Source organism: Mauremys reevesii, unplaced genomic scaffold (genome assembly GCF_016161935.1).
Source record: "Mauremys reevesii isolate NIE-2019 unplaced genomic scaffold, ASM1616193v1 Contig109, whole genome shotgun sequence".
Taxonomy (NCBI): Eukaryota; Metazoa; Chordata; order Testudines; family Geoemydidae; genus Mauremys; species Mauremys reevesii.
The window spans coordinates 161500-232130 of record NW_024100726.1 but is presented as its reverse complement, the minus strand read 5'-3'; the positions used below and the strand labels follow the sequence as shown (position 1 = coordinate 232130).

Here is a 70631-nt window from a genome sequence, read left to right as displayed (position 1 = left end):
TCAAAGAGAGACCTGGAGAAGGAGACTTGCTGAAGCAAAGCCACAGGGGTCTCTGAGGTTTCCCTGGCCCCTCGCCCCTGTCCTGCCTGGCTCATGTCAGCATCTCTCTGTGAGGTCACCACCTCCCCACCACCTTTGACCAATAGTCTGAGGTCCTGCAAAAGGCGTTTGTGATGTCACTGCCACACCCCTCCCTTGCTGTGCTAATGTCCTGCCCCTGGCCAGGCACTTTGGAGGTTTGAGCTACTTCCTGTGGATCACCCCACTCAAGGAGCGTTCGTTCTAGGAAGCAAGCCAGCTAGACAGGAAAACATCAGATGCTGCTCCCAATGCTACACTCACTTTTTCAGAAATTAGTTGACTTTATGGCCAGAAGAGACCATTAGAGCATCTAATCTGACCCCCTGCATATCACAGGCTTCCTGTATGACACAAGAGCTACTTTTGGGAGCAAACACATTCCAGAAAGGCATCTAGCCTTCATTAAATGACATCAAGAGATGCAGAATCCACCACTTTCCTTGGTAGCTTGTTCCTGTGGTGAATCATCCTCGCTGTTGAATATTTGTGCCTTAGTTGTAATATGAATTTGTCTCTTTTCACCTTCCAGCCATTGGGTCTTGTTATGCCTTTCTCTGCGAGATTAAAGAGCCCTTTCATACCCAATCTTTTCTCTTCATTAAGGCACTTCAACACTTCAATGAAGTCACTTTTCATTCATGAAGGACCCCCCGCCAATTGCCGCCAAGACCCAGAGTGGAAGAATCTCCGGAGGCCCGGACCCCACGAGAGTTTTCCAGAGCTCCCGGAGTTAGTGAAGGACCCCGCTCCAGGAGCCCCAAAAAATTCTTGTGGGGGCCCCTGCGAGGACCAGGGCAAATTGCCCCACTTACTCCACCATCTGGGCGGCCCTGATGGGACCTGGAGCTACTGTTATTTCAGGACTCCTGTGAGACCCTCAGCTGGTTGGTTTGCACTCTGCTCTTGGGACTCTCTCTCCTCCTCCCTCTCTGCTTCTCTCCTCCCCTAGACATTGAACCCAGCCCTTGCTGCTGCCAACACCAACTGGCAGAAGGGCCTCTAAGTCCCCTGCCTGAGGGGAGGCCAATGCATGTGGTCGGCCATAAGCAATATGATATTTTCTGTCTTATTCTCTATCCCTTTCTTAATGATTCCCAAGATTCTCTTTGCTTTTTTGCCCGTCGTTGCACACTGAGTGGATGTTTTCAGAGAACTATCCGCAGTGACTCCAAAATCCCTCACTTGAGTGGCAACAACTATTTTTGGCCTCATCATTTTATATGTATAGTTGGGATTATGTTTTCCAATGTGCATCACTTTGCATTTATCAACAAATCTGTCATTTTGTTGCCCTTTCACCCAGTTTTGTGAGCTCTTTTTGTAACTCTTTGCAGGCTGCTTTGGACTTAACTTTCCTGAGTAGTTTTGGATCATCTGCAAATTTAGCCACCTCGCTGTTTACCCCTTTTCCAGATCATTTATGAATATGTTGAATAGCACTTGTCCCAGACCCCTGGGGTACCACTTTTGACCTCTCTGCATTTTGAAAACTGACCATTTATTCCTACCTTTTAACCAGTTATTTACCCATGAGAGGACCTTCCCTCTCATCCCATGAGAGTGTAATAGAGCAGAATAGGGCTTCCTTGGGAGGGGGAGTGAATTGAGAATATATCAGGGGTTGTGCACATTTACTGCCCTGGTGAAAAGTGTGTCTGATACTCAGTCTTTGCTGCTCCTGCCGGCTGTGACTGCTGAGGACATTTTCCTTCTCTACTCCAGGGTCTCTCTTCTGCCAGATTCTCAGCAAGTCAGGCCCCCTGCAGACTATGGCAGAGCAGTTTGGTAATAGGCTGCAGGACTCACCACGTAAGAATGTAGCTGCTGTAGCACCTTGACTGTCCATGGGCCAAATCCTGCAGCCCTGGATAACCTCCCACTGATGGCAATGGGAATTGAGCCTTTGTAACTAGCTGCTGGTACCTGAGGTCTCAGTTACGGATTAAACTGGTGGCAAACACAGCTTCAGCCAAAGAAGTGAAGGTTGTAAGTGAAAGAGCAAAGCTGGCCATCCGGGAGCTGCTGCAGTCCTGCAACCACAGCTGGAAGGGAGAAGAGGAAAAACTCCTAAAGTGCTGGGAGCAGCCCTGAGAAAGGAAGTTTGTCAGTGAGATCAGTAGCAATAACTATGAAATGACGGAGTGCTTTCTCCTGTGTGCTGACATGGCTGAATTGTGTTACTTTACTGTGAGAATAAGCTTTAAAATATCCTGCTCTAATTTCAGGATGGGTCTGTAACCATAATCAGTCTCTGTGGGAAGTGGCCTCTAGATAGTGATCTTTGGGCAGAGCTGGCTGAAGAGCCTTCCTACTCACCAGGAGATCCTGGCTTGGCCTGACAGTTCTTCCTTGCTGAACCTAGTTTGTCTGTCAGGCGCCTTTCTTTTATTTCTTCTAATGAAAAGAAAAGACCTCACTGCACAATCCTTGTAAGTGCTTGTTCAAGACACAGAGACCCTTCCTTGCTAAGTCTTGGAAAGTGTTAAGTGGTAAATCTGGAGCTGATGGAAAGGTTACCATGACTCAGAGTTGAGCTGAAGCTGCTGTGACTGAAACACAGAGCACTAATCAGTATCTGATCACAGCAGCTGCTGGGAGAAGCACATGTTAGAAGCCCTCTGTCAGCTCAGCTGTGGCTTTCTGTGCACTGAGCCAGCCTGCTCAAGGTCTGCAAGTCTTGAGGGAAATGGGGAACATTTTTACTTTGGAATTTGAAGGTGTAGTCTTGGACCATCAAGTGGAGTGGTTGCAAATGGCTTGCTGGGGAAGGCACCATGGCTTAGTAGGCTAAAGCTCCTGTCTAGTAAACAGGAGATCCTGGGTTCAACTTCTAGTAGTGCCTTGTTCTATAGCTTTTGTCTCCTCTGCTCACATTTTCCTGTCTTCCTAGGAAACAGAAGAGACCTCCCTTGACAATCCAAGTAATTGCTTGTGAAGGAAAAGGCTTCTTTCCAACAGAGCATTGGAGAGAATCAAATCCTCAGTCTGGTGTTGATGAAAAGGCTATTGGCATTGGCAAGGAGGTTGCTTCCGCTGCAATTTGCTGTGACAGGAGACCCTGTGTTGGGCACCCATGCAATTCACTGGGGATATCTGTGCACAGAGCCCCTTCTAGAGGGTTCTCTGCAGGGCTTGCAGGAAATGGAGAATGACTGTCCTTTCACTTTTCATGTTATTGTTATTGAAAAATAGAGCAGTTCGGGGAGAAGTCCCAGAGCGTGGCACCATGGCAGAGCTTGCCAAGAGAGCTGCTGGATAAAGAGCAGATTCAGGATCCAGCATCCAGTGCTGCCTTGCTGAACGTGCCTCCTCTTGTCCCCTTTTGGTCAATCTTTTTTGTTAATGGAGAAGCTCGACTCTGGCTAGCCATACAAATGCTTGCAAAAGAAACGGGTCTTTTTGCTGACAACTGTCAAAAGGAGGCTTTGGATAAACATGGAAACAAGGTCAAGGTCACTGTAACTCATCTTGCATGTGCAGCTGTTGAAGCTACAAGGCAGAGCACTAAGCACAGTATTACCACGGCTGGTCACAGCAGGGTCTCTGTGTGGTGGGATCCGCAGAGTACAATCCCAAACTGTGGAACTGCTCTGTCCTCTTATCTTTCCAGCCTGGGCTGTGTCTTACAATGCTGCACTAGTGATGTGGAAGCAGGGAAAGCTTCAATAAGGATTTGAAGGGGATTTAATGCATGTTAGTCAGTTAGCAAGAGTCAGGCCATACTGTAACCCTAATGACGTGAGACTTGTAGGAGCAAGGATAGTGCGAGGCGACAGGACAAGAACTGTGTACAAAGTTATTACGACCTTGCAATCACTAACCAAAATGCAGGCTTGCTTTTTCTTAGGACTGAGACAAATAAGATAAGCCTTTCTGCTATGTATAAACAAAATGTAGTTGTTGCTTTTTACTGTCTGTATTATTGCTAGAAATTGTCTGTAACAAAGGTATAAAGGCTTGATGTAATTGTTTACCAGTTGAGAGACCTGTCCAGGACTGGGGCGACCCTGTGTCCTATGGCACTCTCTCCCTCCATTGTAATTACCTGAGAAATAATAAAGTATTTGATTTTGCTGCACCCAAACAAAAAGCGAGAACTGAGTTTTTCTTCAACAGTGACAAGCAGCAAAACCCCCTCCATGTGCTGTGATCACTCAGCCAACAACATGCAGCAATGCACCCAACTAAGTTGCATGAATGCTCTATAAGCCACTCCTCAATTATACATAGAGAGACACCAGCATATCTCCCCAGCCCTCAGCCTTGCACCTCAGAAATGTACCGTCATACACTGCTCAAAACCTCTTGAAAAGTGCAAGCTCATTAATTAATTCACCACTTCCTCAAAAAGAAAGTGAACATGCACCAGCCTTTTTAATCTGAGCAGCTTTCCCAAGCATTTGGACAATTTCACAAGTAAGTTTAAAACATTAAAATAAGTTTATTAACTACAGAAAGATAGATTGTAAGTGATTATAAGTGTTAGGCAGAGAGGTCAAAGCTGGTTACGTAAATGAAAATAGAATCTTAGTGTGACATTCTAGACCTTTGCGGGAGTGGCTGTAACCCCATATTCTCATTTTCATATAATTGTGATCTTACATATAGAGCATGATTTGTAAGGTATCAGGGAAAGGATATGATCTGCTGAAAGTCATTTATCTACCCATAGATGTATACCATTCATGCATATGAAGTTATGAGAATTGTGTAGTACGGTTGTCACTATGCTGTAAGCAGTGATGAGCTGCCAAAATATTAACAACCGGTTCCTCCTTCTCACCTCACGAGGGTCGTGCCCCCGGGAGGTCATGCCCCATCCAACCCCCATGTTTTTGACACCCCCAGGACCCCTGACCCATCCCCATCTCCCTGTCCCCTGACTGCCCTTTGCAGCCCCATCCAACCCCTCCTCTCATTCTTGATGGCCCCCCGGGGACCCCTGCCCCATCCAACCACCCCTTCTCTCTGTCCCTGAGTGCCCCCCACCTCATCCAACCCCTGCTCCTTCCTGATTGCCCCCGGGATCCTTGCCCCATTCAATCCCCTGTTCCCTGCCCTCTGACCGCCCTGACCCCTATCCACCCCTCCACAACCAACCAAATACCCCTCCCTGCTCCCTGCCCCCTTACCACATTGCCTGGGGCCGGGACCGGGTCCACTCTGCCGACCTCAACCGGCCCTGCGGCCCGACTCCCGGGCCGGGCCGGCACTGGGCCAGAGCCGCCCGCCGGCACCGGGCCAGAGCCGCGGGCCCGACTCCCGGGCCAGGCCCGAGCTGGGGGTGCTTGGCTGGGACCAGGCTGGGGCACTCGGCCAGGGCCAGAGGGAGCCATTCCGCCCCCACGCCCAGCTTACCTGCCTGCTGCTTTTTTCTGGCTTCCCATGTACATTTGATTCGCGGGAAGCAGGGGAGAAGGAGGGTGGAGCACTCAGGGAGAGGGGAGGTGAGCTGGGGCCGGGCAGACAGCTGCCTGAGCTTTGTTAAATTTAAAAACTTTTTAGAACCGGTTGTCCTGGAACCACCGGTTCTAAAAAGGTTTCTAAATTTAACAACTGGTTCTTGTGAATGGGTGTGAACTGGCTGGAGCTCACCACTGGCTGTAAGTTGGGGGAATCAGCCATCACCTGCATGAAGCCACACATAGGGAATTGCTCAACCTTGCTTGGAAAGACACATGGTGCTGGGCCCCCCATCCAACTGAAGTCTTCAGTGTCACAGTGACCCAAGGTGTGTGCACAGAATGGGGATGGTGTATGTGTGGGTGGGTGGAAGGATGGATGAATTGATTTCTGCATGTGTTTGTGTGGTTTTCTGCAAGGGTTTTGTGTGTGTGTGGGGGGGGTGTTATTACAGCTCTGGGGGTTGTGTTTGTGGTTGTGGTCAGAACCAGTCTCAGCCCAGGTCAGACTCTGGGAGCCCAACCCCCTCTGTCGCCATGGCCATGTCTATTGGTCTCCTGGAAAGGTCCATTCTCATGGGTAGCTGTCCAGTGGCAGTGAGTTCCACAGGCCTCGGCACACACTATGTAGGGCAGGAGGTCCTTGTGTTGGGAGCAGTGGGAGTGAACTGTGTGCGGTTGTGTCTCTGAGCACAATTGTGAATATTCTGGTGTGTGTGATTGTGAGTGTGGCTGGGGGTGTGATTGTTTCTCTCTTTGGGGGCTGGGCTAGCATGCCCCTCTGGGTGTGTTGTGTGAGTGTTCTTGGGACTGAGAGTCCCTTTGTGCGTCAATGTGTGTGTGTGTGTCACTTGCTGCAGGATACAATATCCTGCAAAGCCACTACACAGACACACACACACACACACACACACACACACAGTGGGACTCAGCCCCACCAGCAAGGGGCAGCTGGGACACACACGTCTCTCCTGGGCCAGCTTGGACAATTTCCCATCACGACCTGGCACAGTGCTGGTGCCCCCACACGGGGGTGGGCAGTGACCGCGCGGGGGGCGGATGTGCTGGATTCAGAAGGAAGCACTTTGGGAAAATCAGTCAAGGCCCTTAGCAGAGCTGGGACACAGACCCAGTGACCCCTGCACCACCCTGGGAGGGGAGTGGGGTCTAGTGGTCAGAGCAGGGAGGGGGCTGGGCACCAGGACCCCTGGGTTCTATCCCTGGTCCAGGGAGTGGAGGGGGTGTAGAGCAGGGGGACTGGGAGCCAGGACTCCTGGGTTCCATAGGGGAGACTGTTTTTTCCTGGGCTCCCCTCCCTAGAGATCCCAGCCCAGCCCCCTAGTGGAGAGTGAGTGGGAGCCGGGAAAGTTGCTCTCCCACTTCAGAAACATGATTCAAAACCCTCCCCCATGGGCTGTGACATCATGGACCTCCCCCTCCCTCCCCAAGGCAGACAATAGAAGCCCCGCCCCCCCAGAGAAGGGGGGGGGGGTCTAGTTGCACCCACAACAATCCCACTCATGGTTGCAAAGAAACCCCCAGAAACCACTGCTAGGACAGGATCTGCTGCTTTCTTTTCACCATGAGCTGCTCCCCGCCAGGCACCACACCCCATTCACACCCCTTTGGTCACTATGCAGCTCAGTGGCAATCACTGCCCCGAAGTGACTCCGGCGCAGGCACCCACAGCACGAACTCCCCACACCGGATTCTGTCCACACGCAGAGAATTCTCTCCGCCGGGCTCCTTCGGTTCCTCTCGCTGCTCCCCGTCCTGCCGCCAGACACTGCTCATCTGCATAGCCCCGCCCATGGACACGTGACACCTCCTGTCGTTTTGGTCTCAAGTGAATGAGTCGCCTGCGGGGAGTGAACACGTCAGCGCACGTCACAGCCCCAGCGCACGTCACAGCCGCCGGGCGGGGATTGTCTGTGAGCCCCGCGCTGGGGGCGGGGCTTCAGGGAGAGACCCAGCCCCATAGACAGCCTGGGGCAGGGAGATATTGGGGGAAGGGATGAGGGGATGGGGGGAGAAGGGAGGAGGGAGAGACCCAGCCCCATAGACCTGCAGGGGCAGGGGATATTGGGGTCAGGAGGGGAGAAGGGGGGGTTGGCAGAGACCCAGCCTGGGGTGCAGGAGAACTGGGGTGGAGGGAGACATGTCGGGTGGGGGTCGGGGGTGTGTAATGTTGGGCCTGGGACACTGAGTCACTCCCAGGACAGCGTGTGCAGGGGCGACCACAGGGGCCGGGAGAGAGCCCCAGCCCCACAGAGCCCCAGAGGGATATTGGGGGCAGGGGAGGGGATGGAGGGGGGAGAGACCCAGCCCCATAGACCCCTAGAGGCAGCGGGATATGGGGAGGGGGTAGGAGAGGGGATGGCAGAGGAGACACCCATCTCCATAGACCCCCAGAGGCAGGAATGGCGGGGCGACGGGGGGCGGGAGACACCCATCTCCATAGCCCCCCAGCGGCAGGAACGGAGGGGAGATGGGGGGAGGGAGGGATCCAGCCCTATAGACCTGTAGGGGCAGGGAGATATTGGGGGCAGGAGGGGAGAAGGGGGGTTGGCAGAGACCCAGCCCGGGGTGCAGGGGAAATGGGCTGGTTTGGAGGGAACTGGGGAGGAGAAGAGACACAGGGCAGGACACATGTTGGGACAGGGAAACTGACTCACTCCGAATACATGCGGAGCAGGGCAGGGCGGAGGCAGATCATGCTGGTCCCAGGGTAATTTCGGGGGGCTCTGATTCCCCACTCAGCCGGGGCTCCCCTCTGGGCTGTGGAGACCTGGAGTGGGACAGGTGCTGGGGCTGGGTGTGTTTGTCAGGCTGGGGGAGCTGCCGGGGCAGAGGGGCTGGAACCGGGGTGGCTCCAGGCACCAGCACACCAAGCGCGTGGGGTGACAAGCAGTAGGGGGCTCTGCTGGTCACCGCGAGGGCAGCAGGCACCCCAGCCCCTCCCCCACTCTAGCCCCCTAACCCCACTCCCCTCCCAGAGCTGGGGGAGAACCCAGGAGTCCTGGCCCCCAGCCCTGCCCCTCCCCGTATTTCCACATGGCTCCATCCAACAGCCACCCCCGCGAGTGGGGAGAGACCCGGAGGCCAGGGAGAAGCAGGCGGGGCGCTGGGGCACGGCGCTGCGGGCAGGGCCGGGCCGAGACCCCGGACATGCGAGTTCGCGTCAGGAGCCGGAGGGGGCGGGGCCGGGGCTCTCTGGGGGGCGGGGCGGGGATGAGGACTTGCGTTGCGGGGGGAGGTGTCAGGTTGACCCAGGGACCCGCCCTCACCTGGGCTGGAGAGGACGGAGGCGCCCCGGGGCAGGCTGGGAGTTGTAGTTCCTGGCTCGTCTCAGAGCGGAAGTGACGGACGGTTACTCAGGCAACGCGGCCCTCCCGGTGCACTCTGGGAAGCGTAGTTCTCTGACACACACGCGGCCTCTATTGGAGGAGGGGCCTTAACCCGTCACTTCGCCGCGCCCCTCCCCGCTCCCTGATTGGCGGAGAGAGCGCGGGACAGAGACTCGGTGCGTCGGGGGAGGCCCCGGTTCCCTCCCCCCGAAGCTTCGCTGCCCCCCCACCCCGGGCGCGCGCTGCGGCCGTTGGGATTCGAATCCCGCGTGGGATCCGGGCTGGGGGCACAGGGCAGAGGCAGCGCGGAGCGAAAGGGCTACACCCCCCCCCGCTGGGCCTGGGGGGCAGCAGGGGGGGGGGGCTGAGCTGCCTGGGAGCAGCCCCACAAGCGGCAGCCTGGGGCTGCGGGGCCCCTCAGCCCCCCCCCAACCTGCCCCCGCAGTGTCCCCCGCCAGCTGTGAACCTCCCGCCAGCCCCGCCCCCGGCGTCCCCTGCCCCACCCTGTCCGCTCTGCCCGGCCTTTCCTTCGCCCCACCACCCTCCTCCTCCTCCTCCTCCCCCATCCCTGTCCTCAGCGCCCTGCCCCCTTCCTCCTCCCCTCAGCGCCCTGACCTCCTCCTCCCACCCCACCCCGACATCCTCCTCCCCTCCCCAGCAACCCCCTCCCCAGCACCCCACCCTCCTTCTCCTCCCCATCCTCAGCACTCCTACCCTCCTCCCCTCTGTAGGGCCCTGACAGCCCCTTCAAGCCCCCTACCTGCCCCCGTGTCTCCCCTTCTGTTGTGACCCTCGCCAGCCCCACCCCATCTGTGGGGATCCTCAGCCCCAGCATCCCCTCCCCACCCTGTACACTCTGCCTGGCCTTTCCCTTCGCTGCCACCGCCGCCCTCCTCCTCCTCCCCTGTCCTCAGTGACCCATCCCCCCGTCCTCCTGCCCCTCCCTGTCCTCAGCGCCCTGCCCCTAATTGATTCCAACCCATTTCTCCATTGCTGGGCCCCACTTTCCCATCCCCCCACTGCCCCAGTCCATCCCCAGGGTGTGAGGTTCCTCATATCCAATCTCTGCTACCCCCCAACCTGCCGGGTTCCCCTTTTCAGCCACTGTGGGGTCCTCCAATCCGCCCCCACCCATCCACTCTGGGCTCTAAATCCCACATTCCCACAATGCACCTTGGTAACCCCACACTCCTCTATCCCTAATCCCCCTAGTCCCTTCCCTTGGGTCCTCCTGGGCACCCCAACCCACATCCGGCCCCCACATACATCCCAGTCCCTCATTCACACGCTGAGCTAGTCCTTCAAGGGCCCCCACAGGCCCCCAAACTCCTCCATCCATGAGCCCCGTGGGCCTGTGGCCGGGAAGTGGGGGAAGCTCCCACTTTGGCTGGGCTGGGTGTGGGTGTTAATCATTTCCTGGCTTGTGTGTGCTGAGCTCACAAAGGGTTTTTGCTCCCTCGGGGTGGGGGATGGTTTTGGCCGAAGGTGTTGTGGTTTGGTAGCCCTGTGGATGCTGCGTGGCGTCTGGAATGGGGCGTGTGTGTTCCCATCATGCCCCTTCCCCTCTGCCTGCAGAGCTGAGCACAGACAGGTCTGAGGAGCAGAGCAGGAGCTCTGGGAAGGAGAAGAGCAATATGAAGATGGAGTCTAAGACGAGGCCAGGTGACTTCTGTGGAGGGAGACATGCTGGACAGCGCCAAGGATTGGGGAGACAACCAGGTGTGAGCCCAGGCTGCAGATTTCTAATTGTAGCTGTGATGGCAGAATGGGAGGAGGGCTGAAGCCGGAGCCCTGGGCTGTGGGAGTAGCGAGAAGAGGAGCCTCACCACCATTGCTTTTTCTTTTCCTCTTGTGTTGTGTTTCATACCAAGGGAAAAGGAGTCGCGGGGACGGAGTCCAGCCCCGAGGTGAGATGGAAAGTGAGCGAGAGCAGTGACAGGGTGAATCCTGTTGATGCCAGGCAAGACCTGCCCAGCTGGGATGAGAGTAGCTGTCTCTGTCGGTGAGAGAAATGTCTGGTTTGGGAAGGGCTCTGGTCACAGCCCCCCTGGCTCCAGGCAGGGATGTCCCGTTACCTGGGTGTGGGTTTCTGGACTAGCTGTGGCTTCAAGGGAGATGATGTTGCCATTTGCGAGGGCTGATCATCTCTCTGGCCAGGAGTGGTGTGTGCCCCCTAGCAGAAAGTTGGATCCATGAGGGTGACTCCCTGTTCTGAGTTTCTTTCTTCCTCTGAGGTTTCTCTCTCTGTGTTGGCCAACTCACACTCAAACTCTCTCTCTCCTTTCATGGACACCTCTCATGTTCAGTTGCCTGCATCCTCTTCCTCTTCTCCCCCTCCCCCAGTCTCCCATGGGCTCAGCTGGGTCTGTCTACCCACGGGCAAGGTCTCTGCCATACTGGGAAGGATGTGTCCTGCCTGCCAGGATAAGGGGGTTGCTCCTCCCACCGCCTATCTTCGGGGAGACCTCATTGCTGTAACTGGGTCACAGCGTGAGTGGCCAGTCATGTCTTTGGGGCTGTGGGGCCTGAGACTGAGAGGGGTGGGCTCGCGGTCATGGCTTTGGGCACAGGAGAAGAGGGGCTGCGATTAGAGATGCCCAGAACTTCCCTTATCACCCGCTAGCTCCATTACTGCATCACCCAAAAGCCTCGCTCAGGGTCCACTATGCCTCCTTGTGCTGGGCACTGCAGGGCCAATCAGAGGGACAGCAGGATGCATGAGGAAATAGATGAGTGTGTGTGGCAGATGGGTGAAGGGGGGTGTGTGGCATACATGGGGGACGGATGGGAGGTTGAGGGTTGGACGGACAGCGGGACAGATGGAGATCTGCAGGGACGGATGGTGACATCACAGGCTGGACTTGTGATGGGTTCAGCTCATGGCCGCTGGCCCTGTCATCTCCTGCCCCCATCTGCCCGTCTGACTCTGCCCCTGTCTCTCGCAGGCAGCACTCAGCAGAGTCTGGCCCTGTCGTTACACTGGTGCCTACATCCAGCGCGCACCTGTGTGTTATGTGCTCCTGGAGAGCTCAGGCGGGGACAAGCATGCGGCTCACGGCTGCTGAACCAGCTACTCCAAAACTGCCACAGATCTCCCCCTCCTTGGGCAGCAAGACCCTGGCCGGGGGGTTCCTTGTCCCTCCTCGCTGCCAAAGCAGCCTGCTCAGCACAGAGATCGAGGTCACCTGCCTCCGCCCAGCCTCTAGCTGGAGCTGCCCCAGCCCCGAATTGCTGGTATCCAGCCTGGCCGGAGTTGGTGCAATGTCCTAGTGGAGTCCGTTCTTTCTCCCCGGTAGATGACGATTTTCCCCACTGCAGTTAGTTGCTCTTTCTCTGCTTCCCCATAGCCCCTCCCCAGTGATAGTGACCCCTGCTGGCCAGGCACGGGAGTGTCCTGTAGGTGTCTTCTTGTAGGAGCAGTGACCCCTGGTGGCGAGGGGCAGCAATGCCTGGCATGTATCCCCCCTAGCATTGCTGCAGCGACCCCTGGTGGCCACTGAGGGCAGTTACCTATGTGACCCCACCACTGCCATTGCGCCTGTGAGCGCTGGTGGGTAGGTGAGGCAGGGCCCTGTATGTATATCAGCCATTGGGGCAGTGCCCTCTGCGTATCCCACTCTCATCTCGGTGACTCGTGTTGCCCAGGTGGGGCAGTCCCCTGTGTGTATTTACTCCCCCAACCTCTGCATTGGGCCAGGGACCACTGGTAGCCAGAGGAGTCAGTGCCTGAGGTGTGTTCTTCACCTCCCCCAAGGTGTCAGGGTGCCTGGGTGGCCGTGTCAGGCAGTGCCCTGGGTATCTTCCAACCCCTTTGTGGCAGTGAGCCCTGCTCCTGGTGTGTGTCACTCCCCCACTAGGGATGTGCACTGGTGGCCAAGTAGGGCAGTGCCCTGTGTGCATCCCCCTCCCTCTCCCTCTGCAGGGTGACCAGATAGAAAGTGTGAAGAATCGGGACAGGGTGGAGGGTAAGAGGCACCTACATAAGAAAAAGCCCCAAATATCGGGACTGTCCCTATTAAATTGGGACATCTGGTCACCCTATCCCCTCTACCCCTGTGCCAGGTATGGCAGGCACTGATCCCTGGCACCCCCATGGGGCAATATCCTCTGTATATCCCCCTATTGGGGCAGTGACCCCTGCTGGTGAAGTGGGGCAGTGCCCTGTGTGTGTGTCCCCCTATTTAGGTAGTGACCCCTGGTGGCTAAGTGAGGCAGTGGCCTTTGATTTCCTCTTCTCTCCCCAGCCCCCTCTCTCTGTGGGGTAGGGCCCCCAGTTGGGGCACTACCCCATGTGTATCTCTACTAATTGGAGCAGTGACCTCCCCGTGGTGCCCTGGTGTGGCAGTGCCCTATTGGTATCTCCCTCCCCCTCTCCCCACACCATTGTGGTAGTGGCCATTTCAGGCAGTGGCCTATCATCCCCCGCCCCCCACCACCATTGCAGCAGTGCCCCCTGGTGGCCATGTGCAGCAGTGCCCTGCATGTATCCCCCCCAACCATTGCTGCAGTGACCCCAGGTGCCCAGTTTGAGTAGTAGCCTGTGTGTACCTCACCTCTTGGGGCAGTAACGTGTGGGACCAGCTAAGACAGTGCACAGTCTGTGACGTCTGGGGGCCATGGAGGGCAGTGGCCTGTATGTACCATCTCCTGTGGAGCAGTGACCACTGGTGTCTTGGTGCTAAGATGCAGCTACCTCTGGGGTACATGGTGGGGCTGTTTACAGGCCAATGGGGACAGGCCCCCTCTTCCAGGAAGTAGGGGAATGTCTGGTGTTCGGGGCAGAGCGTTCCACCTTCTATTGAACTGTGATGCTCTGAGCACCTTTCCCCTGCATGAAGAAGACCCTGTGTGGCTCCAAAGCTGGTCCAGTAACAGGTATCACCTCACCTGCCTTGTCTCCTGGTATTCTGGCCAGTGTCCAACTTCCCCTTCGCTGTTGGTCCTCAAACCTCCTCCAAGCAACCCCCCCCCCCACAGTCCCTTAAGCTGCCAAACTTCCCCTGGAGCCCAACCCTTGTGGGGGGGGCACCCCACCTGAAACCCCTACGGCACCATGGGAGTGGTAGTGTCCACTGCCTTCATCTCCCACCAGCCAGGATGGGCCCCACAGCACCATGGGAGTGGTTGTGTCTCCTGCTTCCATTTCCTGACAACTGCTGCCAGGCCGGGCCCAGACTTCCCGTTTCTGGTGCGAGTCCGGAAGCAGATGCTGCCATGAGGCGGTGCTGGGAAGGGTGGTGCTGGTGTCAGGAGAAAGCAGGAGGAGCAGGTGGGGTCTGTGCTCCTGCGGGGAGGTGCTGCCCTTGCTGTGAAAAGGCCCTGCCATTAGGGGAGATGTCATCTCCCTGCCCTGCCACGCTCTGCACCAGCCCCTGCTTGTCACAGGAGCAGGGCTGGCTCCAGGCACCAGTGTAGCAAGCAGGCGCTTGTAGCGGCCAATTCAAAGGGGCGGCCCATCCGGTATCGGGGCAGCACGGCTGGGTCTTTGGCGGAAATTCGGCAGCAGGTCCCTCATTCCCTGTCTTAGTCTTTGAGCTGCCGCCGAATTGCTGCCAAAGAGGAAGGGGGAGGACGCGCCGCCGAACTGCCACAGAAGCAGCAGTGTGGTTGAGCTGCCGCCGAAGAGCCACATCTTGTCCTTTTCCCCCCCTCCTGCTTGGGGCGGCAGAAAAGCTGGAGCTGGCCCTGCACAGGAGGAGCAGGCTCCAGTCTGCGGAGCGGCAGCAGGGAACCCCGCAGCCCAACACCTGTCAGGCACCCCCGTTCTCCGTGCCCCTAATCACTGCTGCCCCATCACCCATCAGTTATAAAACAGGAGGCAACTTAACTTCTGCTCACTGTTCCCGGTGGGACTCTAACAGAGCGCGAACCGGAGCAACTTAGCTTCCATTCGCTGTTCCCTTTATAGACGCACAGTCAGAGCTCTCACAGGCTGGGCAGCAAGGAGCTGATGCCGTTTGTCTCACCCCAGTGGATATTGCAGCCCTTAGTATAGAGGTTTGTTCTTTAAACATGGGGTCAATCTCCTGTGGGGTTGGGCCACAGGAGAGCCCCATGCCCCTTCCTGTGCTTCTAACCCTGCACTGTTCACCCTGCGTCCTCCCCCATGCCCCTAACCCTGTGCCCCCCTCTGGCACCCCGAACCTCTACACCCCTAACCCTGTGTCCCCTACACCCCTAACCCTGTGCCCCCCTCTGGCACCCCTAACCCTGCACCCCTAATCCTGTGCTCCCCCCTGAACTCCTCCAGCACCCCAACCCCTACATCCCCAACCTCTAGCACCCCTAACCCTGTGCTCCCTCCAGCACCCCTAACCCCTACATCCCCAACCTCTCACTCCCCTAACCCTGCACCCCCTCCAGCACCCTTACGTCCCTCACCCCTAACCCTGTGCCCCCTACACCTCTAACCCTGTTCCCCTCCGAACCCTAAACCTGTGACATCTGGCAGCCCTACACCCCAACCCTGCACCTCCCTCCTGCACTCCTCACCCTGCCTCCTAACCTCTGCACCCCTAACCCCAGTGCCCCCTCCTGTCCCCCTAACCCTGCACACCCTCTGGTGCCCCAAAGCTCTGACCCCAAGCTCTGCACCCCTAACCCTGCGCCCCTAACCCCGCCTCCTCCCGCACCCATAATCCCTGCACTGTGCCCCATTTTCCCCTAACCCCTGCCTCCTCCCACACCTATAATCCCTGCACTGTGCCCCCTTTTCCCTAACCCCTGCACCCCTCCTGTGCCCACTTGGGGAAACTGACCTGGATGCACGGAGTAGCTGGCATTACTGCTCGCTCCCCCTGCCGCCCCTGAACACTGCTCCTCTGCACATCGCTAGGGGGCTGTGAGGGGGGAGCAAGGAGCGACATCCGGGCTCCCTGCATCCAGGTCACCTTCCCCACCGTCCCCTTATGCAGCCCAGGTGGGGACGGTGACCTGGATGCTGGGAGCCCTGATGTCGCTCCTTGCTCCCCCCTCACAGCCCCCTAGGGGGGCACAGAGGGAAATTGGGGGGAGCAGTAGCCGCTCATCACCGCTCTCTCCCCCTTCTCTTCCCCTCCCTCCCGCGCATGTTCCTATGCCGGGAGGAGCAGGAGAAATCTGGGCACCACCCCAAGCAGCACTCCCTGCCAGCCGGGGCAGTTTCTGACTTTACACCAGCAGCACACACCTCTCTGCTACCGTACAGCACCGCCCTTGACCATGGTACCCTGGGCAATTCCTGGTGGCACCCACCCCTAAGGCTGGCCCTGGCTATGGGCTTCAGAGGAGTGACCAGACCAGGCGGCCATGGAAAGCTCCAGCCCCTGTTCTCCCCTCCCAGCTTCTAGCAATCAGAGGCCAGGGACATGCTTCCATGCTGATGACAGGTACTGCTCGATAACGATCCAAAGTACAAGGGTGGCTCCAGACCCCAGCACGCCAAGCGCGTGCTTGGGGCGGCATGACGCAGGGGGCGCTCTACTGGTCCCGGGAGGGCGGCAGGCAGCTCTGGTGGACCTCCCACAGGCGTGCCTGCAGAGGGTCCGCTGGTCTCGTGGCTGGGGTGGAGCATCCGCAGGCACGTCTGCGGGAGGTCCACCGGAGCCAAGGGACAGGCGACCAGCAGAGCGCCCCCCGTGGCGTGCCACCGTGCTTGGGGCGGCGAAATGGCTAGAGCCACCCCTGCCAAAGTACATTCATATGCCTCATCTGAGTCAGATGCCACCAACCGAAGATTGATTTTCCTGTCTAGTGGTTCAGGTTCTGTAGTGTTCGCATCAGAGTGTTGCTCTTTGAGGACTTCTGACAACATGTTTCACACCTCGTCCCTCTTGGATTTTGGAAGGCTCTTCAGATTCTTAAACCTTGGCTCGAGCGCTGTAGCTATCTCTAGAAATCTCACGTTATACCTTCTTTGTGTTTTGTCAAATTTGCATTGAAAGTGTTCTTAAAGTGAACAACATGTGCTGGGGCATCACCCAAGACTGCCATAAAACGAAATATACGGCAGAATGCGGATAAAATCATGGAGCAGGAGACATACAGTTCTTCATCAAGGTCTTCAGTCACAAATTAACACATTATTTTTTTAACGAGCGTTATCAGCATGGAAGCATGTCCTCTGGAATGGTGGTTGAAGTATGAAGGCATATGGATGTTAGCATATCTGGCACGTTAATACCTTCAAACGCTGGCTACGAAAGTGCCATGAGAGAGCCTGTTCTCACTTTTAGGTGACGTATATAAGACACGGGCAGCATTATCTCCAGTAAATGTAAACAAACTTGTTTGTCTTAGCGATTGGCTGAACAAGAAGTAGGACTGACTGGACTCTAAAGTTTTACATTGTTTTCTTTTTGAGTCCACTTACGCAACAAAAAATATCTACATATGCAAATTGCACTTTAATGATAAAGAGATTGCACTGCAGTACTTTATATTTTACAGTGTAAATATTTGTAATAAAACTATATATAGTGAGCACTGTACACTTCGTATTCTGTGTTGTAATTGAAATCAATATATTGAAAATGTAGAAAAACAAAAATAAATTTAAATTGGTATTCTATTGTTTAACGATGTGATTAAGAGATTAATCGTGATTTTTTTAAAGTTAATTGTGTAAGTTAACTGCGATTAATTGACAGCCCTAGATTTGAATTTTTCTGTCACATGCAGGACAAGCTGGAATATCTGTGTCTATTGGGTTTCCAGGAAACCCAAAGCCCACCCCATGCTAACGCATCCCCCCCCCCAGCCTAAGGGGAGGTTGCACAGGGCCTCAGAAACCCACTAATTGCGGGGGACAACTAATAAAAGAACAGGGACAGGAGTGCGGTCAAAGGGTCATAAGAAGGGAGCCTGACGGGGACACTGAGCAGAGAAGCCCGGACAGCCCCCACTGCTCCTCGAAGGCGTCAAGGGAGCCAGCGGATGCCGCCCAGAGGAACTCTGCCCGGAGACGTGAACGGACTAAGGATCAGAAACAAGCCCCGCAGTCGCAGGAGCCTGGGGGGAATTGTGCTGTGAAATGGTTTCCTGTTCTGACATGTCCCCAATTGCCCTTTTTGCCCTAACAGGATGCAGCGCAACATCCATGTTTTGCTCCAGCTCATTCCGTCCTCCCAGGGGCAGGGGAAGGGAAATGGCTGCAGTGGAGCCAGTTGAGGGAGGGATGATCAGGGAGTTGCTGGCGGGTTCCCTTGGCGGGGAGAAAGGGCAGTAAATACATAGGGGGTGGGAACTTCCAGGAAGGTTGGTCTGGGTGGGAGAGGGCAGGAAATCCCCAGGGTGGGGGACAGGGTGTGACACACCTGCTGGGATTTGTTTACTGTGAGGCTCCAGCATTTCTCAAATGTGGCCACCAGGGGCTTTTATTGTGGCCACAGCCTCCTGGGCTGTAATTGAGGGGGAGTCGGGGGCAGCAAAGCAGCGGCTCTTCCCCCCGACTGCCTGCAGGGGCTGGTCCCTACCCCCTTCCGGAGTCATAAACACTGCAGGAGCCGGCAACCAGTGGGAGTTCCCCTCCTCCCCATGTGCGGTGGGGCTCAGGCTTCAGGCTTCTGCTCTGGGATGGTGGGCGGCAGGCTCAGTCAAGATACATGGAACGTAGGCTGGGTGGGGAGAAGTCTGTGTAACTCATCCAGTTATTGATATACATGTGACCTCAAATATTGCCAATGTGTGTCCCCCCCCCCAACCAACCATCTCCCAAACAGACCCTCAGTCCGGAAAGCATTCATCCCTCATGTTGTTGAAAAGACTCACAGCAAACAGAAGAATCCCAGCTTTCAAAACAATCCTCCAGCAAAACAAAGAAACTCACAACTGTAGACTCAGAAAACGCTACTAAGACATTTTAACAATATGTTGTTACGAAGAAACCAAAATGCTAAAGAGGCCTGATTTTTCAACTACTTTAAAGAAATCTTCTCAAATCAGCATCTTTAGAGTAAAACTATTTCTGCTTTTCTAACCAGACAATTCTCCCCAGAAGGAGAAGCACTGGTCCTGGAGACACTGCAATACCAGGTCAATGCATGGGGTGGACAGAGCAAGCTCCTATTCCATCTCCTTGTTTCCAAAATCAATTTAATATACAGTTCTCAAATATCAGAGGGGTAGCCGTGTTAGTCTGGTTCTGTAGAAGCAGCAAAGAATCCTGTGGCACCTTATAGACTAACAGATGTTTTGCAGCATGAGCTTTCGTGGGTGCTTGCATCCGAAGAAGTGGGTATTCACCCACGAAAGCTCATGCTGCAAAACATCTGTTAGTCTATAAGGTGCCACAGGATTCTTTGCTAGTTCTCAAATAAAGAACTTATCAGATATTAAACTGATGAGAACTGACACTGCGCTTTTGATCTTAGCTCCAAGGAGCAGAGAAGCAATGCTGAGAGTTTCGGATGCTAGGCAGCTGCTCTTCCCCCACTGCTTTCTACTTCAGCACGAGGAGCTCCCAGACACGCACCAAACACCATTCACGACACTTGATAACTAGGTAACTCGAAGTGATGATCACTTCCCCGAAATGACTCCACTGGAAGAATTCAAAGCAAGAGCCCTTAACACACAATTCTGTTCAAAGACAGAGAAGTCTTTCACCCTCCTTCCTCTTGCTGGTTTCCCTGTACATGCCTAATTTGCATAAACCCACCCACTGACCTGTGAACAACAATCTCTCACTGTTAACTCTTACAGCAAAACAGGCCAAAGAAAGCCTATGCAAGTGCTATACCGCAGCCCCAATGCTCTTTCCTGCTCCTTCTCAAACGTACAGTTATCAGGCAGACATACGATAGTTTTGCTCCATACCAGTCCAGTTCCTTGTCTAACCACTGCACACACATGGTATAACCCTACCCTGAGCTGATTCCTGACTTTTGCTCTCAATACAGGAAAACGAGAATTGAGAGAGAAGCTGTGCAGGGAAGTCTTCCTCAACTTGCACTCCACTCCCCAAGGGCCTTTCAGGCTCTTCTGTGGACTTCAGGTTCCATTTGATTGCCAAGGTTTATGGTCTTATTAATTAGCCATCTCCTAATGCAGGGATGCTACATGACAGACTAAAGATCGATTTTGCAAAAGAGCTGAGAAACAGAACTAAAGCTGAGCCTGAAGTGTTACATTTACATTAGCATCCAGGTTCTGACTGTGCCCTGGCAAGTTCAATGCTTCCGAAAGAAATCAGAAAATAAGGAGCCCGTCAGGTCCCTCTGCTAGCACCCAGATCTAGTCAGTCTGCAGGGAAATAAGGAAAAAGCGATGAATAAAGAAGTCAGGAAATAACAAGGAAATGAAGAGGTTTCTGTCCAATTTACCATCTTCTCAGCTACCAAGCAAAGTTAAAGACCTAAAGTCAACCTATCGGCATAAGTACAGGTGGTTGAATGGAAGTTAAAAGGAGCTGCTGTGGCAAGTGTTAGGAGCCTGTAAGCAGCATGCAGATCGTTTAAAAATGCTGCAATTACAGGCTGCGACAAAGTTCCTCCTCTACCTTGGTGGGTCCTGCGCTTATTTGCAGATTTGCTCACCTCAGTGATCTTCCCCTCTGGTGGAACCCACAGTCTGGGTCAACTCCTCCTGTGTCTGATCAGGAGTTGGGAGGTTTGGGGGGAACCCAGGCCTGCCCTCTACTCCGGGTTCCAGCCCAGGGCCCTGTGGATTGCAGCTGTCTATAGTGCCTCCTGTAACAGCTGCATGACAGCTACAGCTCCCTGGGCTACTTCCCCATGGCCTCCTCCAAACACCTTCTTTATCCTCACCACAGGACCTTCCTCCTGGTGTCTGATAACACTTGTACTCCTCAGTCCTCCAGCAGCCCAGCGCAGCCTCAGCCTCTCCCTCTCCCTCTCCCTCAGCCTCTCCCTCTCCCTCTCCCTCTCAGCTCCTGGGGCCTCTTGCTCCCAGCTCCTCACACGCACACCACAAACTGAAGTGAGCTCCTTTTTGAACCCAGGTGCCCTGAGTAGCTCTGCCTTGATTGGCTGCAGGTGTCTAATCCTCCTGTCAGGGGTGCGGAAAGCCCCGGGACGGGTGCAAAGAAGTTTTGGTCCCTAGGTGAAACTTCCACCTTGCACCCTCCCACCCAGCTAACCGCGTCTGTCCGTTCCCCCACCCCCCGCAGCTAACTCAGCCCCCCACCCGGGGAGCCCCCCTGCAGCAACTACTCCTCCCATCTCCCCGTGGCAGCTAACCCTGCCTGGGGAGACCTCCTGCGGACATGGGTGGCAAGTTTGTAGACATTTTGGTGGTGCCCAGAACCCGCCCCCCAACTCTGCCCCCTCCAACTCTGTTCCCACCTGCCTAATGCTCTGGGAGGGGGCTCGGGAGGGGGAGGTCTGGGGTGCAGATCCTGGGCTGGGGATTAGGGTGCAGGAGGGGTGCAGGCTTTGGGATGGAGTTTGGGTGCTGGGTGCAGGCTCTGGGCTGGGGCAGGGGGTGGGTGTGCAGGAGGGGGTGAAGGGTGCAGGCTTTGGGACGGAGTTTGGGGTTGGGAAGGGGTATGTGGGAAGGGGGAGGGGTGCACCTGGTGGGGAGGGAGTTTGGGGATAGGAGGGAATACAGGGGGGAGGGCTGTGGGGCTGAGGTTGAGGGCTTCCTGATGCAGGAGGGGACTCAGGGCTGGGGCAGAGGAGTAGGGTGCAGGGGGATGAGGGGTTCATCCTGCGGGGGCTCAGGGATGGGGCAGAGGATTAGGTGCAGGGGATGAGGGCTCTGGCTGGGGCTGAGGATTAGGGTGCAAGGGTGAGGGCTCTGGCTGGGGCTGAGGATTAGGGTGCGGGATGAGGGGTTCATGCTGTGCGGGGCTCAGGGCTGGGGCAGAGGATTAGGGTGCAAGGGGATGAGGGGTTCATGCTGCGCAGGGTGCTCAGGGCTGGGCTGAGGATTAGGAGTGCGGGGATGAGGGGTTCATGCTGTGCGGGGGCTCAGGGCTGGGCTGAGGATTAGGGTGCAGGGGGATGAGGGCTCTGGGTGGGGTTGAGGGTTTGGGGCATTGGGGTGGCTCAGGGCCGGGGGAGAGACCCAGCTCCAAATATTGCTGGAGCAGGGCCCCCAGCCCTGAATATTCCTGGAGCCTGGGCACCGCACACAGATATAACCTGCCGCCCCTGCCTGCGGAAGCTAAGCCTGCCTGGGAGCCCGCCCCAGCTCACCTCGGCTCCACCCTCCACTGAGCACCCGGCATCGCTCTAATTCTCCTCCCGCCCAGGCTTGCGATGCCGTCTGGAGAGACTTAGAGCTGGGCTGTGTGCTCGGAGGAGGCAGAGTGGAGGTGAGCTGGGGCGGGAGCGGTTCCTGTGCGCCCCAATCCCCGTTACTGGGGACAGCCCTCCCCACGCACCCTCAGCTCATCTCTGCTCCACCTCCTCGCCTGAGGGGGCTATTAGGCACCACCAGCCACTAGGTGGCCGCCTAGTTTGCCCAAATGGTTGCACGGGCCCTGGTGTTCACAAGCATTGTGAAAACGTGCAATTCCCGCTCACACTGCACAGGGGTAGCACAGCTCCGGGGTTCTCTGGAATCGCACAATAATGCCGGCTTTGTTCCCACAGCACCTGGAGCTTTTCACAGTGAGACATGGGGGTGCTGCAGCCCCCGCCGCAGCCCTCGATCCCGCACCTCTGCTTCTCTGCAGGGAACTTGTTATGCCACGAGGGGATGCAGGGACACTGTGCAGGAGACCCAGGCCCACACCCCAAGCACTGCAGCTCCAGTGCTGTGTTCAGGATTCATTTCTGCTCTCTGATAAAACTGCTCCAGGCTTCTCTGTCCCACTAATATTCATCCAGGCTCCCCTGCACTGTTAGTATCTGTCCAGAGCTCTCGCCAGCCCTGCCCCAGGAGAGCTGGGCGCTCGCCCTGCTCTAGGAGAGCCAGGCAGGCACTGAGCACTAGACGGTGACCCTAGGCCAGTGGTGCCAGAACAATGTGTATAGTGGGGGAGGCTGAGCCACCCAACCAACTGTAACCCCTGGGTGTGATGGAAACCACGTCAAGCCAGGGGCTGCTGCAGCCCCCCCCCCCAGTTCCAGTCCCTCTGCCCAGGCAGCTCCCCCAGCCAGACACACACACACAGCCCTGGCACCCGCCCACCCCAGGTCTCCTCAGCCTAGAGGGGAGCCCCCCGGCTGAGTGGGGAACCAGAACCCCCCGAAATTACCCTGGGACCAGCATGATCTGCCTCCGCCCTGCCCTGCTCTGCATGTATTCGGAGTGAGTCAGTTTCCCTGTCCCAACATGTGTCCTGCCATGTGTCTCTTCTCCTCCCCAGTTCCTTCCAAACCACCCCATTTCCCCTGCACCCCGGGCTGGGTCGCTGCCAACCCCCTTCTCCCTCCTGCCCCAATATCGCCCGGCCCCTACAGGTCTATAGGGCTGGATCCCTCCCTCCCGCTTTCTCCCCTCATTTCCTGCCTCTGGGGGTCTATGGAGATGGGTGTCTCCTCTGCCATCCCCTCTCCTACAGCCCCCCCCCCCATATCCCGCTGCCTCTGGGGCTCTGTGGGGCTGGGTCTCTCTCCTCCCTCCATCCCCTCCCCTGCCCCCAATATCCCTCTGGGGCTCTGTGGGGCTGGGTCTCTCTCCCTGCCCCTGTGCTCCCCCCAGCCCACGATGTCCAGGGAGTGCAACACATTCCCTGGACCAACATTTCACACACCCCACCCCCACCCGACATGTCTCCCTCCACCCCACCCCATATCCCCTGCACCCCAGGCTGGGTCTCTGCCAATCCCCCTTCTCCCCTCCTGACCCCAAGATCCCCTGTCCCTGCAGGTCTATGGGGCTGGGTCTCTCCCTCCCCTTCTCCCCCCATCCCCTTCATCCCTTCCCCCAATAGCTCCCTGCCCCAGTCTGTCTATGGGGCTGGGTCTCTCCCTGAAGCCCCGCCCCCAGCGCGGGGCTCACAGACAATCCCCGCCCGGCGGCTGTGACGTGCGCTGACGTGTTCACTCCCCGCAGGCAACTCATTCACTGGAGACCAAAACGACAGAAGGTGTCACGTGTCCATGGGCGGGGCTATGCAGATGAGCAGCGGCTGGCGGCAGGACGGAGAGCAGCGAGATGAACCGAAGGAGCCCGGCGGAGAGAATTCTCTGCGTGTGGACAGAATCCGGTGCGGGGAGTTCGTGCTGTGGGTGCCTGCGCCGGAGTCACTTTGGGGCAGTGATTGCCACTGAGCTACGTAGTGACCAAAGGCGTGTGAATGGGGTGTGGTGCCTGGCGGGGAACAGCTCATGGTGGTAAATAAAGCAGTGGGAGCAGCAGCTCCTGTCCTAGCAGGGGGCTGGGTGCGGTTTCTGTACAACCATGATTGGGCGTTTTGTGGGTGTAACTAGACCCCTTCCTTCTCTGGTGGGCGGAGCTTCTACTGTCTGCGGGGTGTGGGGGGTGTTCCATGATGTCACAGCCCATGGGGGAGGGTTTTGAATCATGTTTCAGAAGTGGGAGAGCAATTTCCCCGGCTCCCACTCACTCTCCACTAGGGGGCTGGGCTGGGATCTCTAGGGAGGGGAGCCCAGGAAAAAAAAAAGTCTCCCCTATGGAACCCAGGAGTCCTGGCTCCCAGTCCCCCTGCTCTAGACCCCCTCCACTCCCAGTGCCAGCGATAGAACCCAGGGGTCCTGGTGCCCAGCCCCCTCCTGCTCTGACCACTAGACCCTACTCCCCTCCCAGGGTGGTGCAGGGGTCACTGGGTCTGTGTCCCAGCTCTGCTAAGGGCCTTGACTGATTTTCCCAAAGTGCTTCCTTCTGAATCCAGCACATCTGCTCCCCCCCGCCCGGTCACTGCCCACCCCCGTGTGGGGGCACCAGCACTGTGCTGGGTCGTGATGGGAAATTGTCCAAGCTGGCCCAGGGGAGACGTGTGTGTCCCTGCTGCCCCCTGCTGGTGGGGCTGAGCCCCGCTCTGTGTGTGTGTGTGGTGGTGGCTTTGCAGAATTTTGTATCCTGCAGCAAGTGACACACACACATATTGACGCACAAAGACACTCACACAATCCCAAGAACACTCACACACAACACACCCAGAGGGGCATGCTAGCCCAACCCCCAAAGAGAGAAACAATCACACCTCCAGCCACACACACCAGAATATTCACAATCATGCTCAGAGACACAACTGCACGCAGTTCACTCTCACTGCTCCCAACACAAGGACCTCCTGCCCCACGCAGCCTGCGCCGAGGCCTGTGGAACTCACTGCCACTGGACAGCTACCCATGAGAATGGACCTTTCCAGGAGACCAATAGACATCGCCGTGGCAACAGAGGGGGCTGGGCTGGGCTCCCAGGGTCTGACCTGGGCTGAGACTGGTTCTGACCTAGAGGGGTCTATCCAGCCGGGGGCAGCATGACCCACACACAGACCCACCAGAAGCGCCTTTCTTAGTGGGTCTCCCAGGCCATCCCCCACCCTGCCCCGGGGTGGGTAACAAAGGGGCAGCACGGGACTCTGGGCTGTGTCACAACCAGGACCCAGCCCCTCGCTCCCACACGCTGGTGAGTTGGGTAACTGCCGAGGATTGCACAAGAGAGTCAGAGCCAGGAGAGAACCCAGGAGTCCTGGCTCCCGCACACACACTCTAACCACTGGACCCCACTCCTCCCAGGGCTGGAGATAGAACACAGGAATTCTGACCAGCAACCCCTCGCTCTGACCACCAGACCCCACACTCCCCTTTTAGATTTTAGTCCCGCTGCCTCTTCTATCCTCCCACCCCACCTGTCCATCCCTTTGCTGCAGGTTTTAGGGTGTCACCCTGCTCTGCACTCCCCCAGTGCAGCCCAAGGCTTTTCCTCCCCCCAAGCACACATCCTCACCCCCTCGTGCTGGATCGTCTGCTTGGCCCCCTGTCCCCTCTCGGGGCGCGCTGTGCAGTGTGGCTGGGGATTGTGCAATGGCCCAACACCAGGCAACGCAGAACGGACACCACATGCCCTGCCCGCCTCACCTGAGCTGCTCTCCAGGTGCATCGGAGCCCAGTGCCTGCACCTTGGCACTACTGCCCCACTGGGGGTGAACTGCAGCCCCCGCCACACTCCGCAGAGGGGAGAAGGGTCAGGCCAGCCAGCCCTTGTAAGATGGGGAAATCACCACCGGGGTCGACGGTATGGGGGCTGTGACATATAGAGAAACGGTTGTTGCGCAGAAAGAGGGCAGCAGAGCACACGCGCGCACACACACACACACACTTGCAAACATGCACAAACACATGCATGAATCCAGCCACACACACACACACACATTTGCTAATATACACAAGCACCCGCACAAATCCAGCCAACATCAACACAACTGCTAACAGATGCAAACACATGCACAAATCCAGCCACATGAACACACACACTTGCACAGCCACAAACACAACCCCCAGAGCTGTAATAACACCCCCCCCACAAAACCCTTACAGAAAACCACACATATACAAATACATGCAGAAATCAATCCACACACACACACACACACACACACACACACACACACACTCCATCCCCATTCTGTGCACACACCTTGGGTCACTGCAACACTGAATACTTCAATTGGATGGGGGGCCCAGCACCATGGCTATTCCCTGCCCCCCAGGGCTCTCAGGGGGTGGATTGGGGGGGCACAGGGGGCACAATCCAGTGCTAGCCAAGGGGGGCGGGGTTAGAGGTGGAGATGAGGCCATGGTTTGTGCACCACTCGGTTCCTGGCACAGTCTCCTTTTAGGATTTGCATTTCTTGGTAGTTTTCACCTCATCACCACTTCCTGCCCAGCCCCCTCCTGCTGTGCAAGATGGTTTGGGGGGGATGGGAAGAACCCAGGAGTCCTGGCTCCCAGCCCCACCTGTGCTAAGCTACGAGACTCCACTCTAACCCCAGTGCTGGGACTGGAACCTAGGAGTCCTGACACCCATCTTCCATTCCTCTAACCACTAGACCCCACTCCCCCCCTTTTGGGGAGCCAGGACTCCGGGGTTCTGGCCCCAACTCTGGGAGCAGAGTGGGGTCTAGTGGTTAGAGCAGGAGGAGCCAGGAGTCCTGGGTTTTGCTCTCAGTGCTGCCGTGTGACACTGGGTCTGTTTCTCCTCCCACTTTTTGGGTATGGAGCCTGTAAACTCTCTGGGGCATGGCATGTATCTTGCTGTGTCTGGGCAGCGCCTGGCCCAACGGGGGCCTTGATTCTGCCTTGTCAACGGCAGCGCAGAAAGCCCTAGTGCCAAAAGAAGATGTGGGGCGGGGCGGGGGGGAAGCTTTGCAAAAATCGGTCACACCAATAGGAAACCAGCCCAGTGATGAGCTGCCAAATTTTTAACAACGGGTTCCCTCCTCCCTCCAAAATTTTAACAACGGGTTCCCTCCTTCCCCCCCCCTCCGTGGGGGGGGTCGTGCCCCATCCAACCCCTCATGTTCCTTAACACATACACTACGAGACCCCTGACCCATCCCCCCCTTCCCTGTCCCCTGACTGCCCCTTGCCGCCCCACCCAACCCTTCCTCTCATTCCCAATGGCCCCCCAGAACTCCTACCCCATACAACTACCCCTTCTCTCTGTCCCTGAGTGCCCCCTCCACCTCATCCAACCCTGCTCTTTCCTGACTGCTCCCCGGGACCCTTGCCCCCATTCAATCCCCTGTTCCCTGCCCTCTGACCGCCCTGACCCCTATCCACCCCACAACCCACCCTCCCTGCCCCTTACCACACTGCCTGGGGACCGGGTCCACTCTGCCACGACCACGACCGCGCCGCAGGGCCCGACTCCCGGGCCGGCCCGACTCGCCGAGCCGCTCGGCCCAACTCCCGGCCGGGCCGGCACTGGGCCCGGCCGCTGCCCGACTCCCGGCCGGCACTGGGCCCGCCGCTCGGCGGCAGCCGCGGGCCCAACTCCCTGGCCGGGCGCTGGGCTGGAGGGAGCCGCGGTCTGGGACCGGGAGCTGCTGAGCCAGCCACACCTCCCCTCCCCCTCCGCACCCCAGCTTACCTGCCTCCATGCTGCTTGTTCAGGCTTCCCGCGAACATCTGATTCGCGGGAAGCAGGGGAGGGGGAGGAGAAGGGGGCGGAGCAGGAGAGGAGTGGGCGGGAACTTTTGTTAAATTTAGCAGCCCTTAACAAGCGGTTCTAAAATGGCTGCTAAAATTTAACAACGGGTTCCCGCGAACCTGTGCGAACCTGCTGCAGCTCACCCCTGAACCAGCCCCAGCAGTTTGTGACTTCACTTCCCAAAATTAGATATATATACACACACACACACACACACACACACACACACACAGAGCCCTGCTCAAACAGCCCCCTTTGCCAGTGCACCACCTCACCTCGTCCAGGGAGGTCTAGGCGGGAAGCTCCATGTGGGAGCGGTGATGGACGGCACCATCAAGGCAGGTTCTGGAGATGGTCCTCCAGGTACGGGCGTCTCGGCTCCAACTGGCACTGGGCTCACGCTGGGCTGTGTTCAGTTCCTCTCTCTGGTGTGCGCCCCGGCTCCACAAACGCCCCCGCCCCCTGCTCTTTCCTTCTGGTACAAAAAATATCCTCTTCCTTCGCCCCAGAGAGACACACCCACGGTGCTGCTCAGCACACGGCTTCCCCCCACCTTCCCCCATTCCCAGGAGCGTGCAGGAAGGGGGTCAGGATTGGGGAGAGCCCGTGTCCCGAGGGGAGGGTATGGGGGGGCTTGTCCCCTCCTCGCAGCATGGAAGTGCCAGTAGACACCTATGGATGGTCAACCCAAGCAGGGCCAGGACGGAAATGGGAGGACTGTGCCCCCAACATGGAGAATCGGGTGCAACCTTACTTAACGGGTCAGTCTGTCCTTTCTCTGACTCTCCCATTCCAGCTTCAGCTAGCGCTTGTGGTTCATTCGTTCTTTTTCATTCCTTTCCTTCTCTAGCTTGTATGTTCTTGCTTTCTTTTTCCCCCTCTACCTTTCATGCTGTTCCTTTCTTTCCTTCTTTTTCTAATTTTTTTTCTCTCCCTTTATTTCTTTCTCTGCCTTTCACGTTCTTTTCGCTCTCTCTCTCTGGTTATTTTTTTCACTCGCTCTTTTTCCTCTCTCCTTCCAAGCCAAGTGTGTTCTCCTCGCACACAGATTTTGACAGGTTTTCCTCCTGATCAGCAAGTGGATTAAGCACGTCTTCAGTGGGGGTTTGTCATGCCAGGGAGCAGGCTGGCTGGGTGTCTTTGTGGCCGTCTGGTGGCCACACATACGCATGGTCCTCTCCTCCTCTGGCCCTGCCCTCAGTTGCTCTGTAGCTTTTAAGCCTTCACTTGGAGCTGTCAGCACCAGCCGCCTCTGCTCTAGGTGCCCAGAGGAGGAGAGGTGTTGCTGGGTCACTTTTACAGATGGCCCCTTCCCTGGTACTGCCCTTGCTCAGCTGCGCAGAGGAGCTTCCATCCCCAATCCCTGCCTGTCACTGCCCAGCAGCCCTCTGGCACCATTCCTGAGGTCACCCTGCCTCACTCTCTTCCTGCCATGTTGGGAAAGACAGCTCCCATCTCGCCTTGTTAAAGGTCAGGTGGGCCAACTAGGGGCAGAAGCCCCTTCTATGTTTTCCTACTGCAGAGCCCAAGCTCAGGAACTCACCTTGGGTGCAGGCACTGCTGTGCTCCCAGAAAACAAGCCACCCCTGCACAAAGACCAAAGAAAGGGCCTGCCAAAGCCTGGGATTGAACCAGGGACCTTTACATCTTCAGTCTAACGCTTGCCCAACTGAGCTACTTCAGCAGCTGCATGGAAGCATTTTGGCCTGTTGCTTCTCTGTCTGGGATGTTTTTTTCAGCAGTTGCACAAAAAGGACAGGAAAACGAACGGCTGCTCCACACCCTCACCGGAGGAACCCGACGCCCTTAGCTGTGAGGAGTAAGAAGTGGCTGTTGGCTGACAGGGCCTGTCCCCGAGCAGCTGGAACAGCAGCTGCCGCCTCCCCCTCGGCTCCAGGCTGTGGGAAATGCTCATTGCCTGGCTGCATGGGCGGCTGCTGCTCCGTGCTCTGGAGAGCGTCTGTATTGCTCTGTCAACCCCCCGTCTTCACTGAGCCGGTCTGGTAAGGTCCCAAGTGCCCCCTCCGGCCTGGCAGCTGAGAGTCTGTGCAGACATCAGCCCCCCTGCCAGCCCCACAGGCAGCAGCAGCGCCAGCCCCCCAGCACCACAGGGGCACTCAATGCACTTCCTGTGGGGAAATGGCTCCTTGGCATCCAGCTGCTAGAGTGAGAGCCAGGGGAGAGCAGTGTCTGGCTCACCGTGGGGGAGAGAAGAGACCTGGTGAGTGCGGATCTCCCTCAGCCTCCCCCGCAAGGCTGGTCACTTCTATTGTCACTGTGAGAGTCGGTGCTTCCCTTCACAGCCGGCCCTAGAGGGGTCTGTGACAAAGCCCCCCCTTTTCTCCCCAGGCCCTTCCCCCACTCCACCCCTTCCTCCACGCCCCCACCCCTGTCCCATCTCTTCCAGTCCTGCACCTTCCTGCCCCATTCCTCTCCCTCCCCCACCTCTTCCTCTCCCTGCTCCTCCCCCTCCCCGCCCAGCGCCTCCTGCACCCCACTGAACAGCTGATCACTGGCAAGTGGGAGGCGCTGAAGGGGAAGAGCAGGAGCTTGTCAGCAAGGCTTCAGGCACTGAGAGTTTGCCTGACCCCTCAGGGACACAGTGTGAGGGGGTGTCCCAGGCATCTCGATAAAAGGAGCAGAACAGGATTTACTTGGGGTGGGGAGAGAATTGAGAGTGTCTCAGGGGGTTGTACAGAGGTATTGCCCGGGTGAGAGACTGGCTAAAACACAGGCCTCGCTGTGAACAGGATTTGAACCTGCGCAGGGGAACCCTATTAGATTTCAACTCCAACGCCTTAACCACTCGGCCATCACAGCTGTGAGCACAAAACTGCCCCAATGCCAGAGAAACTGGTAAAGAATCACAATGCCCAGGTGTGAAGTCATCTGAACTACAGGATTCCCACCGCAAACCTGGCTCCCAAAGCACAGGGGGGGATTTGGGGTTTATTCTCTTTGCTTAGCCATGTGCAGTCGCTCATGCTCCAATACGTCTGTTAGTCTATAAGGTGCCACAGGACTCCTTGCTGCTTTTACAGATCCAGACTAACACGGCCCCTCTGATACTCCTAGTGACACTCTCCAATGGATCCCCATCCTCCACCCACCCTGAGGTAGGCAGGAGCGGATCATCATTATCCCTACTTGAAAGAGGGAGAAGCTAAGGCTGAGAAAGGAGAATTAACTTGTCTTAGGTCACACAGCCAGCCAGTGGCAGAGTTGGGAATAGGACCCAAGAGCCCTGATTTTCAAACTAACCATCAGACCTTGAATTTCACACATTGAATGACCTGAATAAAGTGCTCTCGGATGAGCTCCAGACCAACAACAGTGCACAGTAATTATTCAGCAAGCATTTGAGGAGAACTGCAATGTTAGAGAGAATCATAAACTGCTCAGAGACCATTAATGAAGAGAAGCAGCAAAATTTGTCTAACGTATGACTGGTTCTGACTTATTTCCTTGGTCTTAAAAGAGAACAAGGACCTGAGTCTCCTCCCTGTCAATAACCCCCTGCTCAGCCAATCAGGGTAGAGACTGAGGACGGGAGGCTGAGGGTTCTCACCAGAGAGCCCAAAGGATGGCCCAGGTCACTGGTGGGGTTCACTGCCCGAGCACTATTTCAGCCCCACATTTTTGGGTGGACCTCCCACAGTGGGAGCTGCCGAGCACTCCCCTGCAACACACACACACACACACACACACACACTGCTCCTGGTGTTGGGAGGGGAACAGGTGAAAGGACAAAAGAAGCAAGAGACAAAGAGAAAGGAGGAAGGGATGGATGGAGGAAAAGGTGAAACAAAAAGGATAAACCCTAATGACCACAGTGATTCTATGGGACAAAATCCCAGGTGCGAAATAAAATTCTGCCTCCTTAAGTTCATGTTTTCCATGCCTAGAATTCAACTGTCACCAGATGGATCAGACTGAACAGGTTTCAACCTTGAGGAGGCTCTTACCTTCTAAACTGGGATGTCTGTTTTCTAGTAAAATCAGGAAAAGGGAAGGAGAAAACTCGAAAGAGGTTCCTCCTGGCGCTCACGTCCGTGAACCCGAATACTCTCTCAGTCCTCAAAGAGAGACCTGGAGAAGGAGACTTGCTGAAGCAAAGCCACAGGGTCTCTGAGGTTTCCCTGGCCCCTCGCCCCTGTCCTGCCTGGCTGATGTCAGCATCTCTCTGTGAGGTCACCACCTCCCCACCACTTTTGACCAATAGTCTGAGGTCCTGCAAAAAGCCTTTGTGATGTCACTGCCACACCCCTCCCTTGCTGGGCTAATGTCCTGCCCCTGCCTAGGCACTTTGGAGGTTTGAGCTACTCCCTGTGGATCACCCCACTCAAGGAGCATTCGTTCTAGGAAGCAAGCCGGCTAGACAGGAAAACATCAGACGCTGCTCCCAATGCTACACTCAGTTTTTCAGAAATTAGTCGACTTGATGGTCAGAAGAGACCATTAGAGCATCTAATCTGACCCCCTGCATATCACAGGCCTCCTGTATGACACAAGAGCTACTTTGGGGCAAACACATTCCAGAAAGGCATCTAGTCTTCATTAAATGACATCAGGAGATGGCAAATCGACCTCTTTCCTTGGTAACTTGTTCCTGTGGTGAATCATCCTCGCTGTTGAATATTTGCATCTTATTTGTAATATGAATTTGTCTTTTTTCACCATCCAGCCACTGGGTCTTGTTATGCCTTTCTCTGCTAGATTCAAGAGCCCTTTCATATCCAATCTTTTCTCTCCATTAAGGCCCCTCAACACTTCAATGAAGTCACCTTTCAATCTTCTTTTGATAAGCTAAACAGGTTGAGCTTGTTCAATAGCTCACTAGAAGGCATTTTTCTCCAGCCCTCAGAACATTTATTGGCTCTGTTGGTGTCACTAGGCCTAAGTAAACCAAAGTTGTGACTACAGGCCTGAGTGAACCAGAGGTCTTCCATGCTGTGAACTTTAACCAGCCTAAGATGCTAACAGACAGCAAGCAAAATGTGTAACTGTCAGCTGTCTCAGCTTGCAAATGCAGGAGTTTAAAACAGCAGAAGCGGCGGGGAGGAGGGGGAGAGGGGGGAGGAAAATCTGTATGCGTTTGTGCTGTGAAGGCCATAGATAAGCATGCAAATGAGAACTTTTCTAACACGCTGAAATGTAATGTTTAAAGTAACTGCTGTTGGGAAGGGAGGGGTGAGGGGGAAAACCAAACAAAGGCTTACACAAACAAGTGGGGTATAAATGCTGGGACCCTGCCTGCGCACGGGTGTGCAGGATTTGAGATGCTTTTTCTCCCTGGCACCTTATTTGGGCTCAAATAAACCTGGTTTTGCTTCTCCACCCTGGTGTGTCAATTAGTGCTACGCACACCGGGCAACGAACCCTGCTGTTGCTCCGCCTCAGGCTCTTTGAGCTGGCAACAGCTCTTTGGTTATCAGACTCATGAACTGCAGCTGGATGTGACTCTTGTTCTTCTGCACAGCACAGCTCCTGGAGAAGAGGGATCTGCAAATGTACATTCATATGATACCTTTGTTTAATTGATGAAAACATAAATTGACACTTTGAAGACTGAAACTGATTTCAGCTGATAGACAGCTTTGCTAGGTATTTATGCATTTGGACAGTGAAATGTTGAGTGTTTACATCCATATCAAGCAACCCTGTACAGTGGAGCTCCTGAACAGAATGGAGAATGAAAATGAAAATGTTTTCCTTTTTTTAAAAAAAAGAAAGAAGGTTATAAGAAAACACTGGGGGTTGAATCAAGGACCACTTGATCTGCAATTAAGCACTTTACCACTCAGCTATACTCCCATGATGGCAAAAGCATGGACTCATGATCTCCAGGACTTTAAAGGACAGACCCTCCTTCATCGAGGTCCTTTGCCATTCCCAGGCTACAGATGGTTTTCAAAATGGGGTTTGATTAAACTTGTTAAATGTGGCAAACACCACAGCTTGCACACCCACTGATATAGCTTCTCCCACTGACATAGCTGCCATCTCTTGGGGAAGTGGATTAACTACACCCACAGGAAAACTCTCTCCCATCAGCATAAAGCAGTGGTTCTCAAACTGTGAGTCAGGACCCCAAAGTGGGTCATAACCCTGTTTCAATGGGGTCACCAGGGCTGGCATTAGACTTCTTAGGGCCTGGGGCTGAAGCCAAAAGTCTAAGCACCACCACCCAGGGCTGAGTCCTCAAGCTCTGGTTTTGCCCTCCCCCAACTGGATAAGAGGGCACAGTGTGAAATGTTTGGGGACCACTGGTTTAGGGTGACGTTCTCAATCACTTCTATGAAGTCCAATAAAAGCTATTCCTCACCCACCTACCCCTCCATCAGGACCGACTAGGTATGTTCTGCTGCCCTTCACTCATGCAGGAAGGATAATAACATTTCATTCCACTCAATCCTAAAGTGATTTGTAACCTGCCACCAGCCAAAACTGGTCATTTTTGGGAAAGTGGCCCCATCATGCTGCATATCTAGGCAGAGTAGGTTTGTCTATGCAAACATCGTCTGTTCCTGAAGTCTTTCCCCCAGCTCCTCACTAGATGTGAGCAGGGAGCTCATTCAGCCCCTGCTTCCGCTTAGTATTTAAAAATGCCTTATTGCCCCTGTCTCTGCCGGCCTTAGATTTCTCCTCCTGTCCTTTTCGTTACAGTTCTGATGAGGTGGCCGAGTGGTTAAGGTGATGGACTGCTAATCCATTGTGCTCTGCATGCGTGGGTTCAAATCCCATCCTCATCGGATGCATTTAGTCTTCACCCATCCTTTATAGACAACCATCTCCCCATTTGGTACAATGACAGATCAAACAACGGTACTTCTTGCAAACAGAAACTCAGAACGCCCTTACTTTAAATAAAATGTCTAAATCCCAGATTTCTAAAAAAAAAAAAAAAATTCTCTAGTTCTGTATTTCTTAGTTTTTATCTCAAAAGGGAACATCCTCCTCATCTCCCTCAACCACCCTGGCACCTCCCCAAATTATTAAAATATCCTCAACCCGAGCAAGCCCAGAGCAGTGAACCAGAGCTAGTGTCTAGACCAAGCTGTTCTGAAGGAGGCAACTCAAACATTTTCTCCCTGCTTCCCTTGGCAAGGTCTGACTGAGAAAACAAAATTCCCCAGACTGAAAATTTTCTGCTGAAACACCCATACTAGTCTGTTTGGGGACGTTGATTTGAATCTATATTATTATTCTCTTCTGATTCATCTCAGTTCAGTGTTTGTCCTCCAGATGTGTTTACAGGTATTGAGGTGTGGGGGAGAGAGGCCAAGTCATGATGTCTCTTCCTCCCTTTCATAGTTTCTTCCAACTTGCTAGGAAGCTCCTTTGCTACCATGTGAGTCAAGCAGTGTCCATTGTCGCAGTGCTATCTCGGAGAAGCCTGCATTGTACACGGTTCCTGGGATAGTCCTTGGGAGTGTGGATCCCGTCAATGGGCCAGCAGCGAGTCCGGCTCCTCCCTTGTCGCACCTGAAAGGCTGGTGGGGGGCATTTCCCAACCTCATAACATATCTCAGTAACGCACACAGAGCAAAACTTCATAACTTCCCAACCAATGCGAGCACACACAATCCAACACGATATTAATGTTCAACAGATCAAGACTTTTGAAATGACACCTCACCAGGCAGACTTTGTACAAACCATCTCATCATTATATGAGAGTGGTGAATATGGGACTTGCAGGGTGCTGCTTTGAGCACAGCGTGCCACACCTGGGCTTCCATTGCAGTGGAGACGTACCCTTAGAGTCCATCTCTCCTGGGATAAAGATGGCAGCAGGGCTGCCCTGGGTCATCTGACTTGGGCTCCTGGAGCTAAAGCTGAGGGGCTAAAAACTGTGGTGCAGATATTTGTGTTCACACTGAAGCCTGGGTTCAGAAACCCTCGCCCCTCATGGGGCCTCAGAGATTGGGCTCAAGCCCATATGTCTGCACTGTAATTTTATAGAGGTTGGGAGGGAGTTTAGCAAGTGGAAATGGTAAAACCACATTGAGGGAACTGGACCACTGACCTATCAGCTCTTAACACCCAAACTTTCAGTAACTCTATTATCAGTGCCTGTGAGTGTAATTTAAGCCATAGGTCCATCTAGCTCTGAATCTTGTCTTCTGACAGTAGCCAATACCAGGTGCCCCAAAAGCCACTCCTCAAGGTACCACTGGGAGTTGAACCCAGAATCTTTTGTTTACAGGACAGGTGCTTTAATCAGCTAAACTATGACACCTGTGGTTATTTAAGCCATTATGTCTGCCCACACCTGAATCTCTGCCAATCCCCACTGGGCCCTGACAAGCTTTGCTCATGTTTGGATTCTGTAAAGCAGAGGAGTAGGTGAAGTTTTGGTCCCAAGGTGTGTGTGTGATTCTTTGGACAGGTCTACACTACAAAATTAGGTTGGAGTAATTACATTACTTAGGCTGACAATGCAGTTATATTAACCTAATTCCAGTGTAAATAGCAGCTCAGCTGTCAGAACTTTCTGGAGCTATGAAAGGGGAGCGACCCAACCTCTGTAACAGGAATGCAGGGCAGGTGAGTTCACGGCAGGCATGGTGGGATACTGGTGGAGGCCAGTTATGGTGATATAATGACCAGCAGCATTTAGACTGACAATTTGTCACTTTGAGTTTGCTGCAAAAAGCTCTAGATCTCTTGTCAAGGTGGTTTTATTTTGTCACCAAAAGAGGGAAGTTTTGTCACCAGACGTGGTATTGCAGTGTGTGCACCAGCCACAAGCTGCCGACCGAGGGACTGTTGTGTGTTTTTCACACACCTGAGCAATATAATGATGCTGAAATAACTTTGTAGTGCAGACCTGGCCAAAGAGACACACACACACACACACACACACACACAGAGAGAGAGCTTGCAAGGAAAACCTGACCTGCTCCACTGCTTTGCAGAATCCAAACACGAGCAAAGCTTGTCAGGCCCCAGTGGGGATGGCAGGGAGTCAGGTGTGGGCAGACACGGTAGTTTAGCCACAGGCAGGCACCATGGCTTAGCTGCCTAAAGTGCCTGCCTTGTAAACAGGAAATCCTGGGTTCAACTCCCAGTGGTGACTTGTTGTGTAACTTGTGGGGCACCTGGTATTGGCTACTGTCAGAGGACAGAGCTAGATGGGCCTTTGGTCCAGCCCAGTATGGCTGTTTAGATTATACTCACAGGCACTGATAACAGAATTACTGAAAGTTTGGGAGCTAAGAGCTGATAGATCAGTGGTCCAGCTTCTCACAGATGACCCCCCTCCCTCTGGGACAGGGGCAGGTCTGGGCTCTCACAGCAAATGCTCATTGTAGCTGCCAGAATCTGTGAGCAGCTCATTTAGTTTACACCAAGGATTGAGTCCTGCTTCGTGCACCGTGTGTGAGAAAGAAAATCCTAAACCGCCCTTTGAAATAACGAATGCAGCAGGACGTGTTATTGTCCCTGCCCCAAAGCAGACAGACCAATGGAGAACTGCCATTGAGTCCAGGGTAATACTCCACTGACATTTTACCTTTTTTGCTTGCTAAACTCCCTCCCAACCTCGTGGGGTCCCAGAGCCCAGTATTGAGCTTGATCTGAGATGTCTACAGTGCAAATTTACCACCCCACAGCCCTAGCCTGGGAGCCTGCACTGGCACAGGGCAGCCATGGGTGTTTCATTGTAGTGTGGACATAGCCTAGCATTATGTCTACACTGCCATTAACACACCCACGTCACTATTCTCAAGCCCTGGGTGAGTTGATTCAGGCTTGTGGGGCGTGTGCTGCAGGGTTATAAAATTACAGTGTAGAGAATTGGGCTTGAGCCCAGCCTCCGAGACCCCATGAGGGGTGAGGGTCTCCAAGCCTGGGCTCCAGTATGAGCTCCAGGAGCCCAAATCAGCTCATCCAGGCCAGCCGGGCCAGCGGGATTTTGTCACAGTATAGATGCCCTCTCAGGGTATGTCTACACTGCAATGTAAGCCCAGGGTTAGCAGAAGTCATGTCAGCAGCCCCAACACATAAGCGTAAACCACGAGGGAAAGACTCACCCCCCAGATAAGCTGGGCAGTGTCCTTCTCCCTACGGTTCGTAAGTCCAGCAACCAAAAGTCCTTTAACATGAGCCATCCCCTCTCTGCACCCCACTCACAGCTGTTGTCCTTAATCAGTGCAAGCCCAGAGATGCCTCTGTAGAGTTCACCTGCCATCCTGGGTGGAAAAGGGGGGAAATAAGAAGGCTCCATACTCACTATGTTGTCTAGGGACTCACTCATCTCTTCACAACCACCCTGTCCTAATGTTGGTCTGACACCTCAATTATAGTATTGAGACCCAGAGCTTGGCCCACTTGGCTTTGGAACCCCTGTCCCCTGCCTAGCAAGTGCTATTGAATTGAGGGTGAGTCCCTCAGTCGGGGTCTGCCAAGCACAGTTGTGCTGCCCTCGATTCACACAACAAGGATAAAAACCCTTTATTTCTCATGCACCTGTAACATGGAGACTGGGAATCCAACACCAGCCACAAGTGATCATTTCGGCAAGCAACCCAACAGATTTCCAACATATTGTAAAATCCACATGCAGACTCCTACACGAAACCTTGCAAGAAAATCTTCCTGAGGGGGTCTGAAGCACCTGCTGCTGGAGGGAAGGAGGGAACCGTGGGTTGGGATTGAGGAGCAGCATGAGGAGGAGGGGGCCTGTGGATGGGGATTGAGGGGCACTGGGAATAGGAGGGGGCTGTGGATTGGGACAGAGGAGAAGGGTGAAGAGGAGCAGGCTCTGGTTGGGAGTGAGGAGCAGTGAGCATAGGAGGGACTGAGGGCTGGGATTGAGGGGCACTGGGAAAAGAGGGGACATGGGTTTAGGCTGAAGAGCATCCTTGTTTGGGGATCCAACAGGAAAGGGGAAGGCAGCAGGTGATTCTAATTCCTTAGGGATTTTCAGGTGTGTGTGTGCGTGCGTGCGTGTGTGTGTGCGTGCGCGCGCGCGCAGGGGAGGAACATGCTCTATGCCCAGAGACCTTTATTCCTCCAGGCTGCAAGGACAGAGGGGCTGTCAGGAAGTTGCCCCTTCAAACCCACACACAAAAAGGCCCTTCTGAGGAAAGGGAAAATCCTGAAGAGAAAAAGTAACAAAGAGGACATGAGAAAGACAGTTTAAGATCTTGGGGAGTAGTTTATCACCTGACCAGAGACTTGAACTCTGGACCCTCAGATTAAAAGTCTGATGTGCTACCAACTGAGCTAGCCAGGCTGAGAAAGAAGCCAACCAAGTTGGTGTAGAGGAGAAACTAATCAAGAAAACAAGAGCAGGAAACAATAGGGGAAACCTGCTGCTCTCTCTGGCCTGGTCAATACTACGATTTTATATCAAATTTAGCAGCATTAAATCGCATTAACCCTGCACCCGTCCACACAATGAAGCCCTTTAGATCGATCTAAAGGGCTCTTAATACCGGTATCTGTACTCCTCCCCGACGAGGGGAGTAGCGCTGAAATTGGTATTGCTATTTCGGATTAGGGTTAGTGTGGCCGCAATTCAATGGTATTGGCCTCTGGGTGCTATCCCACAGTGCACCATTGTGACCACTCTGGACAGCAATCTGAACTTGGATGCACTGGCCAGGTTGACAGGAAAAGCCTCGTGAACTTTTGAATTTCATTTCCTGTTTGCCCAGCGTGGAGCGCCGATCAGCACAGGTGACCACTCAGTCCCAGAATCCAAAAAAGAGCTCCAGCATGGACCGTACGGGAGATACTGAAGCTGATCTCTGTATGGGGAGATGAATCTGTTCTATCAGAACTCCGTTCCAAAAGACAAAATGCCAAAGCATTTGAAAAAATCTCCAAGGCCATGATAGACAGAGGCCACAACAGGGACTCGACACAGTGCTGAAACTTAAGAGCTGAGAGCTGAGACAAGCGTACCAGAAAGCGAAAGAATGAAATGGACGCTCATGGAGGGAGGGGCAACTGACGTCTGTAGCTATCCCACAGTTCCTGCACTCTCCGAAAACAATTTGAATTATTGGCTGAGTTCCCAAAGCCTAAAGGGTCAAAAATATTGTCGCAGGTGGTTCAGGGTATATGTTGTCCCCCTCCCTCCCCATGAAAGCAAAGGGAAAAAAATCATTTATTGCCTTTTTTTCCAATGTCGCTGTATGTCTACTGGATGGTGCTGGCAGATGTGGTGCTGCAGCACTACACAGCAGTGTCCCCTCCCCTTCTCTAGATGGTATGGTAGGACTGATATCCCTCATCGTTGTCCCATGAGTGCTCCTGGCAGGTCTTGGTGAGGTCAGTTGGGGTGCCTGGGCAAAAATGGGAATGATTCTCAGGTAATTCTCTTCTTTAAGCTTTGTCTAATGGAGATTCAGTCCTGCCTGGAATATCATAGCAGCTGGAGGCTTCTCTCCCCTCCCCACTTTGAACTCTACTTGCAGAGGCAATAAAGTCAGTGTTGTTTCAAATTCATGCATTCTTTATTACTTCATCACACAAATGGGGGGATAACTGCCACGGTAGCCCAGGAGGGGTGGGGGAGGAGGGAAGCAATGGATGGGGTTGTTGCAGGGGCACCCCCTAGAATGGCATGCAGCCCATCATTTCTGCAGGATGTCTGGGGCTCTGAGCTGGAACGACCGTTTGTCTCTCTGGTTCTTTAGGAGGCTTGCCTGATAGTCTAGGCAGGACTGACTCTCCCTTCAGACAAAACTTAAAGAAGAGAATGACCTGGGGAGTCATTCCCATTTTTGTCCATATACCCCTGGCCAATCTCACCTAGGCCGGCCAGGAGCATCCAGGACAGCAGCAGACAGTACAGTATAACTGGTAACTATCATTGTAAACTTGCAAAGCAGCAGATGGTACAGTATGGCTGGTAACCATCTTTGTTAACTTGCAAAAAGCAAGGGAATGCTGCTGTGTAGTGTTACAGTACCGCGTCTGTCAGCACCATCCAGTAGACATAAAGTGACGGTGACAAAAGGCTGAACGGGTTCCATGATTGCCGTGCTATGGTGTCTGCTCAGGCAATCCAGGGAAAAGGGCACAAAATGATTGTCTGCCGTTGATTTCTCAGAGGGAGGATTGACTAATGACATTTACTCAGAATCACCCGCGATGCTGTTTTTGCCCCATCATGCACTGGTATCTCAACCCAGAATTGCAATGGGTGGGGGAGACTGTGGGAACTATGGGATAGCTACCCACAGTGCAATGCTCCAGAAATCGATGCTAACCTCGGTACATGGATGCACACCGCTGAATTAATGTGCTTAGTGTGGCCGCGTGCACTTGACTTTATATAATATGTTTCCAAAAACCGGTTTCTGTAAAATCAGAATAATCCCATAGTGTAGACATACCCTGAGACAGCTTTAGAACCCTCTACACACTATACAGCCAGGAGACAGCTACTCTCAGATCCTGTGTGGATTGTCTGATGTGCTTGGGGCCAAGAGCAAACTGTGTACCCCCTGCCAGAGCAGGAGAAGTAAAAATAGGGGCTTCCCAAAAAATGGGACAGGAAGAAGAGAGAAGTGGAGAGGCAAATGGAAAAGGAAAAGAACGTGCAGACACAGGACCCTACCTAAATACTGAAATAGATTACAAGAAAAAAAAGAGAGAGCAGCATAAAGAAATCTTTAAACTCTTTCAGTAAGTACTGAACTAGAAACTTCTAAAACACCATTTTCACACGACCTTTACTTTTTTTAAAGAGAACTGAAGAAAAGCTTTAAACAAGTTCAGATAATACAAAAAAAAGCCAAAACATTTATTTTTAAACTTGTTTTATAAGGACTAACCACTCAGTCTGTGTTCTTTTCCTCTCAGCTTCCCAAAAGAAAAACAAGAACACTCATCACTAGCAGACAGCAGATACATTAAAGCAATACTATCCACTCACTTCATGCTCAGAAGAGAACACTTTAACTCATCCTCATGGTTAGCGAGATCATACACTTTCAACCACACTTCTCTAGTTACAAACTATAGAAATAATCTCTGAAAGTACAGTCTTAACAAAACTATCCTCGGCTACACATCCAGGCTAATATGCACAAGCTTTCTTCCCACGGTGAATGTTTTCATACAATGGGTTTCACCCCCAGCGAATTAAAGAACAAAAATCTAAAACCAGGTCCCCATTTCATTAAAGCACAATTGAGACAGCTTTAGCACACTGGCCATTAGAAGATGTTTATGTCGCTATTTACAGAAACACACCTCCTGATTAGCATGTGGAGCTGCTAGCAACTAATCAAACCCTCTTGCTTTGCCATACCTCTCACAGGCTCCTCTGTAGCACATGACAGCTTGTCAGGTACAGACAATCCCGACGGGTCAGCCTTATCTAGCATGCTCCCCAGCTGTTTCTCTCTGGCTTGCTCTCAAATTCATCTGCACTGGAAGTTTTTGCAGGGTTCTATGTTACCGGTGGTACCTGCACTAAATCAGTGGCTCTCAACCTTTAGAGACACCTGTACCCCTTTCAGGAGTCTGATTTCTCTTGCATACCCCCATTTTTTACCTCACTTAAAAACTACTTGCTTACAAAATCAGATGCAATATTTATAAAAATAAATCCCTTGAATATAAGTATTGTACTTACATTTCAGTGTATATAGAGAACAGTATAAACAGATCAACATATGAATTTTAATTTGTTACAAATTTGCTAGTGCTTTCTATGTAGCCTGTTGTAAAAGTAGGCAAATATCTAGATGAGTTGCTGTACCCCCTGGAAGACCATTGGATACCCCTGTTTGAAAACCACAGCACTAAATCACCCTTACTTTTAGAACTGGTGCCACTTGACCCAAGGCACTCTGAACCATTTCAGTGCTAGTAGGCAGTGGCAACACAGCTGCACTAGGTCTGTTGTTCCTCCCTGCACAATTCCCACTTGGAAAGAAGATCTCTTCTGGTCTGCCCCTATTTACTATTGTGAGCTGCATAGGCAACTTTCTCTGTGTTATGTGAGCACCATTCACACAATATATATACTACCTCTGCAGCCATGGGTGGCGGGGGAGCCCCCACAGCCCCACACCACTGTATATGGACCCTGCAGCTCCCAGCTCCTACAAGTAGACCCCAGAGCTCCCAGCCGCTGTGAGCGGACCCAGGATTTCCCAGCAGGCATTGATGGCGTGAGGACCCTGCAGCCCCACGTCATTGCTAATAGACCCTGCAGCACGGAAGACCTTGGAGCTCCCAGCTGCCACAGGCAAGCGAGGGAGCCCCCAGCTCTCAGACACCGCAGGCAGAGCCTGGAGTGTGCAGTCACCATGGGGGGTGAGGAGAAGCCTCAGCCAAATGCCATTGCAGATGGCCCCATAGCTCCCAGCCACTGCAGGTGGATGCCAGAGCCCCCAGCTGCCATCGGGACCCCACGGACCATGGCCACCATGGGCAGCGAGGGGACCCCATGGCCCCCAGCCACCACGGGAAGCGAGGGGACCCCATGGACCCCGGGCGCCATAGGCAGTGAGGGGACCCCACAGCCCCCGGCCGCCACGGGCAGCGAGGGGACCCCATGGCCCCCGGCCACCACAGGCAGCGAGGGGACCCCACAGCTCCCAGCCGCCATGGGCGGCGAGGGGACCCCATGGACCCTGGGCGCCACAGGCAGCGAGGGGACCCCACAGCTCCCAGCCGCCATGGGCGGCGAGGGGACCCCATGGCCCCCGGCTGCCACGGGCAGCGAGGGGACCCCATGGACCCTGGCTGCCACGGGCAGTGAGGGGACCCCATGGCCCCCGGCCGCCACGGGCAGCGAGGGGACCCCCCAGCTCCCGGCCGCCACGGGCAGCGAGGGGACCCCATGGACCCCGGGTGCCATGGGCAGCAAGGGGACCCCATGGACCACGGGTGCCACGGGCAGCGAGGGGACCCCCCAGCTCCCGGCCGCCATGGGCAGCGAGGGGACCCCATGGACCCTGGGTGCCATGGGCAGCGAGGGGACCCCCCCGGATCCTGGCCGCCACAGGCAGCGAGGGGACCCCGCAGCCCCCAGCTGCCACAGGCAGGAACTGTCACCCAGCGACCAGCAGAAAACAGCAGCGGGCGAAGGCATCAAGCAAACTCTCAGCTTCTGCTGCTGCCACTCCTTCAACTGGCTCTCGGTTTGCCCTGTTCACTCTGCGTCACTGCCGCTCCACGGCATTGTCCTTCACCCTGCTGCTGAGAGCTCCTGTGTCGCCACTTCCCCTGCTGCCACCTGCCTGTCTCCTGCGGCCACCTAGTGGGGGAACCTCGCTACAAGTGCAGACTGGGCAGCCTCTTTCATTGCAACACCATGGGCAGGGCGTGAACCGCCAGCTGGGGGAGACTAACGCCCTGCCCCGCCCCTTCCACCTGAGGCCCCGCCCCTTCTGCGAACACCCCTGTGCCCGGCGTACACCAGCCCTTAGATCCCTCTTGGTATTTCAATGCAGGCACTGACCTGTGAGAGGAAAACATCGGCTCACAAACACAGAGACTGAATTCCCCACATTTAATCTCGCTGCACTTTCCAGAAAGTCACAACATTCATTTAGTTCTTGCTAGGACAGAGAAAAAAATAAGTGACACTAAGTTTTTGGCTCAGTTAAATAAAAGTATGTGTTTAATTAACATAGTAAAAATATGTCCTGATTCCGCTAAATAACACCGCAACCGGAAATAAGAAGAGACAAATCTTGTCAGTGACGACTAATTTCGCAAATGATCTTCCCATTATTAATTTCCACACCACCCCCGTTGGAGGTCTGGGCACCTCCAGTGTCACTGCTCTGCATTCACCTTCCCCTTAGAATTGTTCTCGGACATTCCCAAATTTGGAAAATTGTGCAGTTCACAATGTGAACAGTGACCCCGGCTCCTTCCTGCACCTGCTCTACATTGCTCCACAGCAGCTTCTCCACCTGCAGAGTCACCCCAGCACTGCAGTGCAGCCGCCCAGGGTTTTGCAAAAATTAATAATACAGAGTTTGGAGGAAAGTAAACATTTGGGAGTTGTGGAAATAGGAAAAGGCAACAGTTGTGGTGTTACAAGAAGGGCAGTTTTTGGTTTAATAATAAAACCCAGTTATATAAAGGTAACTGTATGTGCAGCTCTGTGCACTCACGTTGGATGGAAGCTTAGTAATTAAATTATACAAGACGGTCAGGTAAAGTGGCTGCTACCATCACTATGTTTTGTCCCGAGAAGCCTTTACAGCCATTCTGAGGGGAAATGGGCCCTTTGCCCACAGAAACGGTCTATAGGGGACGGCTGCAGGCAGCAGGCGGGGAGATAATCTCATCAAAATGATTTGACTCCTGGGTAATGTAAGCAAAATCACTAAAGTAATGTCCAGAGTTTCTATTGGAACTTAACTTGCCTGCCCCTGGCTGGCTCTGGTTGTACAAGATGGACGTGTAATCGGGGTACAGTTGTGTAAAAAAAATTATTGCAGTGCAAGGGATGTTAGACAAAACAAAAGGTTGTGTGTAATTGTGTAAGGTTTTAAAAACCTAAACTGAGACTTATGGTTGGTAATATAATGTCATGAAGGTTAAACTATGGAAGGAATGTGCTTTTTCCCAGGACGTGTGCAGTGTATATTGGAGAAAGGGTAAAAGCAATGCAAACAAAACATGGTACTTAGCTCAAACCCCATTAGGGCTCCAAAGGGAGCCACAATAGGCTGTGGTTTCTTTTTCAGGTCTGTGTGTTTTGAAGCAGAAGATGAAAGTGGAAAGTAATCAGAACTCGGGTGGAAGTTGATTGTGTCCCTTTTAAGACAGTCTCTGAGCTGCTGATGGCTTTGGATCCAAAAGCAAGCCCGAAAACCGGGGTGAATGCAAATGACCTAGCTGATGGGGGAAGAAGAGAACTGCCCATCAGTGGCAGCACAAAGAAGCTGCAAATAATGAATAAATCTGGTCAGCAAACAAGCTACTGGAAGACTCAGATTGTGGCCCTCCAGGAAAGGGAGGTGAAAAACAAGTCAAGCCTGAAAATAAGGGGGACAGGTTAACCCTAAGGAGTGTGTGTTTCTCTGTGTGTGTGTGTGCGTGCATACGTACAGTGCTAAAGCTGTCTCTCAGCTATTACCTGAGAATAAACTTAAAGCTTGGTGCAGCAGAGAAACTATTGCAAACTGGGTCTGTTGTACAAGAGGGGAAACTGAGGCACAACACCTCATGAATTTCATAAATGACCCGTGAGTGGGGTACTTCACTATCTGACTATAGAACAAAATAAGGACAGCCTGGAGGGAATTCTTCTGTTTTTCCTGCAATTAGCAAGGAAATTTGTAAAAGGAAGTGGTATTATTATTATTAAGCACTAATCTGTCCCCACCGGGGGTGTGTGTGGAAATTGTTTCTTTTGTTTTTCAGACACTCTACAAGCAAGCTGGTGCCAGCAAAAGACTAACCCATAATACCATGAATCTATGTTTTGTGGTGTTTGTCTGTGGTGTTTGTCTTGTTGTTAGCATTGTTGTGTTTCAATGAACAGAAAACCTCATGACGTGGGTGGGGATGGCTTCAAAAGGCTGACCTGGGGGAAGATGTGTGTGGACATTCAAAATGCTTGATAAGGAGGCCAGCACCTGTGTAATAGCTACAGTGGTATCTGGAAGTGAATCGGCAGCTGAGGTGGGCCCCACAAGCCCTATGGGAATAATGAGAAGGGGATTTGCTCGCTGGGAATCAATGGAGGGGTGTGTAAAATGGTGTAAATCCAGAGAAGATGTCTGACTGTGTCCCTCCCTGATGGCCGTGGAGGAGCACACCCAATGGCCCGTGGCAAGGGGTGGACAATTGGGTGTACCGTGTCTGAGGTGTTAAGCTGGAAATGTACATATTACTGGGGGCACAATTACACCAGCCCCTAACCAAATTCCACACTACACACTGCTCTCTGGGCTTTGGCGCACAGATAGACCTGTGAATCTTACTGCTGTGAATAATCGAACCAGCGCATACAGCCTGATTCCACACCATGTGGTTAAGTTGGTTTGGACAATAACCCATTTCTCTGTGGACATTCAATGGACTTATGATATGGACAAAAGCACGAAAACCTGCAGCGGCAGCGTATTGCAGCTGGACATGTTAAGAGCTTGACCCCGTCGAAGGAGGAGAGGAGGTGTTTCGGTGGTGGCCGGGATGCTGGACCATGCTGCAGTGCTCAGGTCTCTCGGTGTAGCTGTGGATTGTTACAGCGGCTGGTGTATTGCTAAGTATACTTGTGTTATGTTGCCTATGGAAATAACCGAGAAGTAATGGAGTAAGCCCCTCCCCCCTGTACTAGACAACCTGGACCCAACCTTCTCGGGCCCACTATAGTGGGAAGTCTGGAACACTAATTGGAACAGGTGTGGCACGTCCGTACGAGAGAAGGTGCAGGGCGCTGTACTACGCACGGGGCAGTGGGACAAATGGAATATCAACACCTTCCACCTTGATGCCTGGCCCTATCAGGAAATGTGTCACCATATGTCCTAGGTCTTGCTAAGGGGGAGAATGGGAACAGGGACACAGGCAAGGCTCTGTGGCATCAGGGCTGGGAGGGGGACACTGAGGAAGGAAACTGGAATCGTTGCTTGCTGGAAGTTCAATCCAATAAACATCTAATTGTTTGCACCTTCGGACTTTGGGTATTGCTGGTCTGTGTGTACACAAGAAGGACCCGGTAATGGGAGGGTGAAGGGATAAACCCTCTAACACTAACTAACATCTAACACACATTTCAACCTCTTCTTTTCACACCCTTGCTCATTCTCAGGGGCTGCTTTGTCTCCAGACAGATCCATTCTCTTTCAGGACGGCCTTGCTCTTTCCATCTGTTTCACTCACTGAGGTGGGAGTAAACACTCCCCTTCCGTCTAGTCTCAGACAAACACGAGCATTAATTGTTTGCTACTGATGGGTTTAGAAAGCATTTGTCAAGATGCCATTTCTGGGGCATTTTTCCCAAGATCCAATATTTTGCGTTCAAACATCTCCCAGCTTCCTTGGTGAAAATAAGGCCAAGGTTTCCTTGCAATATAGAGGCAGTTTTTCACCCCAGATGGGACTCAAACCCACAATCTCTGACTTAGAAAGTCATTGCCTTGTCCATTAGGCCACTGGGGGCCTGTGAAAAAAAGGAAATTCCATCTCCTAAATGCATATTTCTCATATTAACTTGGATGCCAAATACCCTCTTTCTGCACCTTACAGAAATGTCTGCATCCCCTGGCAGCGAGGCTACTGGGGAGGTCGCTTACAGAGCTGAGCACCACTTTTCTGCCAGCCATCTTTAGAGAAGAAGGCTCTTTCCCCTGACAGCCACACACACAGCGCTGCCTAGCATCCCGAGAGCCTCCCTCGTGTTCTCCCACAGCAGCTGCCTGCCCGTGTGGGTGGGAAAAGGGGACGAGGAAGCACTGCGGCCTCATTACGGGACAGGAGGCCCTCGCCACGCCCAGGCCTGCCTCTTGCCTTCAGCCCAGGCAGCCAGAGGTGCCGGGAAGCTCCCTGGCAGGCCGCCGCCTCATCCAGGAAATAAGGAAAAGGGGATGAATGAAGAAGTCAGGAAATAACAAGGAAATGAAGAGGTTTGTCGAACAGGTTTCTGCCCAATTTACCATCTTCTCAGCTACCGCTCAAAGTTAAAGACCTAAAGTCGACCTATTGGCATAAGTATAGATGGTTGGATCGGAATTAAAAGGAGCTGCTGTCACAAGTGTTAGGTGCCTGCAAGCAGCATGCAGACCGTTTAAAAACACCGCAATTAGAGGCTCAGATGAAACGTTTGCCCTATATCAGAAACGACAATAGGACGACCAGCAGAACGCCACTCTAGGTAAATGTCAGAGTAATGGAGGCTGTTAGAGGCAAAAAATCATTCCTCAAAATTTGGAAATCAGATCCTAGTGAGGATAATAGGAAGGTGCACAAACTCTGGCCTGTTAAGTGTCAAAGTGTAACAAGTCGGGCCAAGAAAGAATCTGAGAAGCAACATGCAAAAGACAAAAAAGCTAAGCATAAATCCGGTCAATGCGAGTCCTGGTCTGTCCCCGCAGAAAGGTGAACCCCCTCTGTGGCTGGAGTGAGCTCCTCTAAGCCGACCTGCGCCAGGTAGTGCTCATTGTGAAAATGTTTCCTCTGACGGTTGGGAACACGGGACCAGCGGTGCTCAGGCCGGCTGACACAATTAAAATCCCCCCCAACAACAAACATCATGCAGCCCAGAGGAAGGGAGCCTTTGATCTTCCCTCTCATGCCTTAACTGGGGACCATACACACTAATATAGCACTAACCAGTGCCACAGAGCACAAAGCCCACCAGAAATGCCCTCCCTGGTCGGAGCTCCAGCCCCTTCTGTACTCGCACCACGAATGTGACTCCAGCCCCATCATTCTTCCCTGGCCAGGAGGCCCTTCCTCCAATCACCCTCTGCCTATTGAGCTACCCTAGAGTTATTAATGGGCATTTCCTGAACACTCACCATGGCCAAGTCCAGCTGCTCCAAGGCACTGAACATCAAGCACCTCCTCCTGGGCCCCCAAATCCCTTCCACCTTCCACACGGCCACTTTCACAGATGCCCCTTCCCTGGTACTGCCCTTGCTCAGCTGCGCAGAGGAGTTTTCACCCCCTATTCCTGCCTGTCACTGCCCAGAAGCCCTCTGGCACCATTCCTGAGGGTCACCCTGCCTTGCTCTCTCCCTGCCATATTGGGAAAGACAGCTCCCATCTCTCCTTGGTAAAGGTCAGGTGGGCCAAGTAGGGGCAGAAGCCCATTCTATGTTTTCCTACTGCAGAGCCCAAGATCAGAGACTCACCATCAGTGCCACCCAGAGGGGAGGCAAGCAGGGCAATTTACCCCAGGCCCCATGAGAATACAGTATTGCAACTTTTTTTTAATTGAACGGGCTCCCAAAAATGCTTTGTTCCAGACCCCTGAATGTTCTAGGACAGCCCTGCTCATCTTGGGTGCTGACACACCACTGTGCTCCCAGAGAACAAGCCAGCAGGGCACAAAGAGGGATGAAAGGGCCTGCCAAAGCCTGGGATTGAACCAGGGAACTTTAGATCTTCAGTCTAACGCTCTCTCAACTGAGCTACTTTGGCAGCTGTGTTAGAGTATTTTGGCCTGTTGCTTCTCTGCCCGGGAGGTTTTTGCAGCAGTTGCACACAAAAAGGACGTCATTGTGAGTGGCCCATGAAGACAAGACTCGCTTTTTCCTGCCTTGCTCAGCTTGACTTGCTGCCTCACCCTGTTCCTGCCCTAGTGCCCGGGCTGACCTGGTGGTGGAAGGGGACTGGGGGGCCAGTGGCGCGGGGAGGAGGTTGAGCTGGACCCTGAGCTAGACTAGACCCGGGCGGTGAGAGTCTGGCCACCACCTGCCGCCCCGTTGGCCTGGCTTCCCCCACTGGGCGTCATTTCGGGAGGGAAGTGGAGCTTCTGCCTCCCCTCCCCGATTTTCACACCGCAAAGGAGTGTGGACAGGAAAACGAACGGCTGCTCCACACCCCCACCGGAGGAACCCGACGCCCTTAGCTGTGGGGAGTAAGAAGTGGCTGTTGGCTGACAGGGCCTGTCCCCGAGGAGCTGGAACAGCAGCTGCCGCCTCCCCCTCGGCTCCAGGCTGTGGGAAATGCTCATTGCCTGGCTGCATGGGCGGCTGCTGCTCCGTGCTCTGGAGAGCGTCTGTATTGCTCTGTCAACCCCCCGTCTTCACTGAGCCAGTCTGGTAAGGTCCCACGTGCCCCCTCCGGCCTGGCAGCTGAGAGTCTGTGCAGACATCAGCCCCCCTGCCAGCCCCACAGGCAGCAGCGGCGCCAGCCCCCCCAGCACCACAGGGGCACTCGATGCACTTCCTGTGGGGAAATGGCTCCTTGGCGTCCAGCTGCTAGAGTGAGAGCCAGGAGAGAGCAGTGTCTGGCTCACAGTGGGGGAGAGAAGAGACCTGGTGAGTGCGGATCTCCCTCAGCCTCCCCCGCAAGGCTGGTCACTTCTATTGTCACTGTGATAGTCAGTGCTTCCCATCAGGGCTGGCCCTAGAGGGGTGCAAGGCCCAGCACAAATCCCCCCTTTTCTGCCCTGCCCCTGCTCCACCCCTTCCCACAAGCTCCCACCCCTGTCCATAGGTGGCAAGTTTGTATAATTTTTGGTGGGGCCCAAAATGGTGCCTTCCCCCCCCCCCCCCCGCTCCCACCCTGTAAGCCGATATAAAATGAAGCTACAACGCGTCAGTGCCACAAGATTACAAGGGTCAATTAAAAGTGGAAAGTCAGAAGCAGCACTTGCCTACTTCAATATACAGTATTATATTTTGTTGCACCTGTTGTGATGAAGTGGGAATGTTCTTAATATTTTCTCTGAATACTGTGTGGGTGCCACAGCTTCCTCTGCAAGGTGCCAACTGAAGGTGTTGGGGACAAAGATCAGGTGGCCTCCTTGTTTGGAATCGAGACACAAAGGCCAGAGGAGGGAGTGTCAGTTTGGAGCTGGCTGGAGAAATGGGGAGAGGCCCAGAACCTGGGTCTGGGCTCCCCACCCCCCAAGATGGAACTGACTGAGGGGTCCTGTTTTCTGTACCCACAAGCTCTGTTCTAGACTGTGATCCTGTCATCTAATAAACCTTCTGTTTTACAGTCTGGCTGTGAGTCACATCTGACTGCAGAGTTGGGGTGCAGGGATCTCTGGCTGCCCCAGGACCCCGCCTGGGCGGACTCACTGCGGAAAGCACACAGTGTGGAAGAGCATGCTGAATGCTCTGAGGTCAGACCCAGGAAGGTGTAAGCTTCTTGCCCTGGAGACAGTCTGCTCAGAGAGGAGGCTCCTCCAGAGTCCTGACTGGCTTTGAAGGAGTGGTTCCAGAACATCCCAGCATCCCCTTCCACACCATGGGCTTCCCGGAAGTCCGCACAGGCACTGACACTCCCTCCTCTGGCCTTTGTCAAGAAGGCTAACAGCATTTTGGGCTGTATAAGTAGGGGCATTGCCAGCAGATTGAGAGACATGATCATTCTCCTCTATTCAACATTGGTGAGGCCTCATCTAGAGTACTATGTCCAGTTTTGGGCCCCACATTGCAAAGAAGGATGTGGAAAAATTGGAGTCCAGCGGAGGGCAACAAAAATGATTAGGGGGCTGGAGCACATGACTTCTGAGGAGAGGCTGAGGGAACTGGGGTTGTTTAGTCTGCAGAAGAGAATAATGAGGGGGGATTTGATAGCTGCTTTCAACTACCTGATAGGGGAGTTCCAAAGAGGATGGATGTAGACTGTTCTCAATGGTAGCAGAGGACAGAACAAAGAGTAATGGTCTCAAATTGCAGTGGGGGAGGTTTAGGTTGGATATTAAGAAAAACTTTTTCACTAAGAGGGTGGTGAAGCACTGGAATGTGTTACTAGGGAGGTGGTGGAATCTCCTTCCTTAGAGGTTTTTAAGGCCCGGCTTGACAAAGCCCTGGCTGGGATGATTTAGTTGGGAATTGGTCTTGCTTTGAGCAGGAGGTTGGACTAGATGACCTCCTGAGGTCCCTTCCAACCCTGATATTCTATGATACTCTAAATTGACCACCAAATTTAAGTAGCGTGTTTTTCCCGTCAGGTGAGGACTCTGGGGCAGGGCTGGGGATAAGGAACTTGGGATGCAGACAGGCTGCCCCAGGGCTAGGGCCAGAGAGGACTCCCCTCCACTCTCCCTGGCAGCAGCAAGCTCCAGGGGAGGGACCCCTCCTCTCCCCCCCAGTCACTGCACATGCTCCTAGGGTCCCTCTCAGGTCCAGAAAGCCTGCTCGCCTCCCCTATAGTGGGTACCGGGCTGGGGGAGTTGCCATCACGTGTGGCCTCCCCTGCTGCCACCCCTCACCATAGCCTCACTGGGGATGGGGCTGCCCCTTGCCCAGCATGGTGCAGGAGTGGGGGGTGCAGGAGTGGGGGGTGCAGGGTGGTGGCTGGGGAGGGGCAGAGTATCAGAAAATTCACCCAAGCCCCAGCTGCTCAGGTCTAGGAAGCTCCCCTCCCCAGTGGTGTAGCCAGGTTCTAACATCAGGGGGAGCGAACACGTAAAAAAAGGTGCCAGCCAACATATCCAATTACTAATCAGGTAGTAGGGTTTACAGTGCTATAACAAGAGATTATGCTATTATCATTATCCAGTCAGCTTGCACGCTACTATTTTGAATTAGTGCTAATTCAGAGAGAGAGAAAGAAGAAAGCTGAATTTAGAGAACAATTATTAACCAGATTCCTGGTTATCCACCAGCCACTTTGCTCCAGCCCATGGCACAAAGCACCATAAACGCAGTAGAATCTGGCCAAGAGACTATTCACCTCAAATTGGCATCAGCTACACTCCCCCCCCGCCCCCAGTCCCCACTATTCAGGATGTAGCTGAGTGAAAAGGTGACGTTGCGGAAGCATTTAGCAGGTAATTGAAAACTCCTATAGAGCACTGCATAGTCCCTGAGATCATTGCTGAGTTCTGAGCACTGGGTCTGCAGCTAGTCAGCAGTGAGATGAGGAGACACAACTGGCACCTTAAAGCACCTTTACCCCCCCCCCACTCACAAGCTGCACTAAGCACCGGTTCACAGCCCCAGGTGCAACCCTGAGGGAGGGTAAGGGGGGGGGGGGCAATAACCCAAAGTAGCGCCTTTGCCTCCTGGCCCTGCTGATCCTCAGCCCCTCCGCTGAAGAGAGACCAGGAGAAAAACATCCCCTCCCTTTTCCTTCCCTCTCCACGGGCACCAGCTGGGCTTCAGAGCCCCCTTGCCTGCCGCATGGCGCCTTGCTCTGCACGGGGCTGCTGCTCCTCAGTCCCCCCCCCCCCGCACTTGGAGGGGCTGCCCTGCGGCCCCTCCCGGCAGAGCCCACCCCGGCCGGCTCGGGGAACTGGGCAGCTGCGAGCGGATGGGCGCCTCCTCCTCCTCACCCCCGGGGAGCCCGGCAACCAGCCGACCTGCCTGCAGCCCCCTGCAGGAGGGCGGTGCAGAGCCCAGAGCCAGCTGGCAGCCACATGCAAAACCCAGTCCGGATCCCAAGTCCGGAGCCCAGTGCTGGCTGCCTGGAAAGGTGCTGATTTTGTAAAATATGCTCAAAAGGGAGCGGCTGCTTCCCCCCTTCCACCCCACTACACTACTGGGTGGGCAGGGATGCTCCGGGGCTGGGGGTGGTGGTAGTGGCAGCCAGGGGCCGGTGCCTGCTCCAGGCAGGGCCAGGGGAGAAATCCAGCTCCAGTTATTGGTGGAGCACAGCCCCCAGCCCTGAATATTCCTGAGGTCCACCGGAGCCCCGGGACTGGCGACCGGCAGAGCGCCTCCCGCTTCGTGCCACCTTGCTTGGGGTGGTGAAATGTCTAGAGCCGCCCCTGCTTCACATCCAGTAATAGCAAAGTTCTTGGTTCAGGCTTGTAGCAGTGATGGAATAAACTGCAGGTTGAAATGAAGTCTCTGGAGTCCATCCACAGCTGGGATGGGTCATTCAGTCCTTTGTACAGAGCTTCAGTTTGTAGCAAAGTCCATCCAGAGGTATGAAGCAGGACTGAAGACAAGATGGAGGTGAGGCATCAGCCTTTTATAGTCTCTTGCCATGTGGTCTTTGTCCCAAGGACACTCTATACAGCACCTGGCATAGAAAAACCTTAAAGTTCTGTCCATAGGCAGGTCACTGCGTACCTTGCTGAGGCACAAGGCATATCTGCCTTCTCTCAATGGGTCGATTGTACAGCTGATGGTCCTTAATGAGCCATCAAGCAGGCTAGACAGAACTGACACCAACTTGTCTGGGGTGTTCCCCGGAAGCAGAGCACAAGTTTGAAATACGGACAGCATAGGGCCAATATTCATAATGTCAACTACAAAAATGATACACATCTAGAGATAGCATCATTATAATCAGCCAGTCAGAACCTCTCCATAGACCCCTTACACGACAACCTTTCGACAATATTGGCTGCAAATATAGAACAGTGGTCGCAACGGTGATCGATACAGTTACAAGTATCAGAGGGGTAGCCGTGTTAGTCTGGATCTGTAAAAGCAGCAAAGAGTCTTGTGGCACCTTATAGACTATACAGTTACAGATTATGTCAATAACGTCACAGGAGGTGACAAGGCATCAGTGAGACTGATACTGGAATACTGCCTCCAGTTTTGGTGTCCTCATTTGAAAAAGATGTTGTGAAATAGGAGCTGGGGCAGCAAAGAGTCATCAAATGTTGTGAGGGCTGGAGAAAAATGCCTTCTAGTGAGCTATTGAAAGAGCTCAACCTGTTTAGCTTATCAAAAGAAGATTGAAAGGTGACTTCATTGAAGTGTTGAAGGGCCTTAATGGAGAGAAAATATTGGGTATTAAAGGGCTCTTTAATCCAGCAGAGAAAGACATAACAAGACCCAATGGCTGGAAGGTGAAAAGAGACAAATTCATATTACAACTAAGGCACAAATATTCAACAGCGAGGATGATTCACCACAGGAGCAAGCTACCAAGGAAAGTGGTGGATTCTCCAACTCTTGATGTCATTCAATGAAGGCTAGATGCCTTTCTGGAATGTGTTTGCCCCAAAAGTAGCTCTTGTGTCATACAGGAGGCCTGTGATATGCAGGGGGTCAGATTAGATGCTCTAATGGTCCCTTCTGGCCATAAAGTCGACTAATTCCTGAAAAATTGAGTGTAGCATTGGGAGCAGCGTCTGATGTTTTCCTGTCTAGCTGGCTTGCTGCCTAGAACAAACGCTCCTTGAGTGGGGTGATCCACAGGGAGTAGCTCAAACCTCCAAAGTGCCTGGCCAGGGGCAGGACATTAGCACAGCAAGGGAGGGGTGTGGCAGTGACATCACAAAGGCCTTTTGCAGGACCTCAGACTATTGGCCAAAGGTGGTGGGGAGGTGGTGACCTCACAGAGAGATGCTGACATCAGCCAGGCAGGACAGGGGCGAGGGGCCAGGGAAACCTCAGAGACCCTGTGGCTTTGCTTCAGCAAGTCTCCTTCTCCAGGTCTCTCTTTGAGGACTGAGAGAGTATTCGGGTTCACGGACGTGAGCGCCAGGAGGAACCTCTTTCGAGTTTTCTCCTTCCCTTTTAGTGATTTTACTAGAGACCAGCCATCCCTGTTTAGAAGGTAAGAGCCTCCTCGAGGGAAGGGGTGTCATGGGGGTGTCACATTCAGATGCCAGTGCCCCCCTACCCCCATGTAAGGAAGTTCCCACCACCCTGCTCTGTGTTCTCAGGGCGGGAGAGAGCAGCATCCACGGCAGTGATTTGCTCCTGGCTGCCGGAGCAGAGCAGCAGGCTCAGCTGTCAGAACTTCCCAGAGCGATGAAAGGGGAGGGGCCCATGGCTCTGTAGCAGGAATGCAGGGCAGGTGAGTTCACAGCGGGCATTGTGGGATACTGGGGAAGGCATTTACAGCATTTACTCTGTTACTTTACATTTGCTGCAAAAAGCTCTAGACCTCTCATCGAAGTCGTTTTATTTTGTCAGCAAAACAGGGCAGTTTTGTCACCAGACGTGGCATTGCAGTGTGGGCACCAGCCACAAGCTACTGACTGAGAGAGAGTGTTGTGTGTTTTTCACACACCTGAGCAATATAATTCTGCTGAAACAACTTTGTAGTGCAGACGTGGCCAAAGATTCACTCACACACAGCTTGCAAGGAAAATGTCACCTGCTCCTCTGCTTTGGAGAATCCAAAGACAAGCAAAGCTTGTCAGGCCCTGGTAGCGATGGCAGGGAGTCAGGTGTTGGCAGACACTGTGTTTTAGTCACCCACAGGCACCATGGCTTAGCTGGCTAAAGCATCTGTTTCGTAAACAGGAGATCCTGGGTTCAATTCCCAGTGGTGCCTTGTTGACTGGTTGTTGGGGCACCTGCTATTGGCTACTGTCAGAAGACAAGATTCAGAGCTAGATGGGCCTTTGGTCTGGCCCAGTGTGGTTTTTCTTATGGTTTAAATTACACTCACAGGCACTGATAACAGAGTTACTGAACGTTTGGGAGTTAGGAGCGGGTAGGTCAGTGGTCCAGTCCCCACACAGATGACCCCTGTCTCCCTCTGGGACAGGGGCAGGTCTGAGCTCTCACCCAAATGCTCATTGTGGCTGCCAGAATCCGTGGGCAGCTCGTTTAGTTTACGGCAAAGGTTGAGTCCTGCTTTGTGCACCGTGTGTGAGAATGAAAATCCTAAACCGCCCTTTGAAATAACGAATGCAGCAGGACGTGTTATTGTCCCTGCCCCCAAGCAGACAGACCAATGGAGAAATGCCGTCGAGTCCAAGGTAATACTCCCCTGCCATTTTACCTTTTTTGCTTGCTAAACTCCTTCTTATCTGCCTGGCCCAGGCTGTCCTCTGCCTCAGCTGCTGCTCCCGGCCTGCTCTAGAGTCAAACACGCAGGGCCCCCAGGGGAACAGAGGCTGGGACAGGGCAGCAGCCTGGGCTGGGCTGGGAAGATGCTGGGAGTTCTCGTTCCCTGAGAACTGGCCTGGCTCCCTTCTCAACAGCAAACAAATCAATTCCACATCCCCTCCCCAGAAAAACCAGCCTGGAGCCAAGGGCAGCAGGGGACGATTCCCTCCAGTTCCCACTAAGGCATGAGAGAACCCAGGATGTTTCTAGCAGAGCTTATGGAACTGATGTGGGGAAACCAGCCTTTAATAACAAGCAGTTCCAGTTTAAGCTCAGTGTTTTTAACAATTTCTACAACATTAAATAACCCTTCAATCGTAGTGTCACCACCCATAACATTGCTTCAGCCTTACAGGTTCCTAAGTGTACAACTCAACATCTCTTCAAACACAAGGGAGTGGAGATCAGTCAATGTTCAGAGTCATCCCATATAAAAGAACCATGTTGTGGTACATACTGGCCCCATCATGTGGCCATCGCCTTTCCCTCCTCTCTGTTAAAAGTTTTAGTATTTTGCACAGAAACTTTCTTCCCTCAGGAGACTCCTGGGAACCAGGGCTGCCAGCCAGACAAACACCTTTAAGAGGAGGCATAATCTATCAAAAAATGATCTCCCTTCTTCTGTTCAGTGGCAGCCTGAAATGCTACTTATCCCGGCGGAGCTGGAGGATTGAAAGCAGCTACATCAAGCCCCTGTGTAGCTAACAGGAATGAACACAAACACTCCCTTGTATCTGAAGAGATGTTTAGTTTTACATTTGGTAAACTACAAGACTAAAGGGAAAGGCAGTGGTGGTGTCAGATATAAAGAGTGAAACATGAGACAATCATCATAGTTATGCCCATAGTGACTGCAAATTATTTCTAAATTCTTCTTATTATCATCAGTGTATTATTTTCTCTGGAGTCTAGACATTGACTATATCTTGACCAAGAAATTTAGATCTTGATAAAATAATCGACTACGCCTCGTTAAGGTAATGGACTTGACACCCACTCGGGTGTCTCCCTGCAGGTTCAAGTACTAACAACAGTGGCACCTTACAGCCATAGATTTTAATCAGGGCAATAAATTGATACAAACTCCTGTAAAATCATTTTCCAGCCCGACTCCTTCACCCACATTTGTTAGGGCATTGGGCCACCATGTGAACATTCCATTTCCCTCCTCAATTTCACACAGAGACACAATTTCCTTTGCACAGATCCATGAACAGCAAAACCTCCCTGTGTCTCTTGTCTGAGCCAGTGCATTCAATTGTATTGAAACCTTCTCTCCTGCAATGGCGATGGTCAGACAGAGGGGACATGGCCACCTTCACCTCTGACAGTGAGATATTGGCTCAGCTCTTTCTTTCTGCTGCTGTTGTTAGTCCATGAAACATCAGGGATGGAATGCAAGGCTGAGCTCACACACCAATCCCCTGAAACATTTCAGTGCCCCAGAGAAATCCTGACCCCTGCTATTGCAATGATATGGTGGAGATTCGAATAGTCGCAGTGTAGAAGGAGCCTGAGGGTGTTTATTTGTGAGCTGAGGTTCCCTGTCTGACATTTGCCTTCTTTCCTGGTTCGTTATGTCTCCAGTGAGCAAACCAAGGCTGGTTAAATGCTGCTTTTTAGACCAGAGAGCTGGGGTTGATTTAGCATGCTGTCGCCATCAGCTGGTCAGAGTAACCAGGGTGGGAGGGTGGAATTTAGGATTCTCCCACCAAGGGGAGGTGCTGTTGGACTTCTCTAGTGGGGGAGAGTCTGAAAAAGTTTCTCAGCTCCCAGAGATGGGGCAAACAAGCTGGTGCCACACACACATTTTCACAAGGAGTCAGGCCCCCTGGGGAAAAACTCAAAAGAAGCCCAGGCCCAGGAGCGTCAGAGAAGGGAATCACTGTTTTCCTTAAGAGGTGGGTGAGGGAAACCTGCAGGTCCTTAGATCCCTCCAGCGCCTGATAGAACCATTTTTGGGGAAGGTCTGGGGAAGCCGAGGAGGACAAGGAAGGGAAAAAGGGCTGGCAGCTGTTGTGTAATCCCCATGCTCCCAGCAGAAGGATCTGGAGGGGTCAGCACTGTGGTTGCTTGTTGAGGACACAGAACTCACAAGATGGCAAAGCTCAGAGCCCCGTTATAGGGAGTCAGAATGTGATCAGCTCACACCCAGGGGGAGCAACACCCCTCTCTTGGGCTCTATGTCAGGGCTCGTATCAGCTCAGTGTCCTTCCTGCAAGAGTGGGCTGCTGAGAGGGTTGTGATGGGGTAAATGAAGGCAGAGGAGGATTGTTCCTGCTGGGTTTTCCATTGTGTTGCTCTGTGATCCTGCTGGAGGAAGCTGAAGCATCATTTGAGTTTTTTTCAGTGGCTTGGGTTGGGCTGAGATTGTGACCCTGAGCACAGGGGTTCTCTGCTCTTAGCCCCTCAGGGAATGGACAATGGAGCAGCTTCAGAGATTGGCTAGAAAGTAGCCTAAGAAAGTGTAACATAAGTGAGAAGAAAAGCACCATCATCACTGGTCTAGTGGTTAGGATTTGGCATTTTCACTGCTATGGCCTGGGTTCAATTCCCAGTCAGGGAAAAGTGACTTTAAACCAAAACTGCTTCAGCTATTCTTCACTTGCAATGTAAATAAATCCACTTTTTTTTCCTGATTCTCCCATCTTCCCAGTGTCTCCATGGCAGGGCCGGCTCCAGGCCCCAGCACAGGGGGGCGGTCAATGAAAAGGGGAGGCTTCAGCAGCAATTCATCCCTCTCAGAGGGAAGGACTTGAGGCCAACTGCAGCAGAGGTAGAGCTGCAGCTTTTTATTTTTTTCCACTGGGGCAAAAACACTGGATCTGGCCCTGCTCCATGGAAGATAATTTGTTAAATCCCAGATGAGTGGAGTTAAATCAGTTCTCAGCCTGAGTCCTTAGGTCTTAATCCTGAGGATATTGTCCCACCATGGGGCCATTTCCCGCCTCTCTTTCCTAGGGAAGCACAATTTTCCTTGCACAGACACAGGAATAGCAAGATCTTTCTCTGTCCCTTGTGCAAAGCAGGGGGCCAAATTCCAGGGAAACAATGGACAAGCAGGGGGCCCTGGGCACATCCAGCCCTGGCTGTGAGATGTTCCCTCCCCTTTTCTTTATGCCCCTGTTGTTATTTCATCAATTGGCTGGGATGGGGGAAAAGCTGAGTTCACTCCAGGTGGAGGGGAAAAAGGACCCTGAAAATCTCAGGACCCAACCCCTGCTACCAGGATCACTGAGGTGCTGGGAATCTGCATGGGAAAGGGACGGTGTGAATTGTCAAGGTGGGGAATGAATAACAATTTACAAGAAGAGCCACCTCATTAACCACTGACACAGGCTAATCCTGCCGCAGATAGAAGGGAAACTGGGAGTGATTCTTTGCTGTTCAGCCATGGAAACAGTGACCCCATTGCACCGCAGTGAATGTGCTGGGGAAAGCTGGACTTCACAGGCAGGTAGAAAGAGCAGATCCTAGAAACACCTGGAGCTCCCCACAGCACTTCTGCCACCAGGGTCAGGTGTTGAGTGACTCACAGCGCCCCTCCCCTCCCATTACCTTCCAGCAGGGGGTGGCAGCACCCTCCACCCAATGCAGGGGAGAGGGCTGAGTGTATCTCTGCACCCTGAGTCCAGGGCACCCACTCTTTCTGCCCCACACATCGAATCTGGCTCTGCTGCAAAGTGACCCCTAAGAACCGGCAACCTCCAGGACAGCAGGTTTGGGCTCAGAGCAGGGAATGTGTCCCCCATGCTGCTTTTAGGCCACTAGGTGCTCTGGAAACAGGAGGGCTCTGAGTGTAACCTATAGGACATATGGCCCATCTGGGGATATAGCTCAGTGGTAGAGCACATGCTTTGCATGTATGAGGCCCTGGGTTCAATCCCCAGCATCTCCAATTTCTTTTCACCCTGCTGCTTTGCTCCTGCCCAGAGGGGATGGGGCCCAGCAGTCTCCCTGCAGGAATTTCAATCCTGTTCAGTGATGGATAAGTGCCAATTGCATGGAAGGTCAGAGAGGGGGGGTTCTGCTCCTAAGTCTCCTCTGTACATTTAAGATTCCCACCTGCTGTGCTGCTTGGGACAAGGGTAGATGAGAAGGGAGAATCCTCCAGCACTGGAGGGAAAGGTCCCATCTGCACAGACTGAGAGGCAAAGACTAGACTTATTTCTAGTCTGGGCCCAATCTTTTCTCCTGGTATAGTCCTTGTTCCAGCTCAGGTGGTAGCTGGGGATGTCTCATGACTGCAGCCATGTTTGTTCAGTTCCACCCCCTTATACAGCTTTGGTACAAGGCAGGAATTTTGTGTCTCTCCTGGGAAAAGCCCCAGGTTTAAGATGGATTCCTGTACCAGGTGACATGGTCACATGTCCCGTGAGACCCCCCCAAGCCTTCATTCTTCCTGGCCTAACTCAGGGATGGTGCAGGACAGAGCCATCGCCAGTCAATTGTCCTGGTTAATGGGAGACATCAAGAGTGCAAACCACTGTAAATGGCCCACACTTTGCATCATTACAACAGGACCTCAGAGTTATAGTTCATATTTCTAGTTTCAGATCCAAGAATGATCGGTTCATACTGTCATGAATAGTTAGTAAAGGGTTAAAACATAGTACCTGGTGGGCACCTGACCTGAGGACCAATCAGGGAAGAGAATTTGAAATTCCTAGGAGGGAACTTTTTCCCTCTGTTTGTGTGTGTGTTGTTCTTAGCCATTTGGAATTACAAGAGTCCAGATGCTTTAATCAAGTCTTCTACCAGTTTCCACCTTTCTGAACTAATTTCTTCTAGTCAGGATAGTGAGTATTAGAAAGGTACTTTGTGTCCTCATCTAATAATCCTATGTTTGCAATTCTGTGTGTTTGTTATTGATTATTCTTAATTCTGCCTGTACTGTTGTACTGAGAAGAGAGAGGATTCTCTCCAGAACTTAGCAAGGTTATACCCTATGAGTGTCCAACTTGGGCTCATAGAGATTCTGTATTTTCTTGTTTTTCTTTTAATAAATTCTTCTATAAAGATTTGATTAAGTCCCTTCTACTGTGGATACGGGGAGGGAGGGAGCTAAGAGACACTCTCTTGGTGGTGAGACAGGCTTATCTCCGGGCAGAGAAGGGAGGGGGGGGAAGGAGAGGCTTCTCCCTCTGTGAGTTGATCTGTGTTTCCCCAGGGAAAACAGGGGTGTCCTGACCCACGTAAATTGACCGAGGTGGTGGCAGTGACAAGGAGACCTACCCTAGGATCTTAGGGTGGGGGAATAGACGCGGGTCCCCACATTGGAGCCCAACAGTTCCAAGTGGGGGGGAAACCTATGACACATACAAATAGGATGAACACACACCGTAGATTATAAGCTTTGTAATGATACCTTACAAGAGACCTTTTGCATGAAGCACAGTCCAGTCACTTTATATTCACACTCATTAGCATATATTCATAAAATCCTATGGAGTGCAACGTCACAGCAGGGAAAGGGTTTTACTGTGGCACCTGGGAGCAGTTGAGTTTCATGTTCAGGCTGTGGTATGAGTTCCTCCAGGTTTCTCGTAAGCACACAGGGACCTTCGCGGGTGCTCTCGATACAGGAATGGCCCAGACATGATAAAGTGATGGGAATTGCATTTCCCTTTTTTATTTCTGTATTTCCAATGACATTTCTGTTTGTGATTTTGTTTTGCTTTGTATAACTGTGTTTTCTCCTGGATTTGATGTTTAATGAAAAAAAGAATATGGCCTCAAGCCACCAGATGGAGGAGCAGGCTGGGGCTAGGACTGCTAAGAGAGCGACAGTAGCAGATTTTCTGTATTGTTTCCTGCCCACATTTTCATGATTAGTTTCTCTTCTGCATGAAATTTCCTCTTTTGCAATGTGAGCCTGGCTGGCTCAGTTGGCAGAGCATCAGACTTTTAATCTGAGGGTCCAGAGTTCAAGTCCCTGGTCAGGTGAAGAAACACTTTCCCCCTGTGACATCCCCAAAGAGTTTTAGAAGGACTCTCCTTGACTTTAGTTTTTCCTTTTCAGGACATGGCCTTTCCTAGGAAGGGCCCTTTACTGCCTGGGACTGAAGGTGCTACTGCCTCACCTGTCCACTGGCCTCACAGTCTGGAGGAAGAAAGGCCTCTGGGGCTGCAGCAAAGTGCTGTGCGCTGACTTTTTGAGTAAATGCAGGGCTGGCCAGAGAGGCATGTTCCCACTGAGTCCTCCCTGCCAGAAAAAATTGTCCCCACAGACAGGGGCGGCTCCAGGCCCCAGCAAGCCAAGCGTGTGCTTGGGATAGCAAGCCACGGGGGGCGCTCTGCCGGTCGCTGCGAGGGTGGCAGGCAGGCTGCCTTCGGCGGCGTGCCTGCGAAGGGTCCGCTGGTCCTGCGACTTTGGCGGACCTCCCACAGGCAAGCCGCCGAAGGCAACCTGCCTGCCGTGCTTGGGGCAGCAAAATGCCTAGAGCCGCCCCTGCCCACAGAGTCCTCCCTGCTGGAAGTCTACAGTAATCAACAGGTGCTGTGCTGGTCCCGTGGTGTAAGGGCCAGCACTCAGGACTTTGAATCCTGCAATCTGAGGTGAAGTCTCAGTGGAATCTGAGAACAATTCCTGTACCACAAACCCTGCTGGATCTTCCAAGGCTCTGTCTTGCTTTCTCAAAGGCCATGAAAGCCACTACAAAAGGGTTTTTTTTCCTGCTGATAATAGCTCACCTTAACTGATCACTCTCGTTATAGTGTGTATGGCAACACCCAATTTTTCATGTTCTGTGTGTGTGTGTGTGTGTATATATATATATATATCTTCCTGCTGTATTTTCCACTGCATGCATCCAATGAAGTTGGTTTTAGACCAGGAAAGCTTATGCTCAGATAAATGTGTTAGTTTCTAAGGTGCCACAAGTACTTCTTGTTCTTTTTGCAGATAAATGAATGGAGGTTAAGTCCATGAATGGCTATTAGCCAAGATGGGTAAGGAATGGTGCCCCTAGCCTGTTTGTCAGAGGGTGGAGATGGATGGCAGGAGAGAGATCACTTGCTCATTACCTGTTAGGCTCAGTCCCTCTGGGGCACCTGGCATTGGCCACTATTGGCAGATAGGATGCGGGGTTGGATGGACCTTTGGTCTGACCCAATATGGCCATTCTTATGGTCTTATGAAGAGAGGGGCAGAGCCCTTCAACAGTGTTTCTGTAGTGTAGTGGTTATCACGTTTGCCTAATATGCAAAAGGTCCCTGGTTCAGAAACATGTGGGCTTAATTTTTCCCAGCTCCTACTGGCCTGCCCCTACTGTAGTAGGAGTAGCAGTGATTTCTATGCTCAAAAGGTCTGTTATACTTCCCCTGCTCCCACTTTTGTCTCCTCTCCCTCTCTGAATGCCTGTGAAGTGACTTTTCCCCTCCCGCTCCCCCCTGGAATGCTCGTGGGATGAATGTTCTGGTTGAAGAGCAGAAGAGCTCCCAGGTAGACAAGGTGTCTGGGACTCTAATTAGGCAGCGATCACACACCCAGAGCATGGATACGGCCCAAGGTGGAGTGTGACCAACCAGATGCAGCCAAGTCATCTCTAGTCATAGGCCATGAGGTGCAGGTCCTTAAAAGGGGAAGGGCCCTGTGCTCAGGAGAGCACTCATAAGCTTGTACCTCCAGTGAATGCCCTTTGCCCGGACCGCCTGGCCAGTGGTTCTCTGCGTTGCATTTCATTGTGCCTCAGGAAGACTTACCTTCATCGCACCATCCAACACGGTGCTGTGGGACACTTACCTTGCAGAATCCAGACATCTCCAGTGCCGTGCCTGACCTGGGAGTGTGAGTGTGACACCCCACCCCCGCTTCTTTTGAACTTAGCTATCAATATAATAAACATGCTGATTTCTGCCAAACTCTGGTGGGTCATTAGTGCTCCCTATGCTGACTAGCTGGCCCAATTTTGGGTAACACCTGCGATAACCCCAACCCCTGCATGGCAGAGGGTGGTGAAATGAGCTGAGAAAAAGCCTTGGCATCAGCAGGGGAAAGCTAGAGGATCTTGGCCTATCATCTTTTGAAGTTTGGTCTCCTCTGCCCTTGGAGATTGGCCTATGGTGGCCGGCTCTTCTGCGTGACTTGCCAAAGGAGGGACTGAGGCAGGAATCGTGCAAAGGAGGAAAGTCGATTTGAGGAAGGCAGGGCAGAAGCTAAGCGCCTCAGTGCGGCTACGTGGGGTTAGTAGAGCACCACCAGTCGTTCTGCAAAGCCTGGGGAGGTGCGGTTGGCTGCTGGGAGGCAGAATCTTGTGCCTGCCTCTTGGCTTCCCAGGGATGGCTACTTGCAGCCCAGGAGAAGGAGGACAGTTCTGGGTGAAAGGAAGACAAGCAAAGCTCTGGGAGGAAATTTGGGTGCACGGTGCTGGCTCTGCGCTGGGGGAGGGGGTTGGGGTGCTGGAGGGGTGGCACTTACCCCGGGCACTGCAGCTCCGAAAGTGTCTGGTACACACAACCCTCTGGCAACAGCTCCTAGGTGGGCGGGGCCAGGGGGTCTCTGTGTGCCGCTGCCTGCAGGCGCTGCCCCCAGAGCTCCAATTGGCTGCAGTTCCTGGCCAATGGGAGCTGCGGAGTTGGTACTCGGGGCAGGGGCAGCGCATGGAGACACTCCCCCCACCCCAGGGGATGCTGGGACATGCTGGCCATTTCTGGGAGTGGCATGGAGGGACGGAGGCAGAGTGGGCAGGGAGCCACCTCAGTGCTGCTGGCACATTTCTGCACACCCATGGGGGGAGGGGAGCAGAGGGCCTCCATGTGCTGCCTGGGGTAGGGGCAGTGCACAGAGCTGCCTCCCCTCCTGGGTCTATTACAGGAGTGGGTGGGTGGTGTCTTTTGGCCTGCAAGGTGCAGCAGGTTGGACTAGATGATCACACTGGTCCCTTCTGACCTTGAAGGCTCTGAGTCTAAAAGGGAGAGGGAAGTAAAGGGAAAAAAATAAAAAATAAACCAAACATTGTAATACCAGGATGACTCCACCTGCTCATTGTATAGTCCCGCCCCTTTCTTCCTCCACTGGGTGTTTAATGACCTGCAGGACATTGATTCTCTCGTTCCATTGCTAAACTGATACAATGTGACTGAAATTAAACCAATTCCCAGCAGAGAAAACATCACATCCCTGTATTGGGTAAGAATCAAACCCACATCAATGGCTTGGGAGGCAGCGATGCTCACCACTATACCACCAATGCATCTGACAAAAGTGCTGCTTATGCTTGCCCAATGAGGCTAGACCAGAATTGAGGCGTTTTACTGCCTGTTAAAATGTACTGGAGTCTCATCACTAAAAAAAAAAAACTACCTCTATCTTCACCCGGGTTTGAACCATCAGCCTCTCAATTAGGTCACCCAAGTGGTTACTCACAGACACAGGTAACTACCCTACTTCCCAAGCTTGTCTATGAAGCACCTACAGGGGCACACCTGGCTAGGGAGGGAGGAGCACTGCTGGGGTTATGAGTTCAGGCCTCACCCAGAGCATCAGTTTTCATTAGCCAGGGAGCTTCCCCCACTCACTTTGTCTAATTCACATGGAAAGTGCCATATGAGAGTGATGACAGTAAATTCTAAACTCTGAAATGTGGAGGTTGGCCCAGAGATTAGAATAAGGGGTTTGAAGAGAAAAAGCTCTAAGGATATAAAACCAGACAGTCTCCAGGGCCAGGTACGGTACAACGCCTCAACAGGGAGCCATTCGGGGGAGGAGGTTTCACTTCCTCTGTTCAATGTCCTGAGAGGTATTTTAAGATGAAGATAACACCATGGCTAACAGTTGACTGGCACGTCCTGGGTTAAAGAAAGGAAGGGACTTGGGTTAAAAGTCGGAAGATTTGTGTTACCGTCACTGTCTGACCCCCCTTCAGTGCAGAGGTTTGTACGTTGCTGGGTGGAACGCACAGACTCCTGGAGAGCAGGGGCAGCTGTTTCCATGGCAGAGAGCCTGGCACTTAGGAGACTTTCTTGACTTGCTGTTTTGAAGCAATTCAATAAAATAACGGTGGAGCTACAATGTCCAGTCCAAAATTTCAGCCCCCCGGTACAAAAATGCTATTTTAGGATCTAAACAGGAGGCTTCCGGCGCTAGGACACCTGACCAGAGAGCTCAGTGGGGGGTGTAAGAGCTGGTGACTCTGAGGGTCCTGGGATAAATCCACTTGCAGGTGGAAATATTTTGATTTATTTGATGGATAATGAGCACCAGCTCCCAGGGGAGAAACCCTGTGAACTTGCTGCCACTCCAGCTGCTGCCCCGGCGGGGGGGGGGGGAGCCCCAAGGGGCCTGCTGCTGCTCCAGCCACCCCAGGAGTGCTGCTGCCAGGGGCCACCGAGCTGCGGCTGCTCTTGCTGCCCACGGAACCACAGGAGGGAGATGATATTTTGACAGTGACGGATGCCTTGTCCTAAAGGCCTTTGTCTGCCTCCTTCTAGTGACTGTTTGGTACAGGAATGCAGCCCTCACTCCTGAGTCTCTCCTGGGGAAATAATGTTTCTGTGCAAAACACCAAAGCTTTTCACAGAAAGGAAGAAAAGGAAATGGCCACACGATGGGACTAGGACATAAGGAATGAAACACAAGATGCTTCTCCCATGTGCATTGACTTTGAACCTTGTTGTTTGCGGTGGTGGTGTATCCACTTTGGTCCCAGGACATGAGACACAAGGAGGAGGGGGTCACATAATATCTTTGAAAGGACCAAGGAAGGGAGTATTATTTACTCCTTCTCATAACACAAGAACTAGGAGGGGTCACCAAATGAAATGAATAAGCTGCAGGTTTGAAATGAACAAACTTTCCTCAATCTGCTGGCAATACTTCTACTAATGCAGCCCAATCTGCTGTTAGCCTTCTTGGCAACAAGGGGACTGTTGACTCATATCCAGTTTCTCATCCACTGTAATCCCCAGGTCCTTTTCTGAAGAACTGCCGCTTAGCCAGTCGGTCCCCAGGCTATAGCGTTGGATTCTTCCTTCCTAAGTGCAGGACTCTGAACTTCTCCTTGTTGAACCTCCTCAGATTTCTTTTGGCCCAATCCTCCAATTTGTCTAGGTCACTCTGGACCCAAACCCTCCTCTCCAGCGCTTGGATTCTTTACATGCTTTCACAGAGTGAAGAGCACATGTTCCATGATTTCATATGGCAGAGTTTTATGCTATAGGGAGCTTTCCCTGTGTGAATTTGAGAGGTGAATCAACATAGAGACATATTGTGACCCTTCTCAGGGAGCTGAGGGCTGTGAGTTTCCTTGTTGCCACCTTCCACTAGGAAGAGGGAGTTTTGCATTTGGCAGCTGGATGTTAGTGACCAAACTCACCCGCCCATCAGGCACTCAAGGACCCTCCTCTGAGCTACAGCAGCCACCCTAACCCCTGAGTTCCTTCAATGTGTCCCCCTCTGGGGTCCAGCCTGGATCACCAGATACTCAGAGAAATCCCAGATTCTCTCTGCCCAAAGCAATGGTATATCCCAGGTTACTAGTTTTACTGTGGACCACTGCAACTGTATCTCACACCGCACTTGAGTATAGTTATCAAACAAGCAGAAATTTATTTAACAACCGATAGAGATTTAAACCAACAAATGTGAGTGCTGGAAACCAACTGTTACCAACTAAACATAATCAGAAAATGCAACCTACACTTTTTAATAGTTACCTTTCCTATCTAAGTAGATTCTCACCTCACACTTCAGTCAATTTCACTGATTGCTAGTCCCTTGGCGCCACGGTCCTGCCTTTAATGAAGCACCACTGGTCATTAGGAATCTCCTTTGTGAATGGACCCAGAGTGTTTTTCTCCACCGTGTTAGGAACTGAATCAGTCTTTTGTCTTTATATTCACAGAAAGGACAATCTCCTCATTCTCATATTGTCCTTGTCACTTCCACAGGGTTTCGATGTCTATAATTTGTCTTTGATGGTTTTCCATTGGCTTTTCTGGGTTGGTGCAAAGGCTGACAATGGAACAATACGTCACATAACTGGCTAGCAAGGGAGAGGTGCCAATTCCCTCCCACTGGAATGGGCCGTCCCCACCAAGACCGATGATTGGGGTGACTCACTTTCACAACAATACCATATGGGCATAATTTTCCATGTACTTACATTACCCCTTAACCATGACTCGGACACACCTCTCGCAGTGATTAGGAGTATCAATAATTTACAAGCTTTCAGTAGAGATCTCACTGCTATGCTTCCTGGATAACTATCATAAAAGCAGTGTATTAGGTGTGGGGAGTTTGTCAGGTCTGACACAGGAGTTGCTTGTGAAGAACAGTGACCCCTTTGCCAATTGGCACCAATGAGTTTTTGTCACAGATGCACTGAGCTATACAGTCACCCCCTGATAGAACAGAAAGGCCAGCACAAAAAACAGAGAGAGGAACAATAAGATACTAAAATGACAATGGCTGGAACTCTCCATTTCTCTCAGTCTTTGCATTCATGGGCACTAAGAGCTGTAGCTACAGTTGAGGAACCAGGTGAGCAGACAGCTGGCTCCCCCTCCATACGAGTAACTTTCTCACATATAGGGAGATGGGTCAAAATTGGAATTGATGTTAAGGCTATGTCTACACTTCAAACACTGGAAATATTCTTCTGACAACCCAACACTGCCTACACTGGGGCTCAGGTCACATTAACTACTTCTCTCAGTGGAGAGGACTTTTCACACCCCTGAGAGATGTGGCTATGCCAACACAGCTTTTCTACATCGACCAGTCTTTAGATGGCTTATTGACCTGAAAGACAATGGATTTCAGTCTTTTTCTTTATATTGATGGTTGATGAGTGCAGCTGTCCTACCTGCTGGACACATCCTGTGACAGATGTCAGGCCTTTCCTTTGCAAATTAGAGAAGTGGGGAAGACAGTGACCCTTACAGTCTAAGTGGGTAAAAACTTATACAATTTATCTCCTCGAGTAGCTTTCCTTTGAATAGAAATTGACTTTGAAACTAAGCAAAATAAATTCTATTTGAAAACACAAAATACTAAAATCTATACTGGGCCAGTATTCTCTTATACACATTTTCTCACACATTCTCCCACCCCAACCTTTGGAGTGAGGTTTTTGATCAGAACTCCTTACACTACAGAGGGTAAATTAAATCAAATTAACTTTTCAAGATTAGCCATCATTTCCTGAACGACTAACAAAACAAAAAAAAACAAGACAACTTTCAGTTTTCCAAAATACTTCAGATTATCACACATTTAGTCTCTTCTTCTTTAACCAATAACTTCACCAATAATCTCATGTTAATAGATGATAAAAACATATTCAAAGATCACAAATTCTTATCATATGTTAGTTTTCTTTTAATGCCCATTGCCAACAATTGAACCTTGGTTCAAGTTGTGGTTTGTCCCAACCACTTCTGTGAGTTCATATATCTCAGGATCTTCTGCAGTATGT

The 70631-nt window shown here is 52.8% G+C and overlaps 5 non-coding genes and 2 pseudogenes across 5 annotated transcripts; 3 read left to right on the top strand and 4 right to left on the bottom strand.

Moving 5' to 3' along the window:
- Positions 1-18804: 18804 nt before the first annotated feature.
- On the bottom strand, positions 18805-18923 carry LOC120392664 (annotated as a pseudogene).
- Positions 18924-19087: 164 nt separating this feature from the next.
- LOC120392663 lies at positions 19088-19201 on the bottom strand (annotated as a pseudogene).
- An 11375-nt stretch (positions 19202-30576) lies between these two features.
- On the bottom strand, positions 30577-30658 carry TRNAS-UGA. Its single transcript has one exon. It is a non-coding gene; the product is annotated as a tRNA-Ser (tRNA).
- Positions 30659-34508: 3850 nt separating this feature from the next.
- Positions 34509-34590, top strand: TRNAS-GCU. The gene has a single exon. It is a non-coding gene; the product is annotated as a tRNA-Ser (tRNA).
- A 7042-nt stretch (positions 34591-41632) lies between these two features.
- Positions 41633-41849, bottom strand: LOC120392662. The gene has a single exon (XR_005591754.1). It is a non-coding gene; the product is annotated as a small nucleolar RNA U3 (small nucleolar RNA).
- A 14727-nt stretch (positions 41850-56576) lies between these two features.
- Positions 56577-56650, top strand: TRNAT-CGU. Its single transcript has one exon. It is a non-coding gene; the product is annotated as a tRNA-Thr (tRNA).
- Positions 56651-61036: 4386 nt separating this feature from the next.
- On the top strand, positions 61037-61108 carry TRNAA-UGC. Its single transcript has one exon. It is a non-coding gene; the product is annotated as a tRNA-Ala (tRNA).
- Positions 61109-70631: the final 9523 nt, after the last annotated feature.